This window comes from Malus sylvestris, chromosome 10 (genome assembly GCF_916048215.2).
Source record: "Malus sylvestris chromosome 10, drMalSylv7.2, whole genome shotgun sequence".
NCBI lineage: Eukaryota > Viridiplantae > Streptophyta > Magnoliopsida > Rosales > Rosaceae > Malus > Malus sylvestris.
Window position 1 is genome coordinate 30,925,185 of NC_062269.1, and position 72,089 is coordinate 30,997,273.

At 37.9% G+C, this 72,089-nt stretch overlaps 2 protein-coding genes, 3 long non-coding RNA genes and 2 pseudogenes across 5 annotated transcripts; 5 read left to right on the plus strand and 2 right to left on the minus strand.

Annotated features, from left to right (window-relative positions):
• Positions 1-371: 371 nt before the first annotated feature.
• LOC126584621 (F-box/kelch-repeat protein OR23-like) lies at positions 372-13,198 on the plus strand (annotated as a pseudogene).
• Positions 5,747-6,470, minus strand: LOC126584632 (uncharacterized). The gene is made up of 3 exons (XR_007610050.1): positions 6,408-6,470; positions 5,912-6,009; positions 5,747-5,842 (listed from the first exon to the last, which is right to left on the minus strand). It is a non-coding gene; the product is annotated as an uncharacterized LOC126584632 (long non-coding RNA).
• Positions 13,199-18,497: 5,299 nt separating the features above from the next.
• LOC126584453 (flavanone 3-dioxygenase 2-like) lies at positions 18,498-20,855 on the plus strand (annotated as a pseudogene).
• A 25,547-nt stretch (positions 20,856-46,402) lies between these two features.
• On the plus strand, positions 46,403-48,506 carry LOC126584631 (uncharacterized). Its single transcript, XR_007610049.1, has 2 exons — positions 46,403-46,512; positions 46,731-48,506. It is a non-coding gene; the product is annotated as an uncharacterized LOC126584631 (long non-coding RNA).
• An 870-nt stretch (positions 48,507-49,376) lies between these two features.
• Positions 49,377-49,772, plus strand: LOC126584454 (uncharacterized mitochondrial protein AtMg00810-like). The gene has a single exon (XM_050248827.1). It carries the CDS (start codon positions 49,377-49,379, stop codon positions 49,770-49,772), a length of 396 nt encoding a protein of 131 aa, XP_050104784.1.
• A 3,097-nt stretch (positions 49,773-52,869) lies between these two features.
• On the minus strand, positions 52,870-55,155 carry LOC126586851 (transcription factor MTB3-like). The gene is made up of 2 exons (XM_050251819.1): positions 54,951-55,155; positions 52,870-54,830 (listed from the first exon to the last, which is right to left on the minus strand). The coding sequence occupies exon 2, from the start codon at positions 54,627-54,629 to the stop codon at positions 53,121-53,123; it is 1,509 nt and encodes a 502-aa protein (XP_050107776.1). The 5' UTR covers positions 54,630-54,830; positions 54,951-55,155; the 3' UTR covers positions 52,870-53,120.
• Positions 55,156-57,706: 2,551 nt separating this feature from the next.
• On the plus strand, positions 57,707-60,664 carry LOC126586063 (uncharacterized). Its single transcript, XR_007610730.1, has 4 exons — positions 57,707-57,929; positions 58,425-58,456; positions 58,541-58,609; positions 60,363-60,664. It is a non-coding gene; the product is annotated as an uncharacterized LOC126586063 (long non-coding RNA).
• Positions 60,665-72,089: the final 11,425 nt, after the last annotated feature.

Consider the following 72,089-nt stretch of genomic DNA (forward strand, 5'->3'; position numbering starts at 1 on the left):
AGCACAATAATGCAACAAGTGGAGAATATTTCACAATATCATCACGTAAAGTCACGTACAATAATTCAAGCATCAAACAAAAATATAAACATCATTTTAAAACCTGCCAAGATGAATGGAATAATGGCACAAGAGTAAATAAACTTACACATTCTTTGTACCGTTGAGATTTTACAAATAAGAAAATATTGCATGCTAAACATAATCACACATAAAAAAAATTATTATCCAAAAAAATAACTCAATGCTAAGTAATGATCAACCGCAAATCCATGTGTTACTAAACAGTAGCCTTTCAGACATTCTATAAAAAATGCATGTCCAAAAAAAACCATTAACTCAACGCCCACTCGGAATCCAAAGCGGAAGAAATGACCCGATTTCGACCTCTATCTCCTCAGTCTTATCCTTCCTCTACGCCATTGATTCCGATCGACGAATCCCCAACCCTAATTCCCGGCCTCTCAAACAACATCGCAGCACTGATCATCTCCTTCGTAGTTCGTCCCCTTCTCGCATCAAGCCCGCTTCCGACCCACCTTCAAATCATGGATGCTCTTCCTCCTCTCCAAAACCCTAATCGCCATCCGCCAGACCCACCACCGCACCAACCTCTCCCACCTCGTCTTCCCCTAAGACCCCTCCATCGTCGCCCCTAACCTTTTCGACCCTTGAACCCTAGCCTGGTGCCCCCTTCAGCCAATGCCCAGCAACCCCCATGTCTACGGCCTTTGCAATTTCACCTCCTTCTCCATTAGGCCCCACATCTACGTCATCGGCGGCCCTCTCTTCGACACTCGTTTGTTTTCGATTGATCGTCCCTCCCTGTCCTCCGTCGTCTTCCTGTTCGACTTCAGCACTTCTTCGTGGGACTTCCTCGCCCCGATGCTCACACCGCGTGGAAGTTTCGCATGTGTTGCGGTTCCAAAATTGAAAGTGATTCTCGTCACTGGCGGCGGATCCCATCACACTTTTTTTAAGCGTGGCTGGAAGCCGAATGAGCTGGAGCGGATATTGGGCGAAATGAATGGGTTGCAATGGATGGGTTGCTAGTTTATCGGGCCGATGCGCAGAGTTCTTTGTTGGCGACGGTGAGAATGAGTTCTGGGTTATGGATGGGTACAGCAAGTCTAGAACAATATCAAGGGTTTTTCCTGTGGATGAGCATTACAGAGACGTTGTCGTGATGGCATTGAAGAATGGGAATGGTGGTTGTAGGTGGAGAGAGATTGGGGATATGTGGGAAGCAAGGAAGAGGATGAGACTGGGCAAAATTGTTGTCGTCGAAGATGGCGATGATTGCGGTGGACCTGTTGTCTTCATGCTTGATGGGAATGTTATATTCAGGTAGTTTTTCCATTTTCTTTAGTTTTTGTGTTCAAGCTTGGGCTTGAAGTAACATTGTTTGTATGTTCAGCTAGTGACAGTTGGTTTCAATTAGATTGAGATTATTCATGCTAATCTAAGGTGAGTGTCAACATTAAATATCTCTATGACGCTCCAAGTTGAAGTTTTTTTGTTCTGCATTGTGAGCATCATTTTTTAATGAACTAAAAGTGTGACTGAGATAGGGATACTTGGTGTTGCCTCATGTTCTGGCGTATAGATGCATATTACATTTTCTTAGACCTCACCAAGTGTGGAATTTATCTTTATTGATTAACGGAATTTTGACTGAAAGGTGTGCCAAAAACTTTTCTTTTCCGTAATTTAGGATATAGGGTTCGAAATGCTAGTGTGACTAGATCATGCGGGGACTGTACACTTTTCTGTAACTTAGGGAGGGAGAGAAATCAGCATGCAGAGTTGCTAAGATGGTCTAGACCAGAGCAAGTACCCACTCAGGGACATTCTTAAAGAAGTTTGTTATGAATGGAGTGATGAAATTAGTGTTGAAGTTTGTTGTGAATGGAGTGATGAAATTAGTGTTGAAGTTTAGATTAGAGCCACATTTGAGTCCCACATTGGCTAAGGGAAGAGTCGTGTAGTGCTTTATAAGCAATGCCACCACACACACATATTGTCAAGGCCTTTTGGTAAAATCCCATACCCATTGCTTCCGGGTGGCTAAAGTGTGGGGAGTATCGGCAATACCGTGCGGAAGTTTCGCATGTGCTGTGGTTCCAAAATCGAGAGTGATTCTCATCACTGGCGGCGGATCCTGTCACACTCTTTTCAGCGCGGCTGGAAGCCGAATGAGCTCGCTTGAGCGGTATGATATTGGGAGAAATGAATGGGTTGCAATGGATGGGTTGCCAGTTTCTCGGGCCGATGCGCATAGTTCTTTGTTGGTGACGATGAGAATAAGGAGTTTTGGGTTATGGATGGGTACAGCGAGTCTAGAACAATATCAAGGGTTTTTCCTGTGGATGAGCATTACAGAGACCCTATGGTGATGGAATTGAAGAATGGGAATGGTGGTTGTAGTTGGAGAGAGGTTGGGGATAATTGGGAAGCAGGGGAGAGGATGAGATTGGCAAAATTGTTATCGTCGAAGATGGCGATGATTACGGTGGGCCTGTTGTTTTCATGCTTGATGGGAATTTTATATTCATGTAGTTTTTCCATTTTCTTTAGTTTTTGTGTTTGAGCTTGGGCTTGAAGTAACATTGTTTGTTATGTTCAGCTAGTGACAATTGGTTCCAATTAGATTTAGATTATTCATGCTAATCTAAGGTTAGTGTCAGCATTAAATACCTGTACGATGCTCTAAGTTGAAGTTTTTTTGTCTTGCATTGTGAGCATCATTATTGGATTTGCTTGAATTGGATGTTAATTGAGTTCAGTTTAGTGGCTAACAATTGTTTTCAAATGAACTAAAAGTGTGATCGAGATGGGGATACTTGGTGCTGCCTCATGTTCTAGTGTATAGATGCATATTACATTTTCTTATACCTCACCACGTATGGAATTTATCTTTATGATTAACGGAAGTTTGACTGAGAGGTTTTCCAAAAACTTGTCTTTTCTGTAATTTGGGATATAGGGTTCGAAATGCTAGTGTGACTAGATCATGCGAGGACTGTACACTTTTTTGTAACTTGGGGAAGGAGAGAAATCAACATGCAAAGTTGCTAAGATGGTCTAGACCAAAGCAAGTACCCACTCAGGGACATTCCTGAAGAAGTTTGTTGTGAATGGAGTGATGAGATTAGTGTTGGAGTTTGGTGGCTTAGATTAGAGCCACATTTGAGTCCCACATTGGCTAGAGGAAGAGTCATGTAGTGCTTTGTAAGCAATGCCACCACACACATATTGTCGAGGCCTTTTGGTAAAACTCATACATGTTGCTTCGTGGTGGCTAAAGTGGGGGGAATATCAACAATACTGACTTGTGTGTGTGAGACCCATTGGTGACCGGTCCGTTGGCAACCCGTTGATGTGGGCTTCTGCACAACAATTGGTATCAGAGCCCAGACAACGTTTGGGATTGGTGGCATTCACAATATTTGAAGTTGAAGAGCTCATTTGGAATTTGGTGCATGTGGTTAAGGTGGAGCTCTCTTTGCATTTGGATCGTGAGATATCAATTTGGAGATGGCTCGAATCACACGAAGGTGGAGATTGTTGGAGTTTGGTGGCTTAGATTAGAGTCACATTTGAGTCCCACATTGGCTAGAGGAAGAGTCGTGTAGTGCTTTATAAGTAACTAGCAGGAATGCCCGCACTTTGCTACGGGTTGTCAAACCATAATCGACAACCTACATGAATAATATCCACATAAAAAATTAATTGAAATTGCTGTAGCAATACAAGCGCATTCTTAAATGTGAGCACAAACAATTCCAGAAAAGAAACTAACATAGAATCAATTCAAGAATGTTAGGAGCACGTTTGCACTCAACAGAGGGGAACCAGTCGAAAGGAAATCCGTAGCTCTGCTAACTTTATTGTTTGGCCTAAAGAGAATTTGTGGGCAATAACCCTAAACAAAAAATAAAACAAAATTCACAAATTATCAAAATAAAATTCAGCAACAAATTGCAAATAAAAAGCACAGTTCATAAACAGTCAAAATTAAAAGCAGGAAAGAGTGAGAGTTGTGTGTACCAGGTCGATGTCTGACTCGTCATGGAGAGCTTCAATCATTGATTCTGGCAACTCGGTTGAAAGAGCTTTGAGAGAAAAAATAGGCATTATCGCAACTATCTTGAGAAGTGAATTTCACAACCACAATTGAAATTTCAAAACCCACCACAGAAGCAGCATATGAAAACAACAAAAAAGAATTTTAGTCAAAGTTATTTTTTGATCATTAGTAATTTAGTATCCTAACCAAAGCAATTTTCAACTTCAACATTCAAAACGAAAACGTACAAAGTTTGTATTAATCACTCAAAGTGATGTTTACATTTTGTACCACTAAAGCACTACTAATTAACCTTTTCAAGGTCCTCATTAACACTTGAAAACTCTTTGACACGTAAAACTGAAAAGTTCAAATAAGTAAATTGCTTCAAAAAATATATTAGGATGATGTTACCTTCCCAATCACATACCATTTGCATCTTGCCAAAACTATCAGACTCGTACTTAAAACTTTCGACATTGTATTGCCAGGAGGACCCAATTGGCCTGATTAAAAAGCGCTTCTTTCCCAAAACCTTTCAACTGTTCAGAGTCCAAATTCCAGAAAACAAATGCTAATCAATAGCCAATTAATACTAGGTAATAATTGAAATTAAAGTCCAGAATTTACTAATGTCAAATTTACAGCCAAAGAAGCAATCGATTTACTGAACTCCAAAGGGAAATCTAAATATAAAAGTATCTAATTTCACAAACGTCTTGATATAAACTAAGAACTCGAAAGCTTAAGCAAAACCCACTCTCAACAACAATGTAAATAAAAAACTTAGACATTCATAATTTGAAATAATTCAAAATTGCAAGCAAGAAAACGCTCCAATTCAAAAAAGCTCTGCAAGGTCATGAAATTGCCCATGAATATCGCCACAAATTGTCACTGACCTTTTTCAGGCATGCAAATAAATAATAATAAGTGTCTACCCATATAATTTGAAAGATCTACACCAGTGTTACCAGTTCAAAATGAAGGACAATAATAATGCTTTTTTCCCATACAAAATGCAATAACAATGAAATATATAATGTAATACAAATATAATAAGAGACTAAAGAAACCAAAATTTCCACTTGAACATTGCTTTCTCCCATTGGAATTTCCTTTGCTTTCTCGCATAATATTCTCACCTACAATGAAGCAATGAAGAAACGATTATGTACAGATAGATGGTTTTGATACTAAAAGACAGAAGATAACCTTCTTTTTTTTTAAATAGAAAACATAATATAACTTAAAAGGTGCTTAAACATCATCACGTAGCAACAACATTCTATTGAGCAGCGCCTGGGTTTTAAGAAATGGAAAACGGAATCGGATAAAGTAATGACAACGAACTTGGATTATGGGTCTCTACCTTGCCTTTGCGAGCTGTCCTAAGTTGAGCAACATATTTAGATATTTTCTTGATGGCTTCCACTTACAAAGGTAAAAGCAAAACATCAAAAATCATACCGCAAGTGTCCCTGTAGAACCTTTCCAACTGAGGAAAAATAAAGGAAAATCTGTTAACTGCACATCTTTGTTCTTCTCAGCAACCTGTTAGTCGTAAATTCGAGGATGAACATAGTATAGTAAGATTGTTAATTCATAACACGAACCAATCGATTTTACTGTTAATTCATGACCTCGATTAAAAATGGCAAACGCGTTCCCCTTAAACCTACCTCTATACTCCTCCCTTACCTTTTCTCCCTAAATCCATACCTCCCTCCTGGAGAATCCTCTCCCCTACCCCATGCTCTCCCCCATCTCTCTCTGCAATAGACAGAAAACTCATAAATTATCAAGAATTAATAAAGAGAGAACCCATTAATGTACAATCACCTTAGAACTGGAGCAATTTCCTCCGATTTTAGCCAACACATGCCGCTTAACCAAATCTACACTGAGCTCACAATAATTTATCCTTATAAATTGACAGTCTTCAGAGTGTGTTATAATTAGATTTCTTGAATTTAAGCGAACACAACCAACTTACAGTGAGCAAACACAACCAAAACTAAAAATTGAAACTTGCATAAAACCCATTTCCAAATCCAAACTTACAGTTCTAAACAAAAATTAAATTTGACAGAAAACTCATAAATCATCAAGAACTCAATAAGAAAAGAGAGACCCAATTAGTCTAATCACCTTAGAATTGAAGGTATTCCCCCTAAGTTTAACCAACAACCAACCAAATCCAAATATCGAAATTTGCACAGAAACCCCATTTTCCAAATTCGAATTTACAGTTCTAAACACATAATTTTTTTTACGGAAAAACCATAGATTGACAAGAATTCAACAAAGAAAAGAGAGACCTAGTTAATATTATCACCTTAGAATTGGAGCCATTGCTCTTGGGCCTTCCAAACCCGAATCCTCCGCTGCCATTGTACGACAACAAATCATAAATCTCTTGATGCGACTCTAAGCTATTAGACTTCGGTTATGACTAATTAGACCACCTATTGTTATTACTATCAATTAGGCCCATTACTTAGGTAATACTATTAGGCTCATCCATACCTCAAACCCTAGCTTTTTTTTAGTATATTTAAACCTCTTTTATGATGTAAATAGACTATGAATGAAGATATGAATTTTCTTTGATATCCTTTTTACATTTCTTGCATTTACTTTCTCGCATTTTCCCTATTACGATATCAGATTCTATCAATTGGTACCAGAGCCAGAGATCCACTGTGGATCTGTGGTTTGCCTCCATCGATCCCACACTTCCAGCACCATGGAGGAGTGTGATGGATGAGTCCAGTGGTCTGGTGTTCTATTGGAATCCAGAAACCAATGTTTCTCAGTATGAACATCCAAATCCGGCTCCGCCTCCACCACTTTTTCCTCCTGATCACTACCAGTTTCCATGGTATACGCCGCCGATTGTACCTATCGACCCCCAGATTACCCAGCCTCGTATATGCCTGAGCTTCCCATAGCTTCTTCATATACTAGTCCCATTTTCCTCCCACACCCCGCACCACCTTTCGTTACATATTCGGACTCCATAGACATCTCTCAATTTCCTCATTCCTATGCCACAAACCCTAATTTTCACGATCCCCAAATTTACCCTTCATCGTCATACGAACAAAATTCGTGGGTTTTTTATTCTGAGAAACGTCTACGATTTAATGACCCCCATCAGATATCTCCTTACGAACTTGACTTGGGTCCCGATTAAAAAATGCATACAACTCCTACAACAGGAAATGTCTTCAGCATGGTCAGAGGTGTGCGCCACACATCTCCAAAAACACCGCTTAAATTGGTTCGAGCAAAGCATAAACTTGCAGTGGGTTCTCATGTGAGGATGAAAAAGAAGGCTTCATCCATGAGTTTTTGCCAAAGACGACAACGGAATCTTGTGTTTTCGTCGTTCTCTGCTACTCCATCATTGTCGTTGGTACCTTTACTACAAGCACAGGAACAAACTTCTCCAACGAATAGGAGCAGACGCACACCCATCGCAATCCGAAAGGGAACAGGCAAACACATGCACGTTGTACTTCGACGCCGACTGGACGCCAACTGGACGCCAAAACAATGGCCATGGGAGATCCTACACCATCATATCAGGTCTTATTGCACAAGAGGAAGACGAAGACAGTGTCAGGTCATAAGTGGGGCCAACGAGTTCAAGGTCCTACGCCAATCTTTTGAGTTCGACAACATCGTGTGAAGTGGAAACTCTTCGATAAGGGTCGTTCATTCGGACCAAGCACCAAGGATAGTCGATATTCTAATGTTATAACAGAGCAAGGGTATCATCAGTTTCATATTTGATGTTCTCACTCTTATTGGAGATTAACCTTGGGTTCCTCTTTGCTATTCACAAAGGAATGCAGTCCAGATGTTTGATGAAATGACAAAAGGAGAACTTATGATTCAGTTTTTTGAAGGTTATTCGGTGTCCATTATAATGGAGGTCCCGCCTACAAAGCTCTCTAAGGTATTCACTAGTCCGGTTCACAGTCCTCACGATTTAATTGCAAGCGATTCCTTGTTAAGTAAGTCTCTGAAGCATGATATTTCTCCCATTGGGTTCGACATTGATGTACCGGGTATGGATTTTTGGCTCACACACTCAGACGACATCTTGCAGCTTATAGGCCTTCGTCAACTGTCCTTGCTTGATACTCTGAAAACTGGACCTACGGTGTTTAATCCCTTGACTGATTGTTTTGCATCTTGGAAGGTTTTCCTTTGTTGGCTCCTACGTGCTGTTTTTTTTTTTTTGATTTCCGTAGGTGGTTTCGTAAGTATCTTGTGGGAAAATTACTTAAATGTATTTTCAGTGCAGCTCACCTGTGTGATAAATTGTTGAAGAGCTGTGGTGAGGGCAATCTGGACACCCATTTGGATTTCTTACGTTCTCTCAATAATCACTTGGAATGCAATTTTGGTGCCTTAGATGTTGATCTACATGCTTCATTCATTCCCCTATGCACTACTATGCGTGAATTTCGGCCGGGATGGGATCTGGGAGATTGGTTAGCTAAAACACGAATGGTGAAGCTCTGTTTCCGGTCCCAGGAGAACCATTTTGACGACCGCCCTCAATTCTTAATCCCACAGCTGCACCCCATCAATCCTGCAGTGCATTCTACTTGTCTACCAAAAGTGATACTTGCCACAGGTATTACTAGAACCATTATCAGGCTTTTGGAAAAATATGCCAACTTGAAATGGTATACTAATGGGAATTTTAGACAAGAAGAGGAAGCGTTTGCAGTTCTTATCCGTGGATACATAACTGATACTCTCAAAAACATGGTAGAGTCACTTTCTCTTAATTTTCAAATGTTGATTTCTATGGTTCTTTCTCTAGCAGTGGGTACTGAGCAGATTGATTGCTCTTCTTTTTCTCCTAATCTTGTTGAGATTGAGAACTTCTATTGGATGATCATTCTTCCAAAGTTGCAAACTTCGAATGAGACTGAGCATCCTAAGCTCATGGATAATGCATTGAAAATTTTCATAGCAATCCGAAATGCTACACTGGAAACTATGATATTACAATTTTGTCTAACTTTGCCTCAATTCTTGGGTGCCGAGTGAATAGTTGTTTATTCATTTGTTATCAATGACCTTGACCAGTCACAAAAACGCAAGAACAACATTCTCCTGGAGCAATTTGGTGCAAGAAAGGCTAGTTTAGGCATTGATTACTTCAATTTTCATGACAATGGGATTACTGCTTTTCTCAAACTCAATCTAGATTTTTCTTTAAGGTCTTTCTCTGATCTCATTCATTCAATGGCTAGTGTGGATGTTCAGCTTCCAGTGCATAGAATTCTCCATGATTGGGCATTACAAATTCGAAGGCATGCTTCGAAACCTATAGTTTTCATATCATTGTTCACATGGAGTGAAGTGTTAGCAGAAATTTTGTTCCAACTGATCTTTTTCTTCATCACGACAAAGTGATAGTTGCCTGGGAAAATATGAGAGCAACACTAGATTCTGCAATTTGGTTTTCTCTAGTGTACAAGGGTTTTACTATTATCGGTTGGAATCATTTGCCCACTCTAGTTCAGGCATACATGATCCATATTCTTTATGGGGGAAAGAATACAAACATTACTTTCACGAGGTGGACAGGGGTCAAACAAGACAGAGTGGAAGAGAAATATTTATCTGATTCACTTATTCACCTATACAGTCCAAAGTAATGAGTATTGTGTAATATGTTTCCTCACAAGTGATAGTTCATCTGCAGCTTGGATCAAACATGTTTGCTCTGTATTAGACCAGATGACAAACCCCTTGGATGGTGTGCCAAAATGTTTTGATTATTGGAATGCTGATTTAGCACTCTTTTTACAGCATAAGATGGCAACTTATAGGATGCTTGGTGCCGATTCGCTGCTCTACTTCCGGGACTATCAAGGCATTCAATCATCCATGGAATCTCTTAACTGGTGCGAGATCTCTTCAACATTTTTTGGTGTATTGCGGAACAACAATTGCCTTCACTCACTAAGCTTGGGGTATTCTTATTCACTAAGCTTTGGGTCTGCAATTTATGGGCGCATTTGTTTATGAGCACCAACAATGATCTCATTGTCCGTAGTGCTACAAGTTGGATTGACCACCTAATGGGAGTTACTGAGCCTAAAAATCTGAATGCCAATATTCAAAGTTGTCTACTTTTGACCACAATTACTGAGACTTGGGTACCAGCTGCACAAAATGTAAAAAACCATTTGGACATCGATTGTCATTCTTTTTGGGTACTAGACTGCAATTCATTCACTTACAATGGGGTATTGGTCATCTTTAATGCAATCTATCTACCACAGGAGTTGGTGGTCGGTTATGCAACAAAGCTAATTGTTCTCTTTCTCAATGTTGTCAAGATTAGTGTGCTCCAACTCTTTTATTCCATCTCAAAGTATTTGGCAAATCTGCATGATTTCATTTTGGCAGGATATGAGTTAATGATCTTTGTTTTTTGGGTGAACGCACTAAAGAAGTTTTGGAAGGACATGGTTCGTGATTTAAAGACTATACAAAAGCTAATACTGCATGAGTATAGTACACCATTGGACCAATTGGCTGGCCTCTTTCCTGACTGCTGCATGCATCTTTCTCAGCTTGAGAGGCTTGAGGACAAGCCTCATCTTAAGGGGGTGGGATTGATGCGACTCTAAGCTATTGGGCTTCGATTATGACTAATTAGACCACCTATTGTCATTACTATCAATTAAGCCCATTACTTAGTAATACTATTAGGTCCATCCATACCTCAAACTCTAGCTATCCTTGGGTATATTTAAACCTCTTTTATGATGTAAAGAGACTATGAATGAATATATGAATTTCCTTTGATTTCCCTTTCCATTTCCTGCATTTACTTTCTCGCATTTTCCCTCTTACGATGTTAGATCCTATCATCTCTTCATGGTAAATCTCCAAAACAATGACCTGCACAAACGACTCAACCGCCGTGCCACCATCGTCTTCTCCGTCCCCAAGATTATCTTTCAGCGATCTGTTACAGAAATGAAGGGAAGGTTTGTGTGGTTTTGGGAAGCAATAGCCGATGCTATTGTATAAGTGGGCTCAGTTTTGGGGTTCTGGCTGCTAGGGTTTGAGAAAGGGGAAAATGAAGGCCAAATGGGTGTGTTTCTGTCTCTCTCCCCCATCCCTCTCAATCTCTCAATCAGCGACACCGACCTTTGATTTGAGGAGAAAAAATCAACCCTAACCCCACTTTTTGGCAGCCTCACTCCTTTCTCTCCCTTCCCCTCCCTGCCATCCCACGCTTCTCTCCCTGAAATCCCTCCACAAATCCGTGAGTTCTGTCTGAAGCACACACACAATGGTAGAAATGTAAATAATGCAAAATCGAGAGCCCATTTTAAAATAGATTTGCAAAATCGTAAATATATCAAAATCTGTTTAGAGTCAAAATTACCCTCCCAACTTTTGATAATTACCCTCCCAACCAGTGCCATTTGGCTGGTATTATTGTAAATAGCGTAAAATCGAGTGGCAACCAATTGATTGTAGCTAAGCTACAGTCAATTCATTCCTCAATTTTGGAATAGATAATGGTACCACACACACATATTGTTGAGGCCTTTTGGTAAAATCTCATGCTTGTTGCTTCGGGGTGGCTAAAGTGAGGGGAGTATCGGCAATACCGACTTTTGTGCGTGGTACCTGTTGGCGACCTGTCCATTGGCAACCCACTATTGTGGCCTTCCACACAATAATTAAGGTATAAGAAATTGGATTGAGTTGGCCATTGTTTCCTTGCACCATGGGCTAAACATGTGTTGTAAGTGTGTGCGCGCGAGTGTGAGAGATAGTGATCTGGCTGAAAGTATCCAAATTCGCTTTGATTATGAATCCTAATGTGCTAATAGTAGCTCTTGATGATTTTTGTGAGAATATCCGAGCTTTTGGATTGGTGGAAGTTGTTAGGTGGGTTTGGTCGTATATGATATATGACTTCATTTTAGTTTTGTGCTTGGATTTTTTCGGAATGAAACAACTAGGAGAGGGGAAGGTCTTGAACTTACTCTGATTTGGCATGATTTTGTTAGTACTTATACCTTGCACCATAAGGAGAATGCAGAAGGTTGAGCTTGAAATCTTCCTGTGTTCATGTATATTTAATTAAGGGCTTGTTTACTTATCAATAATGAGAAAATAAGAAATCAGTTAACTACGAAATGCGAAAAAGTAAGGAAAGGGAATTGGATTAACACTCAAATTGCTGAAATTGGGTTGTTCCATTACGTATTTTAGATAATCCATTACTGATTACATGCAAGTAGACACGAGGAAGTCCTGAAGGGAACCCATTCCCTTTCTTTTCATTCCAATTACAGATAAACAACCCTAAAAAAAACTTATTATTCAGTTTACAGAAAAGTTCCAAAGTTTCATCATTTGAGGGATATGCGATGACTTAATTTGGATGGTTATACTAATATAAATTTATGACGTAAATGACACAAGTTCTACCGACACATAACGCTTCGATGTTTTAGATTACTTTTCTATTAGATTTATTACGATTTACACAAGGGAAATTCTTGTTTATCATTCTTATGAAAAATAAAAAATGTTGAGAGATGCATGGTTTTATGGGATTATCAGTAGTTTAGTACAAGTAAAACTATTATATGGGATCACATACTTATAAGTTCACTTTTGTGTATTCTTATTGATGTCTCTTTGGTCATATGCATCTGCCCTTAATTTATGTCCTTTGAATTTCTTCCTCGTCGTTATTAATTTGATCTTTGAGTGATAATTTTATGGAAGTTTTTGCTTATGTTGCTTCCACATGATATGTACTGCAGATATGACATGGCTTCAAACCGTTGGTGTAAGGAGTCACGTATACCAAGACAGGCCCCATGCAACTCAGCTTTTAGATTCGTTGTATTGGATGGAGAGTTGCATGTAATAACCCTTTTGAAGGCAGTCGAGCCAGCAGAAATCCGCAGGTCGCGATTGCATACGAGAGCTGGCACACTTTACGTCCAAATATACCATCCTAAGAAGAAGACATGGATATCTATCATAACAAAGTCACCTTTCTATTACAGCTTGGATTTCAATACTGCAGTTATGAGCACCATTTGCTTGTGAATCTCGATTCTTATTGCTTGTACTTGTGTTGATAATTGTACCGATTGATGTCCAGCGCTGTCTATATTGGTTCTTCGGGGTCATTGCTGCTAGCATATTTGTCTAGTCCGAATGTACAGCAGACCAAAATAAATACCTTACCAGTGAGTAAAGTGGTAAGTAGTTAAGGTTGAATTCATGAGTTACATATATTTGTATCATTTATTTTTCCAGAGAACAGGCATAGGTATGTATTATATACACATATATATAAGTAAAGATGTGTTATATAGCTTTGTTGCTTGTGCACTAATCAATCTTTACCCGTGTCATTTTACGTTTTAAGTTGATTTGTTTAGTATGATTTTCAAGTCCGGTTCCCGGGTTTGTAGTGTCACCGAGTATTTACTCCTCCATACGTATGATAATGATACTTTAATTACATCTAAGGCTAGAGTTGGACTCTCTCCTTTGCTCCCTTCCCGTGCCGTGTTGAGAACAATAAAACGGCTCGTGTTAGAAACACGAGTCGTTATCCCAACAAGTGAAGTCTTTTCAGAATTTCCAACCAACGAAAAGAATGTAGTGTAAATTTGTAGCACGGGCAAAAATTTAGACCAAAATGTAGACATTCCCAAGTAAAGATTCAGTTTTCCACCTGGTTTGGTGATTTCCAACATTTTCTATACATGACGAAGCAATTAGTGCGGCTAAAGTATAGGAACTGGATCCTCCCCTGAGCTCAAGAGGGGGATCCTCATGAGCAGCCCATCCGGGCTATTTAAACTTGATCCAACGGCTGTAATTATTATAACTTTTAGAGGGGTCTCCAATTTAGAGCCGTTTGATCAAATTTTAACGGTACAGATGGGCTGCTCAGGAGGATCCCCATCCTGAGCTCAGGAGAGGATCTAGTTCCTAAAGTAGAAATTGGCTGGCTATGAAGAATGGGGTATTGCGGCGTTAAACCGCAAAATGTATTGCAAGTTTCGCTTTTATACATCCATGAGTTCAAACTTGAGATATACGAAATTCAAGTCCTAATATACAATCAGCAAGTCAACCCAAAAGTTTTCATTAACATTTTGGTCAAACGTTCGAGCAGAAAATGAAGGAATCTGCTTTGTCATCGGAGATAAATATCTCTGTATCTACAACACTCATCATGTAACTTGTAAACATAAGAAGATATATATTTTTGCGACACTAACTGGGTTGTAGGTCTCGAAGTGAAGGTATTGCGAAGTCCATAGTAAGTGCAAAGAAACATATGTTGTGGGTTTGGTTTTGATTTCTTTGTGACCCAAAATGCATGCCAATTAAATAGAGATCTTTCTTTGCAAGACTCGTGCTAATACGTGTAAGAAGAGATGCCAACTTAAGAAATTTGAAAGTTTTACTTTGAATTCTACTATCATAGACGAACAAACTCGTTTCTTCTGTTCTGACCATTCAATTTTTAATGTTTTCCACAAAAGAAAAAGGTTGAAAGTCATGCAGATTGGTGCATATAAATACACACGTATCTAACCTCCACATAACACATCCTTCATAATTAAGCTAGCTACCTTTGTTTAATATCTATAAGTACAAGATTAATAGATCACCATGAGGTTTCTTAATTGTTTATTCGCAGTTATAACAGTTGTATTTCTCATGAGTATGGACCCGCATGTGGTTAGTGCAGGCAGAATGTTGCATGATGAGAAAGAAAACTTGAAGACGATAACGACCGTGAACAAAAACATCGTGTTGATGGATTCGAAGCAGAGGGGCGATCCTCCTACCCCTGGATCTAATCCGACGACCCCTAGGTCTGCTGATCTTGCCGATACAACCATCAACCAAAGGAACTTTGCAGGCCACACTACTACTACTCCACCTCCTCCACACGATGCATACCCTAATAAGATACATCAAATTATGTGATATAATATTTTTATTGTGCAGAATAAGTAAAGGGGAAAAAACCTATATAATGTGATATAATATAGTGTTTACTCTGCATAATAAGTAGAGGGGAAAAACCCTAGTTGTCTTTGTATTGCTTGCAGCACACTCTACTTGAATAAGAAAATAGACGAATTCTCTTACAAATATCTTATTTTATTCTTTATGCAGTATGAGACTGGAGACGAATAGAATGTAATAAGATGTTTTATTCAAGCACTATAAGATGATACAAAGAACAAGTTAAAATGTTTCATTTGAAAGTCAAACATAAGCATTATAGCAACAAAAACGTCATCAAAAGAAGTGCTGCCCAAACACTATCACAGGGCAAAACAAAGAAATATACAAAAAAAAAAAGAAAAAAAAGAAAAAAAAAAAGACACACATAAAGGCGTTTACAACCATATCTCCTAATATCCTAATATTGAAATCTTCTAATCAATCGTAGAAATGTCAAGTTAGACTTGGAACACTAATGCAGTGTGCCTCGGTAAATAACCATCGCATCATAAAACATGTAACGCTTTGCTGACCTCTCATCTGCATCCCACATTGAAATCCGATGGAGTCCATCACAACCATTTAACCTCCCCGCGTCAGCCATAGGCAAATAAAAAGATTCTCAATACTCATTTAAAAGTTTGTTGTGATAAGGAAACTGTTTGTGCAAATATAGAATGCAGTAACAACATTCCCGTGATTGATCTAGGTGGAGCCGAAGGCGGTGGTCATACCTGTATAAATGAGCAGATACTCAAAGCTAGTCAAGAATTTGGTTTTTTTTTCTTTTTCAGGTAACTTATCGACTATAGAGACTTCAAATTCTTTTCTTCATTTTTTTAATGTCTGAAGAAAGTTGAGATTCCTCTATAAATCAATTGGTAATATAGAGAGTAACCCACCTCTTATAAGTTCATACAAGATCTCTCATCCCATCAATGTGAAATTCTTTCTCAACATGCCCGCTTACGTGTGACGACTTTCAAGCCAATCATGTGGACACCACAAACGGGGTTATGTGGAGCATGTATGGCCGTTAGACTTCACATGTGAGACAACCTGCTCTTATATCATAAAGAAAGTTGGGGTTCCACCATAAAACCAATTGGCAATATGAGAAGTACTTCAACATCTTATTAGCCTATGCAAGGTTCTTTCCCCCATCAATATGAAATTCTTTCTGAACAATGTCGAGCATCGCCTTGCCGGCCTTGGATCACAATCAAGGTATTGTTTATGTCTTCTATTTAATTACAAGATTGTCTGCATTATGTGAGCCTTTATTAAGCCAATTGAGACACATAAAGAATTATCTTTATTCCAGATTGATATAAAAAAATTTGGAATATATGGATGGTTGACTTTAAATCATAGGCAAGTTTGAAAGCAATTTCTCAACTTTATATGTGCACTAGTTTTTGACACGCCCCGATCCCGATGTCCCACGGCCATCGGGATGGTTACGTGCTGGTCAACATCCGAGGGTGACGAAAGCCATTTATTGAATGCAAATGCTGAGAACAAGAAATAAATAAGACTTATAAATTTAAATATAATGAATTAACATGCAATTGAGGAACGTGTTTAGAGAATACAACTAATTCGAGACATTAGAAAATAAATAATATAAAATTGAATGAGCAAAGGAGTGGGTCCTACACCGAGAGAACTCGAAGATGCCGATGTAGAAGTGCCTTGACGCTAGGATTATACACCTCGATTCTAAGTCCTAAGGGGACGCAAAACAAACATGAGTGGACCAAGTTGATATATATATATATATATATATAATAAAATAGTTATCAACATACTAACCCCTAAAGTTTGATGAAAACTAATAGCATAATAAGTTGTAGGTTTTTCGAAAACCCTAGCATGCCATAAAATCTTTCCTGAAACATAACTCGTATATAATGTGCTAACTAGTGGTGTTAGTATCACCCGAAGGCATATAGAACTCTTCCTTCAGAAACTTCCTTCATAAGTATCAATCGTCCGTAGGCTCCTACAACACTCAACCCAAAGGTCAATATAAGTATCAATCGCTCGTAGGCTCCTACAACACCGAACTCGAAAGTCAATATAAGTATCAATTGCCTGAAGGCTCCTACAACACCCAACCCGAAGGTCAATATAAGTGACCACTAGATAAGCACAAAACCACTTAAAAGTAATATTTCCAAACATAGGTACATATATCTCAAAATCAACTTCATAGTATAAAGTCATCCATCATCTATACTATAAAGAAGTGTGTAAAAGCATGTTCATAAGCAGTATAAAGTCATCCATCATCTATACTACAAAGAACATGAGTTTGATAAAATATGGTAATTCAAAATATTCTAAGTAAGCATACTATCTCATAAAATGTTTCATAAAACGTAGTCATTAAATCATGTTTTTCACGTATGCATTTCTACTATTAAAACATGCACTTTAGAAGGGGTCCACTCACAAATACTCTGCTGTCGAAGAGCCGTACAAAATAGGAATGACGAAATCGCCGCTAATATTCGCACCTAAACACATAAAGTGTCCAATTAATAAAACTCTATTCAAATGATTGAATTTGGAAAAGAAGATGTCAAAGGGTCCAGGACATCAAAATTAGCCTAGGAGGGGTCTTGGACGAAAACCTTTAAAAAGTAAAAAAGTCAATGTTGACCGTTGACCGGTCAAAGTCAAAGTCAACACTGACTGTTGATCGAATCAAAGTCAACGAATTCGGGTTGGTTAATGGATCGGGTCAAATGGGGTTTGAGATTGGTTCGGGTTCCTAGGCTTAGGCTTGGGTTCTAAGGCCCAAGGGCCTGGGCTTGAAAGCCCGGCCTAAGGATCTAGTGGGTTGTGTTCCAACGGGCTAGATGCAAAGGCCGGAAGGCCTAAGCCTACACGGCCTAAGGCCTAGGTTCGAAAAGGTTTAGGGTTTCCAATTAGGCTGGGCATCGAAAGGGTTTTGGGTTAATAAAATATATAAAAATAAAAGGGTTTGGGTTGGGTTTAAACGGGCCTAAGCCCGAGTTCCAAATGGCCCATATGCCTAAGAGGTAGGGGTTTGGGTTTGGGTTGCCCTAAGGCTTGGGCTCAAATGCAACGGCCCGAAGGCCTAATTTCGACATAGATGACTTCGGAGCTTCCTCGATTCCGGTCGACAGCAAAACGTCAATCTACCCTTCGATCTAATTACGATCATGAAGCTATAAGAAAGGGGAAGAGGTTTTGTACCTGAGATCCAACGGAGAATGGACGGGGTGGCCGGAATCTCATTCGAAAAGCACAAGGTTCGCCAAAGAGATTTGGGTGCCTCTGGGTGTCCCGAAGCTTGCAGAGATAAGGGGGAGTGAAAGAATGAGTCTAGGAGGCGATGGTGGTATTGCGCCATCGTCGGGGTGGCTCAGGTGTGACGGTGGTGTCGATCGGGAAAGGGGAGTGCGAGAAAGAGAGAGAGAGAGAGAGGGTGAGTGAGAGGGATAGAGAGTTGAGAGAGTGGGAGATTCAAGAGAGAGATCGAGGAAAAAGAGAGAGAGTAAGTGGGTTAGTGGGCTGCCACGTGGCAGTCAATGAGAGGAGGAAATTTTGGATAAAGGATCTGGATAAGGCAAATAAGTGGGGGACTAAATTGAAAACTTCAAATACTTTTAGAGGAAATGTAAAATTATAAACTAAATTTGCGGAGGGGTTTTACAATTTTCCCCTTCAATCATTGTGAGGCTCAAGGTTCCAAAAGACACTAGGTGCTAGTCAGGAGGCAGGCTGGGGCCTAGCGCCTAGGTGGCTAGGTGGAGTCCAGGCGGGTGCCTAGGCGGACTAGGTGGATTTAAATAAATCCACTATATTTTGTGTAAATAAGTGTCTGTTTATACTTAAAATATATATAATTTCATCATAAACTATAAAATAGAATGATATATGTATTATGAAGTATTGGAACATAATGAAAACATGGGAAACAAGCATATAGTGTGTGCTCATTTAAGTATTCAACAAGTTTCTTACAATTTATTGAAAAAAATTAAATGCAAATTGAAAGTTATATGTCTAAGTGGGTCGCAAACTAGGCAGGTGCCTAGGCGGGTTTGGGTGGGCTAGGCGGTCTAGTCGGGCGCTTCAGGTGGTCTAGGTATCTTCCTTAATTTTCAAACGCTTAGATATTAATCGGACGAGGGGGTGACCAACCGCCTAGCACCTAGGTGGGGCCTAGGCAGCGCTAGGCGGGAATTTTTAGAACAGTGGTGATGCTAGATACACATTGAGGGACTGGAGAAGTTTATTTCAAGCTGGTACAATGGTCAAACCTTGCTTGAGAGTTACATATTCCCACCGAATGCAAGCCCTGGGAATCTTACTACCGCTCTTTCGTGAGACAACATTCCAGCGATTGATCTGGATGGAGTAGAAGGCAGTGATCAAACCTATATAATCCAGAAAATACTCAAGGCTAGCCAGGAATTTGGGTTTTTTAGGTAACTTTTTGAGATTTCAAATACTCTTCCTTGATCATCGAGTAACCACTGCTTTAGATTTTCAATTACTATGTTATGCGTCATCCAATTAATGTTATTTACAAAGCAGGTTGTCAACCATGGCATATCAGAAAGTTTGTTGAATGACACAATGGGTGTGTTCAAGGAGTTCTTTGACTTGCCTGCAGAAGACAAGGCAAACCTCTACTCTGAAGACTCGAAAAAAAGTTGCAGGCTCTCAACCAACAGTGGATATTTTGATTTGGAAGATGTTCATTTGTGGCGTGATTACCTATGACACCCTTGCCATCCTCTAGAGGAATGTATGCAGCAGTGGCCTCAACAGCCTAGTAGATATAGGTAACAAAGATATATAGATTCATGTTCTGAAAACTCCTCCTTTTTTTGTTGCAATATGTGACATATGTATTTTCATATCTACAAATACTAATTATTGAAGATACGGATTCCAGAGATCTTGTTGGGACATGTTCTGCACAAGTGAGAAAAGTAGCTATGAAAGTTTTGGAGCTAATAAGTGAAGGACTTGGGCTCGGAATTGCATATTTTAGGGATGAACTTTGCCATAATGTGACACTCTCAGTTAATCATTACCCGCCTTGCATATTTTAGGTGTACCTAAACATTGTGATCCAAACCTCATAATTATTTTACTTTAAGAAGATCATGTAAATGGACTTCAAGTTTTCAAAGACAGGGAATGGATCAGTGTGGAGCCTATTTCACAAGCACTGGTGGTTAACATTGGCCATCAGCTACAGGTACATCAGTAGATTCAGTATGTACCCTTCTTTACGGGGAAGATTATATATAGGTTTCAAAGCTGTCAATATAATGTTTGTTGATATAGTTGATATTAATGGTACTTTAATAGATAGCTGTCAATATCATGTCGATATGAGGGCCTGCGTATATTTCCCCAAATATGTAGTCACCCTTCTTAATTACCATATGAAAACCCTTTTCTTTTTTATTGACATGAGATGTAGATTATCAGTAATGGGAAGCTGAAAAGTGCTGAACATCGGGCAGTGACGAGTTCAAGCCATTCCGGGACATCTGCTGCATTTTTCATCGCGCATTCAGACGATTGCATTGTAGAACCTGCTGGAGCTCTTATTAGTGCAAGCAACCCATAACTCTATAAACCCTTTCAATACAAAGAGTTCTTTATCAACTATGTTATGAAGCAGGGTAAAACCGAAGTTTTACTAGAAACGTTTAAGCTCCAAGCTTAGTTGATCATGCAAGAATTTTAGTTTTGTATTGTTTTCATTTGAATAACTTGCTTTCCCTTTGCTCTATGTGCGAGGCAAAACTAGAATAATTGGTTCAAATTTATTTCGGCGTTGGTTCATAAATATTGTAAAATAATTGCCAATGCAGTACTTTTTATTGGAAAGTTTGATCACAATAATTCTAATTGGGGAGTTTTCTGGGATTGCAGGCAGAGAAAAAGGCTAGCATCTGCTGTATATGTGTTGAAAATCTTATTTAACTCTGTATCATGTATAGATATATGAAATCGATTACATAAAATAACAAGTAAATTTTTATTCATAACTGTCTGCTCCTTGTAATTACCATAACAGAAAAATTATGTCTTAAAAAGTAACATAATAATAGGATAACCAAACAAAGAAAATACAACAAATTAAACTCTCAACTCCTAATTACGCTTAACTCGAACTCCATCCTTTCTCTTGGTAGCCTAATATTCCTTCTTTTCTCAATTTACTTCTTCATTGAATCTTTTATTCAAATCACGCTTTGGAGCTTTCTTAGGATCAGCTTCACTATTACGAGGTTGGTACTTTTTCGGTGCTGGTGGGCATGGGACATCTTCCGGTCGCATTTATCTACTTCCTTTAGTTGTTGGGTTGTTGCACTTACTTCAGACATCTTAATCACTGAAATAAGTTAAAGCGCACACTACTTTGCAACGAACAAACACAAGGCCAATGGAATAAGCCTAAAGCCAAGTACTCTAGGAAATTATACGTTGATGTGTTGAGAATACTAAGCCCTAGATTTATACTGTTTGTCATAGGCTTGTTTCCTTTCCCGAAAACAAATGAAATCCTAAATAGGTTAAGCACATTTAAAGCTTTTCAAACCATAAAAGGAAGATAGCTTCATCCTAGAAAGAAAGGGAGCCCACCTCCCTTAAGGGAAAGTTAAGTCGGATAACGCGGGGGTACAACAAAAGCAAAACCCAATAATAAAACCACAATGTTAAAGGAAAATAGAAACGAAAAATAAATTTGGTTTATAATTTTTTTGTGTCCCTTAAAAGAGGATACAACTTCTCTACCCTCCCACTTCCCATACACTCTCATCCCCTCCTATTTTGTGCAGTCACGGTTAAGCCACATCAACATTTTATATTGATTTTTTTATAGAGATAATAAGACAAAAAGCAATAGTAATATAAAATATTGACGTGACTTAACTGTGACCGCACAAATATGAGGGGATGAGAGTGTATGGAAAGTGGGATGGCAAAGAAGCCAGGTCCCTTTAAAGAATACAATGTTTACAAACATATATTGTATAAGTTGCATCGTATCACATACAAAAAATATGTAAAAAAAAAAATACATTATCAAATAAAGATTTTTTTTGTCATTTGTATTATATTCTGTCAAACTCATATATAGCTTACACAACTTATTAAGCTAAAACAAAAAACCAACGGTTAGGTCTTTCCTTAATTATTCATTAGTAAGAATATAAAATTAATTGCATATTATTTGCAAAAAAAAAAAAGAATCTTTGGTTGATGGTTAAAATTTGATATGTGGATCGATGTGGCCCTCTTCGCAGGATAAACACGTTGCCATCATTTTTCATGTGAGTAATGTACTCGTCATCTGGCCATTACATGCAAGAATCCCGCCTTTGTAGAGTCTTATTAATTTGTTACAACTTCAAGGGTTGGTCGGATCTGAACCACCGGGTGGGGCAGAACCCTTCTGCAGTACTTGCTTGATAATCAAATTCATAGGGAAGTTGTATTTGACAGTAGTACCCCTATCCCTAATTTGTAGAACATCCTCCTTCATCATCATGAGTTTCTCTTTACCCTGCAAAACTCTACAGGCCTCGAGTGAGTGCGTGTTCACAAGAAACACCACTACCATGGCCACCAAAAGCATATTCAAAAACTTCATGTTGTTCCTTGTTTGGCAATAATAATTTTTCTTTTTTCTTTCTTTCTCTGTATGCAATGCAAACAAGGAGATGGAGAACGAATGAATGAATTATAGAGGACTATAGAGCTCTCTATATATATGGACCAACTTCTATTATGAGTTGAATTTTCCAATAATATTTTATGAAGCTATTCTTTGTTTTCACTATTGAGTCAAAAGGTCAGATATTGAATGAGTCATACAATTACGAGAAGAAACTGGGTTGCACAAAAAAATAAATAAAGAAATATATATATATATATATATATATATATGTAAAATCACCTCAGAAAATTCCATATCATTTCGATCGTTATTATACGTTGTATATAGTTATTATGAGTCATACAATTACGAGAAGAAACTGGGTTGCACAAAAAAAAAAAATATATATATATATATATATATATGTAAAATCACCTCAGAAAATTCCATATCATTTCGATCGTTATTATGCATTGTATTTAACTATATATATATGCATGGAAATATCTCGCAATATTATATGGAATAAGGTAATAGTAATTAAATTAACCGAGTGATAAAGTTGAGAATTGATCAATTCATTTGCTTGCTTCGCAAACTGAGAACTTAATTAGAAGTAAGGCTTGACGGGGAAGCATTAACTACGACCTTGAAAGTTTGAACGTTTGTAGTATTGGATGTGTGCTAACCTTTCATACGACATGGATTACTCTGAAAAAAAAAATTTGAATTTCATGGTATACGACTGAAAGTCCCATTTGACTGGAACATATCATGCATGCATGATGTGTAGAATGATTCTTTCTTAATTAGGTTAAATACTCCCTCTTTTTATGAACGCTATTCTTTAATTACTACTTTATATCTTCATTTATGTATAAGGATTTAGGAGGTCTCTCATATAAACATATTAAGCTTAGGATGCAGTAGTAAGCAATTTTTTAGTGTAATTAACGGTCACACATGACACGTGTATAATTAACAGAGTGGACATCATAGTTGATATATCATACATTAGGGAATAATATTTATAAATAAATACACGCATGTTAACACAAGTGAACTAATAACAAGACAAAACAATGTGACAGCCACAACGTAAAATCTCCAAGAACTGCAACTAACAGCCAATACCAATTAAGTTTTTAATATTTGGATGATCCACAGGCACATGGTTTGGTTTTGATATCTTTGTACCCGAAATGTGATACTGCAGCGCAGTCTTAAAAAAAAAAAAAGTTCTTTAGTTGCAAAACTTCTGCATGCATGTTATAACCATAAACCCTAAACCATGTATTATTGGACCCTGTTATATACCCTATATAATTGAGCAAATACTCAAGGTTTGTGAGGAATTTTTTTGTTTTTTTTTTTTTTCAGGTTACATTATAGACTTTCAACTTTCAATTACTATGTTTTGTGTCATCTCTAGTTAACTAATACTATATACATGTAATCTAATATCCTAGTGGACAGAGTGTTGACTATTCAACCACGTGTCTCAATCGATTTAGAAATTTTTTCCTCCCTTAAATTATTGTAGTAGTTTCAAACTCTCCCTTAACTTTTTCTAAAAAAAGTTAACTAATATTACATGAAGCAGAGTAAACAAACCCTGGAATATCAAAAAAATTTGTTCAAGGAGTTCTTTCAGTTGTCTACATGCAAAAGAACACAATTACCAAATTGGTCTCTACAAATTAGATATTGGTAAGTAAGAGGCGCCAGGCAGTTCCATGCCATGGTACCAAACATTACCATCACAAATAATTGAATTCCAACATATATAATATGCAAAAATAATTTTAATCAACTCTAGAGTTTCTCTTACATGTATAGATATGTCAAACCCATCATATAAAACAGAAAGTAAATCTTTATTCAAAACTATTATCAATTCCTCTTACTTGCATACCCGTAATAAGCAACCAAAAAGAAATATTATTTCATAAAAGTAACATAACGAATATGCCGGAGACGTCGCCAGTGCTATGGGCTTTGGCTATGAAACTCCTAAGTTATAAATAACCTTGACTTGAAACACCATCCTTCTCTTGATAGCCCTAATATTATTTCTTAATTCAATTTGCGTACTTCATTGAAATTTTTATTCAAATCACGTTTTGGGGCTTTCTTAGGATCAACTCCATTATTGGGAGGTCGGTACTTTTTTGGCGCTGGCGGGCATGGCACATCTTCCGGTCGCATTAATCTGCTTTCTTTAGTTGTTGGGCTTGTTGAACCTACTTAAGACATCTCGATCACTAAAATCGACTAAAGTGTACACTACTTTGCAACAAACAATCGTAAGGCCAATTGAAGATGGCTACATACTCAAGGAAAATTAAAGAGGGGTACGTTGAGAACTTGAGAATAGTATAAGCCCAATATTTATACTAGTTTTGTTGCAGGCTTATTTTCTTTCCAAGCAAAGGAAGTCCTAAATAGGCTAATCCTACAAAGAAAGGGAGAAAAAGGAAAAAAAAAAAAGCTTTTCAAACCTTAATAGGAATATAGCTTTAGAGAGAAGGGGAGTAAACAAACAGTAAGATATGTAATATGAGTGTAAACATCGAAATTTCGGTAAATAAATGTTGACCGATAAATCAAAGTTTCAAAGCTCATGTATTATATAAATTTTACACGTAGCGTGTGTCTAAACAAAAAATCAAAATAAGTTGGAAAAAGTCATTAAACAGGACACGTGTCAACACCTGGCAGAAACGACTTATTTCATCTGGAATATTATATTCAAAATTAGGCCTTGGAAATTTCTATAAATAGAAGGCTAATTCATTCATTTAGGAGAACCAATTCATATTACACCTTGAAGCTCTGAAGCTCTGAAACTCCGAAACTCTCAAGCATCCAGGCTCCCGAAGAATCAAGAAAGCCTTCTTCATTCTTCGTTCATCGTTCTTCCAAGATCAAGCCCCAACGGCCCTTTGGATCAACAATCATCCACCAATTTAAGATCAAGCCCCGACGGCCCTTGAAGAAAGTGTTCTTCGTTCTTCGTTCATCGTTCTTCCAAGATCAAGCCCCGACGGCCTTTGGATCAACCATCCACCAATTCAAGATCAAGCCCCAAAGGCCCTTGAAGAACTTCCACCAATTCAAGATCAAGCCCCGACGGCCCTTGAAGAAAGCACCATCGTTCATCATCCGTTCATCCAAGATCAAGCCCCAACGGCCATTTGGATCAACAACGTCGACAAATCCACACACATCTAACCGTTCTTCAAGATTAAGCCCAAAAGCCCTTGAAGATCCGTTCATCACTGTTATTCAAGATCAAGCCTTAACGGCCCTTGAAGAAACATTCATCCTCAAGATCAAGCCCCAACGGCTCCTTAAAGATCCGCTCAAATCCACCTTCAAAGATCAAGCCCACGACCCCTTGAAGAAACTTCCAACAGTTCATCTAAGATCAAGCCTCAACAGCCCTTGGATCAACGAAACATCCACAAACCAACACCTTACGGAGATCGAATCAGAGGATCAAAGATAGAGAGATTGTAACCCAAAATCATCAAAAATACAAAATATTTGTTTGTGCACGTTGTTCTTGTCTCTTTCGTTTCAGGAATTTTTCGTGTTCACAAATTGGCACGCCCAGTGGGCCAATCTTTCCCTCTCATCTCTTTCCCCGTTCAAAAAATTTAAGCACACTTCCAAAAGTAATGGCATCAAGGAAGGCTCAAACTGTTCCCGCAACCGGCGCAAAGAACAAGAACGTCCTCGTCGCAAGTGGTGTCACTTTAGGCATCACGACTCGAAGCAAGGCAAGAGCTACTTCTGCCGCCTCTTTCACCTCTGCATCAACTCTGCCAAGGGAACAAGAGCACCCAAGGCACGAGCCTTTAATCACCTTAGCCTCACCAAGGGCACCAAGGGGTGAAAGTCCAAGGAAATACTCCGAATCCATGCTCTCCGATGCCGATTCGAGCGGCAGTTCAGCCATGCAAGTCATGACCATTGGAGAAACTTCAATCGATGAGCAGCTGGCTCAAATGAATGAAGCAATCGCAAGGCTAACCCGAACTGTGGAAGAAAAAGACTTGCAAATCGCTGCACTCGTCAACCGATTGGAGCCACAGGACGGCGAGAACCCTAACCCAGAAGATGAGCCTACGGTGGAGAGAATCGATGCGAAGCCGGAGCCAGACCAAGCAGCGGCACTCATGGGATCTCTTTCTATCCAGCAGCTGCAAGAGATGATCACCAACACCATCAAGGCACAGTACGAAGGGAGCTCAAATACCTCCAGGTTGTACTCAAAGCCTTATTCAAAGAAGATTGATGCCCTAAAGATGCCGAGGGGATATCAACCACCAAAGTTCATGCAGTTTGATGGAAAAGGAAACCCAAAGCAGCACGTTGCACATTTTGTCGAAACTTGCAACAACGCGGGGACGGAGGGAGACTACCTCGCCAAGCAGTTTGTGCGCTCGCTGAAAGGAAACGCCTTTGAGTGGTACACAGACCTAGAGCCTGAGTCCATCAACAGCTGGGAACAGTTGGAAAGGGAATTCCTCAACCACTTCTACAGCACCCGCCGCACTGTGAGCATGCTAGAGCTAACGAGCACAAAGCAGTGGAAGGACGAGCCAGTCATTGACTACATCAACAGATGGCGCACTCTAAGCCTCGACTGTAAAGACAGGCTCTCAAAAACTTCTTCAATCGAGATGTGTATCCAAGGCATGCAATGGGGTTTGCAATACATCATTCAAGGCATCAAACCACGGACCTTCGAAGAGCTTGCCACCCACGCCCATGACATGGAGTTAAGCATCGCCCATCATGGGAAGAATGAACCGTTCGCCAACTACAAGAACGACAAAGTTCTTGAGACAAAGGTGGAGAAGGCTACGTGGAAATCCACCAAGGAAGCAATGACAGTCAACTCAGCAGAAGGAATTTGAGATGAGGAACTCGAGAAGATGCCACATCTGCCTGAGGAACAGATAAAGGAAATGAAAATGATACCTTGAAGCATGTGGAGACAAGTGCAACAAAGCACGTGCTGATTCATCCACTATTTCTTTAAAATCAAAAGTATCTCATATCATCATGGTTGTAATCACTCTGGGTAGTGGACTCATTTTGACCCTCAAATTCTTGGGTCGACTCGCTAGGCGTTATGGGCTGCACATGCCGATTCACCACCCTTGAATCAAATCCTTAAAGATCAAGTCACCAACTGGAAGAAAAGCCCATCAATCTTGAAGATCATACCGTTGACCAAACTGCTCAGGTGTGAATTAGAAATATTGAACAAAGCAACAAGTCGTCACCTTCACCTCGTGCCTGCTTGCCATGTGTTCGAGTCAACCTTCAAGAATCAAGCCTCAACGGCCCTTGAAGAAGTTTCCGGCCAAATTCAAGATCAAGCCTCGACGGCCCTTGAAGAAATCACAAGTCCGATTCAAGATCAATTGTCTACCACTCTTGAATCAAAAACCTAGTTCAAGAATAAGCTGTGGAAAATCAACAATTTGAGGAATCCAGAAAATCCTCCAACCCAGTTCAAGATCAAAGCTGTGGAAAGTCAACAAGTGCAACAACATACGTGCCGATTCATCCACTACCAAAGCCAAGGATCATCTACCACATGAAACTCCTTATGGTCCAATTTCAACCTTCACAAGATCAAGCCTCGACGGCCCTTGAAGAAATCTCAAGCCCAATTCAAGATCAAGCCTCGATGGCCCTTGGATCGACATCTACATTAAGGGACTTCAAAACGCATCTCCTACACGCGACAAGCACATGTATACAATGCGTCTTGAAGTGGGGGCATTTGTAGACATCGAAATTTCGGTAAATAAATGTTGACCGATAAATCAAAGTTTCAAAGCTCATGTATTACATAAATTTTACACGTAGCGTGTGTCTAAACAAAAAATCAAAATAAGTTGGAAAAAGTCATCAAACAGGACATGTGTCAACACCTGGCAGAAACGACTTATTTCATCTGGAATATTATATTCAAAATTAGGCCTTGGAAATTTCTATAAATAGAAGGCTAATTCATTCATTTAGGAGAACCAATTCATATTACACCTTGAAGCTCTGAAGCTCTGAAACTCCGAAACTCTCAAGCATCCAGGTTCCCGAAGAATCAAGAAAGTGTTCTTCGTTCTTCGTTCATCAAGCCCCGACGACCCTTTGGATCAAGAATCATCCACCAATTCAAGATCAAGCCCCGACGGCCCTTGAAGAAAGTGTTCTTCGTTCTTCATTCATCATTCTTCCAAGATCAAGCCCCGACGGCCCTTGGATCAACCATCCACCAATTCAAGATCAAGCCCCAAAGGCCCTTGAAGAACTTCCACCAATTCAAGATCAAGCCCCGACGGCCCTTGAAGAAAGCACCATCGTTCATCATCCGTTCATCCAAGATCAAGCCCCAACGGCCCTTTGGATCAACAACGTCGACAAATCCACACACATCCAACCGTTCTTCAAGATTAAGCCCAAAAGCCCTTGAAGATCCGTTCATCACCGTTATTCAAGATCAAGCCTTAACGGCCCTTGAAGAAACATTCATCCTCAAGATCAAGCCCCAACGGCTCCTTGAAGATCCGCTCAAATCCACCATCAAAGATCAAGCCCACGGCCCCTTGAAGAAACTTCCAACAGTTCATCTAAGATCAAGCCTCAACGGCCCTTGGATCAACGAAACATCCACAAACCAACACCTTACGGAGATCGAATCAGATGATCAAAGATAGAGAGATTGTAACCCAAAATCATCAAAAATACAAAATATTTGTTTGTGCACGTTGTTCTTGTCTCTTTCGTTTCAGGAATTTTCCGTGTTCACAATGAGTATATAGATTTAGAAGCCGTTTTATCCTTACTCTTTTGATGTTGCATTCCCTTTCTATGCCACTACTTTATTCTCTTTTTCTTCCCTTCTCCGTTCGGGGCTAAAGAGTGAACATGAAGAAATACTCAAAAGTTATTGATCAATTATATTCCATTGACGCTTTTCCACACAAGGGAGGAAATTGGCATTGAACATGTGGCTGTTAATCAGTGAAAGACTTCTTAATTGAAAATATGATCAGTTTTTTGTTAACATGGATGTAGTACGTAATGGGAAAAAATATAGCATGTTTTCAAGATTTCCCAAGTTTGCCTATATGATCATAATAAATGATTTTAATTTATAGATGATTCATATATATAAGATTTTTGTAAGTTGTTAGGGGTAGGCAGATTTGGATAGGTTTCACACCTCAATTGGTAACCATACTAATTATATTATATAATGAATAACTTTTGTTTTGTTTTAAATTAAACCATGGGCGAAACCAAGCTAAACCAATTCATTGTCTTGTGGTTTGGTTCAGCCGGTTTAAAATATGAAACGGATGTTCGATTGTGATTTTTAGAGGACCAAAACTATGGTTGAAGTTCGATTTTGAGAGCGTTTGCATTGTTGATGAGCAATACCGAATCAAACTGCCCATTACAATTTGAATCAGTCAGTTTGACGTCCACTCCTATGTACATGACGAAAAATATAAATAAACCAGAAAAGAATAATGAAAGAAAGAATTTCCTCTTTATTACCTTGTATTATACATATTCCATCAAATGTAGTCACGTACATTGAAAAAACTAATTTAACAGTATTGTTTTACAGCTTACGCAACTTTTCCAAGGGAAAAAACAGCACCATGTACTTAATTATCACTACAAGATGATTAAATAATGAATTAAATGTTGTAGAATATAAATCTAAATAACGATCAAGGTTTGGTTGGATTTGGACCACCGGGTGGAGCAGGACCCCTCTGCAGTATTTGCCTGATAATTCTATCCTCCATAGGGAAGTGCTTATGCAAAACATCCTTCTCCATCTTCATCAACTTATCTTTCCCATGATACAACACTCTGCAGGCCTCATTCGACTGCACGTTCACAAGAAAAACCACCACCATGGCCACCAAAAGCATATTAAAAAACTTCATGTTGTTCCTTGTTTGGCAAACAATAATTTGCTTTCCCTATACAAGCTGTATGTACTAATGCAAACGAAAGATGGAAATTGGAATTAGTGAAATGAAATGAATAATAAGTCGGGGATATTTATAGGGCTAGCTAGCTCTTCTTATATATATATATATATATCACCTGGACTGATATTATATGACGTGAATCTTTCAATAATATTTATCTAACTATATTTCTATGTTTTGACTACTGACGGTCGTGTCAAATCGTTACAAATTGAATAGGTCATAACAGAATATACATATAAATTCACGTTGGAAAATGTTATTTCATGTCGTTATTATATATTTTCTAAAATCTCTTTAGGTGGAATGAGACTTACTTTATATGACAGATAGAAACATTTTTCTTTGTTTGTAATATATAATCAAATTGGATTCGTTATTGATCTCACAATATTATATATGGATCATTGTAAACCGAGTGAGAAAATTTGGAATTGATCAATTCATTTGCTTGCTCCGCAAACTGATGGGAACTAAAAAATATGGTGGGGAAGCGTTTACAAGGACCTTGAATGTTTGTAGTATTGGGTGTGTGCTAACCTTTTACACGACATGAAGTCATGCATATATACTCAGACAGAAAAGTTGATTATATCGTTGATCACTGAAGTACCATTTGAACTTGAATTAATATATCATGTATGATATGAAGAATGAGTAAATTTGTTTCTATTAAGATTATTTATTTGGTTTAATAAACTTTAGAATAATACTTGCATTTTTATGAGAATGCACATATCCTACTTTTTGCAAATAATGTATTTTTATCATATAAATCTTATAATCAAAACTGTTCAATTTCTTAACTTTCACATGAAAATCCCTACAAAAACATCGTTTATGCATCCAAATATACGAAACAAAAATGACGACGTGAGTACCAAGTAACATATTCATTATGAAATGTTAATTTATTTGATATATTAATGAATGACTAAACAACCTTCAAAGGGATGGAGCATTAAAACGATGCAAAACAACATAAATTAGTTTAAACTCAAGCTAACTCAATGGGCGGCGAAGGAGCATATGAATTGTATTCAATTACCGCACGCCAAGTTTGATTTATATTTCGACGCTCCAAAGGCCACAAGCATATGAAAGAAAACGTTCATTATTGCGTGAGTCACGTAATTGCTTATGTATTAATTACACATATCATGTTTAATTATAAATGATATATCTTCACTATTAAGTTTATATATATTCACTATTCAAAAATGAGTTTCCAATTTAAAAGGGTTGGCGTTGGCTTCAAATTGTGAACAACATTGCTTATAAGGATTTTGGCAAACTGGATGTATCTGTCGTGTTTCGTGTTGTTTTCGTGTAACATCTGTTATTTTAATGGATCATGTTGTGTCACACATGTTATCTTAATGGGTCCTTAACAGGTCGGGTCACTTTACCCAATAGGTAAAATGATCCGACATGTTATGACCCATTAAGAAAAATATTTTTTTTCTTAAATTTGCACATACCACTTTGCCACATAAATATTACTTCAAAACATAAAAACACATTTGTCATTAAGTACTACATCTACACTCCAAAATAAGAGCCTAATAAAAGAGCACCAACATTAATAGTCTACTACAAAATATCAAATGTGCAAGGATATGCAAAATGAAGGAGTTTTTCTTTTTAAGATTGTGAAGCCTTTCTCAGAAGTTAAAATCTTACCAATGAAACTCAAAGCTTGCATATTATTCTTTTTACAAAATCCTTCAATTTTCATTGATCATCATGGAGAAATTGTATTGGAACTTTGGCTTAATCTATTGCTTCAAGAGTTATATTGATGATGTTTTCAGTAAGGTTTTTTACATCAGAACTCTCTTTCTCATAAACCAAGTATAGAAAAACCAAACATTATAAATCATTTAAATTATGAGAAGTTTACCAAAATAATTATGAAAATAAATAAAGCAATAGTATTATACCATATAAAAATATATTACCTCATTTCCAAACTTTCTAAATTTAATTTAATATAATATATATATATGATTATTATAGTATTTTTAAGGGTATAAAATTATAAAATTAATATTTTGCTTATCGTGTATCGGGTTACTCGCGTATATATCCGGACCAACCTGTTATCTTAACATGTACTTATCAGATTACTCGATAACGATCCGATTTGTTATCATGTCGACCCAATAACCTGCTAATTTCGTATCATTTCATGTCAGGTTAACATGTCGTGTTAGAAATTATTAGGCCTAGTTTTATTGCACGGCAGGAGTCATTTTCTCAGTGCGACGGTTACATCCTTAAGTGCTGTTACCTATACATCATGTCAAGTGATGGTTGAGACGTCTCACTTCAAAATTGACCTCAAAATGTGCTTTCTAAACCAGGTTATACATGGTATAATACGAATCTTTGCAAACACTGTCAGAGGTGTTTGTAGAGCAAGTAATATATTTTTTCAATTCTCCAGTTTAACGAGGCCCACTATTAGCACATTTCATTTGTAAGAATTATCTATCATTTAATAAATATCGTACTTGAATTTCAAAACAAAATGGTAATTGCTTTCAAACTCACCGTTAAATTAAAAGGTAAATAAACTCAGCTAATTAATACACAGAAAGAAATTAGTAAATAAAGAATTTCCTCTGTACTTCGTATTATTCAGTCAACTTCATATATTGTGAAGCTAATTAATACATTTTTTTTTTACATTCTTACACAACTTATGTAAGAAAAAAAAAACCTAGAATTCAGGCATATTCACGTACTTATTCCCTGCTAAGACATAAAGAAAATATATAAAATGTTTAATCTGAGTTAAAAAAAAAATTAATTCTGCTAGTGCTTTGGTTGATGGTTGCACTTCGATGGAGTCTTTGGAATTGGTACTACTTCAAGGTGTGGTCGGATTAGAACCTGTGGGCGGGGCGGTGCCTCTAAGTATTTGCCTGATTAAAGGGAAGAAAGGACGATCCATATGATGCAAAACATCTTTCTTCATCTGATGCATAAAATTTTCTTCTCCATGCAATACTCTGCAGGCCTCGTACGTTTGCACATTCATAAGAATAACCACTAAAAACACTGCCACCAAACACATTTTTAGAAACTTCATTTTGTTGGGCAAACAAAGACTAGTTTGCTTCTTTTGTCTGTGGAAGAAGGAAGGAAGGAATGAATGAAGATAATAAAGATAAATGTTTTGTTGGGAAAACAAAGATTTTGCTTCTTTTTTCTGTCTTTGTGAAAAAATAGAAATGATTGAAGGAATGGATGAACTGAATGGATGAATAGGGGGATATGGGGCCTTTTTTATGCATGAGTTAGGACCAACTCTCATATGACTTGGATTTTTCAATATAAATCTGTTTGTTTCGTTGTTTTGACTATTGACGATTTATATGCTAAAGACTTGGAATTGAATGGGTCGTCATACCCGCAAGGGTTTTGGTTTTAGGTTTTCACTATATATATTGTGGACCTTATATAATAGATCAAAGGTAATTAGTTAAAATAACGGAGTTTCAAAATTTTAGGACTTAAATAAGATTCTTCTTAAATTTTAACATATTAAGGTTCTCTACCCATCCACAATTTTTGCTCCAATCATATTAATACATAAAAAAAATTCAAAATTCAAAATCTTATTATAAAGAAAAAGTCAATATCAATACAAAAACAATATTTTAAAAAAAAAAGCCTCATAGGTACGAAAATATCAATATGTAAGAATAGTTACAAAAGTATTCGTGCGTAAGTATTATCAATACGAAAATATCGGTGCATAAGTTTTAGTACGAATGTATCAGTACATAACTATAGTATCTAAACATCTATAAGTATTTAATGTGCATATACTTATATATAGAGAATTACGCACAATAAAGAATAGATGATAATATATGACTTTTCTCTTAATATGGGAACTTAATAATAATTATCAGTGATAAATAGCATTTTTATTGTTTATGGCAATCACTATATAACCTACACACAAAAAACTCAATAATTATCACAAACTAATTAGTATCCGAAAATTACAATTAAATGTAAACAAACTAGACTCAATTTTTAATCTTACACAAGGTTTTATTCTAAAAGTGATCTTTTTCAAGGATTGAAATTTTCTGTTCATGTAAAGAAATATTTTACTCTCTTAAGTTGAGCTATAAATTTGTTTACTTATTCTAGTATATTTTGTAATCAAGTAGCTCTTGTCGAGTTTTACTTGCTATTTTCTTGCATTGCAATTTGGAAGTGAGATTGGAGCTTGGCATGCAGGTAAAGGCGTGTGCAATGCCTTTGAAGTTTGAACGTTGACTGTTTTGAAGTCTTAGTTGTAGCAATTGTATTGGTGTGTGCTAACCTTTTACGCGACACGGATGCATTGACACACGCAAATTGAATCATATTGCGATGACTCAAGTGTTATTTGACTTGAAATGTTTCCAAGCATGTTAATTAATTAACACGTGTCTAACATAGAGCTTAGTATTGAATAAGAATAAGTCATGATGTCTAGAACGGGTGTCTTTTTTTCTAAAAAATTATTGTTTGTGATATTTAAACTCATAATCTCCTCCCGCAAAATGGAAATTTGGTGCCACTAACCCAAACAATAATGAGCAAACGAAGTGCATTAAAATATTATTGTAAGGAAAATTAAGAGAAGGTGATGTACTTAGTGATAAGTGACACATGGCAGTATTTCAATGGTAGCTAACATGTCAGAATTATACGGTTGGAGATGGGTGTAATTGGTTGTGGTTAGTTAGAATCTGGAGGTTTTGGTTTGTTAGATAGATAAGGAAGGGTAGTTTCGTAAGTAAAGGTGTAGGATGGTTATAAAAGCATTGTAAACACTATACATACATTCATTCAATACAATAAGAGTTTTTCTCTCTATTTCTCAAACACTTTTCTTCTTTTCTTCTTTCGAATCCTTTTCTTCTTTTTCATAGCTATGAATAGCTGGAGATACATATGTTATCATGGTATCAAGAGCCGTCGATCTGCTGTGGGTATGAGAAGCTGAAGGTTTTGCAACTTTGGATCTGAGTACATGTCAATCTCAGGTGATATGTTTCATTTGGTGAATTTCTGGTTGAAGTTTTAGGGCACAAAGCCATTCTTTTTTTGCATCTTGATGAAGTTTTAAGGCACGAAGCCATTCCTTTTTGCATCTTGTTGAAGTTTTAGGGCACGAAGCCATTTTCTTGTTGAATTGATGAATTGTTGAGGCACGAAGCCATTTTCTTGTTGGATTGTTAGGGTGCAAAGTCATTTTTCTTGCTGAAGGTACGAATCTTGTTGAATTTGTTTTGAGGCACGAAGCTATTTCAATTGTTCTTGAGTACGAAGTCATTCTCTGGTGTTCTGCAATTCTTAGGTTTTAATTGGTGTTATCTTTGTGCAATACTTTGATCTGTGAACCATGACTGTTCCTGGTGTGAAAATTGAGGGAGTTTTGGGGATGTTGACGATTAAATTGAATGATCGAAATTTTTCTAAATGGGCTTTTCAGTTCAAATCAGTTTTGAAAGGGTATAAGTTGTTTGATCACTTTGATGGGTCTGCTGTGTGTCCTTCAAAATATGTTGTTCATCCGGAAAATAGGGTTACTACAACAATTACTGAAGCTTTCTTGGAGTGGGAATCTGTTGATATGGCATTGTTAAGTTTACTTCTTGCTACCTTGTCTGATGAAGCAATTGAGCATGTTATTGGATGCAGAACTGCACATGATGCTTGGTCTAACTTACAAGATAGGTATGCATCAGTTTCCAAAGCTAGAGTTAATACTCTCAAGACTGAATTTCAGACTTTGCAGAAAGGAGGTGATTCCATAGATCAATTCCTGTCAAAACTTAAGGTCATTAAAGAACAATTACTTAATGCTGGAAAGATTGTTTCGAATAATGATTTTGTCTTGGCTGCTTTATCTGGGTTACCTAGAGAATATTCTACCATCAAGACAGTGATTCTTACTCAAGATACTTCTATTACTTTGAGAGAATTTCGTGAGCAGTTGTTATGTGCTGAAAGAGAAGCTGAGTCTCTTTTGACTACTCTGCCTCATAATTTCACAGGTTTGTATATGCAAGGATCATCACAAAGTTCATCTCAGGGGTTTACTAGTAACTCTGGAGGGATTCCATGTACGACTGGTGGTGTTTTAACTCAAATGCCAAGTGGGTCTTCATCATTTGGAATGCAAGCTTCTGGTTTTCCCCAAGGCACTATTTCAAATAGTGGTTCTTTGCCATTTACACTAGTTTCAATACCGGCTTCTTCTACTATGCCACTGTTGTATCCTCAAGTTCCTGGACATCAGTTTCCTTCCTCATCAGCTTCTTTCTCGGGCTATTCTGAGTTTCCGAATGCATATGGTTTTGTGGGAAATGTGATGCGAATAATATAAGCACACAAAATTTAACCCTCTTTTTGACAATTGTAGTATAGATGTAAGTAGGGTATCATTCTAGGCCGGGGATTAGGAGGGATTGCTAATCTATTCTAAATTAATTTAAAAATATTAAACAAGACTCAAGGACACAAAACTAGGCTAAAAACTCTAATAACTCGAAACACACTTAGAATGACTCAAAATAATGAAAACAATCAAATTAGACACTAGGAACTGAAATAGACGGAAATTGAATTAAAAGACTAACAACAATGAAAACTAACTAAATAATATAATTTAATAATGGGGGGGGTTTGGTTTTGACGAGAAGTAAATTAAACTTAAATAAATTACAGAATTGACAAAAGCATGAAATTAAGGTGAAAGGATAGGTGACGGACTAGCTAGAGGGTTCTTCTCCACACATGACACATATGCAACCTAAATTGATTTTCAGTTGTTCTTTCAATAAATTGTAAATCTCAACGCCCCAAATTAACCATGAATTGCACTAATTAACCCTCAGTTTTTCCACAAGTTATTGGGTTGGATGATTGCATACGACAACCCAAAACATTCCCTACAAGTTCCTTACATAAATTGCATAATAGAGATACAAGCAAGAATCATTAAGTTCTATGAAAAACATAAGCATTGACGAGGCACTCGTTACTATGATTTGCATGAAACTTATGCCAAGAGTTTACTTAACGTGATTGTGACTAGCAACCTTCACTACTTGTGAATATAAGTTCATAACGATTAGGTGAAACTCCCTAATATTCTAGCGTCAAATTCATGCATGTAAATTAAGTATGCATTCTTAATCGACATACAAAAATAAGCTATCAATCAAGCAGTTAAGCAAATTAAATCACAACTCAGAAATCACAACTGAAGGTAATCAATTCATATTACAAATATATTCATGGCTTTGAATTAACCTCTAGCCAAAATAAATTTAGTTACACATTATTAAAACAGAAATAAAATATAAGTTTGGAAAGATTTAACCGAGAGAGAAGGCAGCTTGCTCCTTCTGTTTTTCTCCCCGCTGGCGCTGCTCTCTGTTTTTATGTGCCGCAAGGCAGCTGTTCCTCTCTTCTCTTTCTCGCTGCAAAGGCAGCTTTTGCTTCTCTCACTGGCGTCCTCTTTCTCGCTGCAAAGGCAGCTTTCTTTCTCCCCCGCCAGCCAGCTTCGCTGCTTCCCTCCTAGCCCTCTTATTTTTCTTTTCTGCTTGCTGGCAGTCTCTCTTTCCGTCCCATTAGTCTCCACTCCCTCTTTCTTTTATTATTTATCCTAAAAGAAATTTAACTGCACATTAACACAAGGTAAAATAAAATGCCACAATTTTAACACAAAAACATCACAAAGACTTTAGAAATAGATGGTATAAATGCATGAAATATATGAGTGATCAAAATGTTGCTACACCAAGGCAGTTTTCTAATACCAATGGTGGTCCGCGGTCTTTCAAGTTTAATCATAATGGAAATGGGAATGGTAATTTTCGATCCTCACAAGGTGGGAATAATACAAGTCATGTCAGAGGTCAATCTTTTGGTACCAAGCAGAATAATGGCAACTGGAATTCTTGGTCGGGTAACACTGAAACAAGGTCACATGTTGTTCCCGAGTGTCAGATTTGCTTTAAAAGAGGTCATACTGCTCCAAATTGCTGGAAAAGGTCTCCAACTCCTAACTCGAGTGGTACAGTAGTTGAATGCCAGATCTTTGGGAAGAAGGGTCACAGTGCTTTGGACTGCTATCATCGGACCAATTTTGCTTATCAAGGCAGTGTACCATCAGAGTCTCTCACTGCAATGCAAGCAAAAGTCTAGCCAACTTACTTACCAAGTGATTCTTGGATTGTGGACACAGGTGCATCACATCACATGACTACAGATGTGAATACTCTTCAGCAAGTCAATGCATACGAGGGTACTGATCGAATTACAATTGTCAATGGGGAAGGTTTGCCTATTCATCACGTTGGATCTGCAAAATTGCACACATTACCTCATTCTTTAATTCTGCGAAATGTGTTACATGTGCCTACTATTGCAGTAAATCTGTTATCAGTTAAACAACTTTGTAAAGATAATTCCTGTTGGTTCATATGTGATGAGAATGATTTCTTTGTGCAGGACAAGGTAACCAAGGCTGTGTTGTACCAAGGAAGGAGCAATGATGGAGAGTTGTTTAAGATTCCTACCAAGTTGATTACAGATGCTGTAGTGGAATCTCAGAACAAACTCACTGGTTTACTTGGTCAGAAAGTCAAGCATGTGGTTTGGCATCAACGGTGTGGACACCCGAGTAATGAAATGTTGTCTACAATGTTAAAGCTATCTCAGATAACTAGTAGTGCAGATGATACACAACATATGTGTTGTTTTTGTATTTCAGGAAAGATGACTCGATTACCTTTTGTAGATAAGATAGACAAATCTGTATTTCCCTTTCAAAAGATTCATTCTGACATTTGGGGGCCTTCACCTACAAAATCCATTGAAGGTTTCAGATATTAAGTCAGCTTTGTAGATGACTTTTCTCAATATGTTTGGATATTCCCATTAGTTAATCAATCAGAAGTCTTTGATGTCTTTCACAAGTTTTATAGTGTTGTATCTACTCAATTTAATGTTGGTATTAAGTATATTCAAACTGATGGAGGAGGAGAGTATATGAGTAAGAGATTTCAGAATTTTTTGTCTCAAAAGGGTATCATTCATCAAGTTTCATGTCCATATACCCCTCAGCAAAATGGAGTTGCTAAGAGGAAACATAGACATATTGTAGAAACAGCCATAACACCCATGACGGTTGCTGGTTTGTCTCAAGAGTTGTGGTTTCATGCATGTGCTCATTTTGTTTTTTTAATCAACAGGATGCCATGTAAGATTTTAAGTTTGAATTCTCCATATCAGATGTTATTTGGTGTTGCTCCTAGGCTACAAGAATTGAAAGTCTTTGGTAGTGCAGTCTATCCATATATTAAACCATAGCAGTGTTATGTGTTTTTTTTGGCTATGCGCATGGATACAAAGGGGTTATATGCTATCATCCACAATCTAGAAAGTTGATTATTTCTAGACATGTTATTCACAATGAGGATGTGTTTCCTTGCAAGATCAAATCTGCAATTTTCACAGATCAATCTCAAGGTTTGTCTTATACTCAGGAAGCTCATAGTCATAGATCATATGCACCATTTGTTCTTCCAGTCCTTTCTTCAAATGCTACCATCACATCCGATACTGTGACTATGTCTCCTAGTACTGAGGTGCAACTTTCTGGTTCTGAGTATACTATTCCAGTGGTCCCGTCACACTTTCAGGGTTTCAGCACTACATTTGATAGCTCTACATCATCTCCACAATCTGAAACAACTTTCCTAGCTCCACAAACAGCCTTTGTGTTACCTGTCATTCATCCTGCACAATTGGAGGTAATTCTTCCCTTTGATCCATCTACTCTTGATAATATCTCACACTGTAATACTCACCCTCACAGGATGCAAACCAGGTTGCAAACTGGTGCTATTTCTCGAAATGACTACTCTAGTTATATTGCATATTTTCCTGAATTGTTCACTTTGAGACTGGATGATATGGATACATGTCACAATGGTTTTTCTCTTATGGCTCATATTACTGATAGTGCTGAATCAACATCATTTCGAACTACGACAACAAACACACACTGGCAGAATGCAATGCAAGAGGAGTATGATGACCTTCAAAATCAAGGAACTTGGAACTTAGTGCCTCCACCTACTCACAGGGCAGTTATTAGAAGTAAGTGGGTGCACAAACTAAAGAAGAATCCAGATGGTTCGATTTCAAGATATAAGGCGCGTTTGGTGGCTCAGGGGTATTCTCAAGAACATGGTTTGGATTATTTTGAAACTTTTAGTCATGTGGTTTGCCATACTACGGTGAGACTCATTCTTTCCCTTGCAACCCAACACAAGTGGGAATTGAGACAACTTGATATTAAAAATGCATTTTTGCATGGTGACTTGGAAGAGGAGGTCTATATGCATCAACCCCAAGGATTTATTGATCCTCAGTATCCTAATCATGTTTGCAAGTTGGTTAAGTCTCTTTATGGCCTTAAACAGGCACCTCGCGCATGGAATGCCAAGTTCACTGGATATCTACCTGCTATGGGGTTCATCATGTCACAATCTGATACTAGTCTGTTTGTGAAATATGATGGTGTGGATGTTATTGCTTTATTACTCTATGTTGATGATATCATTCTAACTGGTTCTAATCCAGCAAAGATTTAAGCAGTTATTACAGAATTGGGGGAACTCCGCCGTGTAAGTTTATCTTACATTGCCGGTCCCAAGCCCGGATAAAGGAGGAGGGGGAGGGCGTCAGGTAGTCGACAGCCGGCACTCCATGATCACGTCGAATCCTTATGAAAATGAATCCATAACGAAATCGCGCTAAAGCTAGGGCGTCACCCGTAAGTGGCGCGCTGTGTGGCCTGAGCACAGTGATAAGTGAGCAAGGGTCGCTGTATCTCCATCGGCACCCGGATACAGTGTTAAATGAGCAAGGGGGCTATAGAAACTTCTTTTCGAACGACTCCACTCAAAGTTGTTTGGGAGCATATGCTCCTATCAACTTTACACGGGACACACAAAAGAAGTACTTTGATCCTATTAGACGGGGAAGGGTGAAGAAGCTAGGACAGAAGGGTAGAGTTCAAGAGAGCAAAATGCGTTTAGGAACGTGGAATATAGGAACCTTGACAGGAAAATCTATGGAAGTAGTAGAAGTTATGGTGAGGAGAAGGATAAATATTATGTGCCTACAAGAAACTAAGTGGGTTGGTTGTAAGGCAAAGGATCTAGAAAACTCAGGGTTTAAACTATGGTATTCGGGCACAAATAGAACGAGAAACGGTGTTGGCATCATCGTGGATAAGACCTTGACACAAGATGTTGTAGATGTCAAGAGGGTAGGAGATAGAATCATGGCAATCAAGATTGTAATAGGACAAGAACTTATCAATGTGATTAGTGCGTACGCACCTCAAGTAGGGTTGGATACGAGTTCGAAGGAGAAATTTTGGGAAGACCTTGGAGACTTGGTGCAAGGAATTGCTCAGACGGAGAAGTTATTTATAGGAGGAGATTTAAATGGACACGTGGGCAGGGAGACAGACAACTATGGAGGTTTTCATGGTGGCCATGGTTTTGGGGAGAGAAACGAGGATGGGGAAGCTATCTTGGATTTTGCAATGGCATATGATCTCTTCTTAGCCAACACCTTCTTTAAGAAGAGAGAAGAATATGTGATCACCTACAAGAGTGGGTCGTCAAAAACACAAATAGATTTTCTTCTAATGAGGAAAGGGGATCGTATAACTTGTAAGGATTGCAAAGTTATACCAGGAGAGAGCGTGACTAATCAACATCGCTTGTTGGTGATGGATGTACATATCAAAAGAGTGAGAAAAAAGAACAAGACTTGGAAGTGCCCAAGGACTAGATGGTGAAATCTAAAAGAAGAAAAACAAGCCATTTTCAAAGAGAAAGTAATCACCCAGTGTGTGTGGGATAGAGAGGGGGAAGCTAACCAAATGTGGGATTCCATGGCTAGTTGTATCCGAAAAGTAGCAAAAGAGGTATTAGGAGAGTCCAAGGGCTTTGCCCCACACCAAAAGGAATCTTGGTGGTGGAATGAGGAGGTACAAGCAAAGGTGAAGGCTAAGAAGGAATGTTGTAAAGCCTTATACAAGGATAGGACCGATGAAAATGGTGAAAGGTATAGAAAAGCGAAGCAAGAGGCGAAGAAAGCTGTGAGAGAAGCTAAGTTAGCGGCTTATGACGATATGTATAAGCGACTAGATACCAAAGAAGGAGAGTTGAATATCTATAAACTAGCTAGAGCAAGGGAAAAGAAGACAAATGACCTAAACCAAGTGAGGTGCATCAAGGATGAGGATGGAAAGGTTCTTGCTACAGAGAACGCGATTAAAGACAGATGGAAAGGTTATTTTCATAATCTTTTCAATGAAGGACATGAAAGGAGTGCTTCTTTAGGGGAGTTGAGTAACTCAGAAGAGTGTAGAAACTACTCTTTTTATCGTAGAATCCGGAATGAAGAAGTGGGTGTAGCTTTGAAGAAGATGAAGCATAGAAAAGCAGTAGGCCCAGACGATATACCAATCGAAGTGTGGAAAGTTTTGGGAGAGACAGGTATAACATGGCTCACTGACCTTTTCAATAGGATTTTGAAAACGAAGAAGATGCCGAATGAGTGGCGAATGAGCACTTTGGTGCCTATCTACAAGAATAAGGGCGATGTACAAAATTGCATGAACTATAGGGGAATTAAGCTAATGAGTCATACAATGAAGCTCTGGGAGAGAGTCATTGAGCATAGATTGAGGCAAGAGACACGGGTTTCGAACAACCAATTCGGGTTCATGCCAGGGCGCTCAACCATGGAGGCAATCTATCTCTTACGAAGATTGATGGAAAGATATAGAGATGGGAAAAAGGATTTACACATGGTCTTTATAGATTTGGAAAAAGCGTATGATAGGGTCCCAAGAGACATTCTTTGGAGGATTTTAGAGAAGAAAGGAGTACGAGTAGCATATATCCAAGCTATACAGGATATGTATGAAGGAGCAAAGACTACCGTAAGAACTCATGAAGGACAAACCGAAAGCTTTCCCATAACTGTAGGATTACATCAAGGCTCATCCTTAAGTCCTTACCTTTTTGCGTTGGTAATGGATGAGTTAACAGGACATATTCAAGGTGATATTCCTTGGTGTATGCTTTTCGCAGACGATATAGTGTTGATAGATGAAACTCAGGAAGGGGTAAATGCAAAGCTTAACCTTTGGAAAGAAGTGTTGGAATCTAAAGGTCTTCGCCTAAGCCGATCAAAGACAGAATATATGGAGTGCAAGTTCAGTGCAAATGGAGGCCAAAACGAGTTAGGGGTGAGGATCAGAGATCAAGAAATACCAAAGAGCGACCGTTTTCGTTACCTAGGATCTATCTTGCAAAAGAACGGAGAATTAGATGGAGATCTCAACCATAGAATACAAGCTGGATGGATGAAGTGGAAGAGTGCATCCGGCGTGTTGTGTGACCGCCGTATGCCACTGAAGCTCAAGGGAAAATTTTATAGGACGGCAATAAGGCCGGCGATGCTGTATGGCACAGAATGTTGGGCGGTGAAGCATCAACACGTACACAAAATGGGTGTAGCAGAGATGAGGATGCTTCGTTGGATGTGTGGGCATACGAGAAAGGATAAGATTAGGAATGAGGATATCCGGGGTAAAGTAGGAGTAGCCGAAATTGAAGGAAAGATGAGAGAAAATCGGTTACGGTGGTTTGGACATGTGCAAAGAAGGCCTACTGACGCTCCGATTAGAAGATGCGACTATGGGACAGAGATTCAGGGCCGAAGGGGCAGAGGAAGACCTAGGAAAACTTTGGAAGAGACCATAAGAAAAGACTTAGAGTACTTGGATCTAACGAAGGACATGACACAGGACAGAACACAATGGCGTTCTAAGATTCATATAGCCGATCCCACTCAGTGACTTGGATTTTCCAAGTCTCCAACCGAGAAGTTTTCCTCACTCGGGAAATTAAGGGAACACTACCTCAACCTATATGCTCCACTCACAAAGCTTCAACATACAAGCTTCAACAAAAGAAAATTCAAAGAACTTAGCGAAGAAGGCTTTGGTGTATTTAACACAATACGTTGAAATGAAGGAAAGCTTATTTATTGATATCCCCGATAAGTTACAAATATGTACATATACTTGAGTCAAAATAAACAAACAAGAGGGAGCCTTCACAAAGGTTGCTTAGGAGAAGTCTCAGCAGTCGGTAGAGCCCCAGAAAGAGAAGGCACCGGAGGGGGATCATTGGGAGCCTCAGTACTGGACAAAACCCTAGAAGGAGGAGGCATCAGAGATTGATCATTTGGAGCTTCATTACGCGGTACTGCCCCAGAAGACGAAGGCAATAAATGCCTTTGGAACAAACCCACAAATCTCTGATGACCAAGTAAAACCTGACCATCAGATTCCTTCATCTGGTCAAGCTTCCTCTTCATGTTTGTAGCATAGTCATGTGCGAGCCGGTGCAACTGTTTATTCTCATGCTTGAACCCTCTAATCTCCTGTTTGAGACTCATCACTTCAGCCGCCAATGATTCAACTTGGCGGGTTTAAAGCAAATAGGCGTTTGGCCATATTAGACACAGAACCTGCACACTGAACACTGAGAGCCAGAGAATCCTTAACAGACAACTCATCAGACCGTTTGGAAAGTAGTCTGTTATCTTTGGGAGTGAGAAGGTTCTTGGCCACTACCGCAGCGGTCATATCATTCTTCATCACGGAATCCCCAACGGTAAGAGGACCAGTAGGGGAGACGAAGGATGGGCGCCATATGTTGTCTGGAGAAGGCGGGGCTGCCTCTTTAACAAGGTTCAAGTCAAAACGACGGTCGGAGGGGCCAGACATTTTCAAAGGTGTTGAAGAGAGAAGAGGTCGGACAAATCAAGATCTTAGAAGTGCAAGAATGGAGCTTCTACTGGTGGATATTCAAGTGTGCTTTGGAACTTAATGTCAGCCCCTATAAAAATCTGCACTCGAAGAAGCTTCAGAAATCGAAGAGGCGCCTACTCAGAAATCGAAGAGGCGTTTGCTTTCTCAAAAGCTGGGCTGCTCAGAGACCACGAGGGTCGATCTCAGAAATCGAAGAGGTGTTTGCTTTCTCAAAAGCTGGGCTGCTCAAAGACCACAAAGGCCGATCTCAGAAATCGAAGAGGCTTGCTTTCTCAAAAGCTGGGCTGCTCAGAGACCACGAGGGCCGATTTCAGAAATCGAAGAGGCACCTACTTTTCCAGCCTTGTCAGCACCTGTCACACGCACACTCAGCTTTGCGGAAATTATGGGCATTATGTCGAAGATTTCTGGCGAAGTAGAAAGCACATGAATCGTACTGTTCAATCACCCACTTCCCACACGCAACAGTAGCTCATGGGTACCACAGATAACTTTGCCAAAGTTCTCTGACAAAGTTGAGACACGTGAAGCTTGCAGCTCCCACTACATCGCTCTGACCAAGAAGGGTAAAAGAATTGCAAAGAAACAATACTAACAAAGTTTAGACACATAAATTTTGAAGGTCTAGCTACCATATTATTACCCACAAGGGTAAAGGAACAGTACCACTGCTGGATAATTGGAAAGTCCCGGTGTGTCAACATCTGTGCTTCGTGGCAAGGTAGACTAGCAAACATGCCCAACCTTTACTCACATTCGAGAAAACACCCCTAACAAGATTGCTTGCTCCAAAATCGAAGAGGCACCACCCTCCGAATCTCGAGAGCCAGACTCCCAACATGATTACTTTCTCAAAAATCGAAGAGAGGGTAAAGGAACAGTACCACTGCTGGATAATTGGAAAGTCCCTGTGTGTCAACCTTTGTGCTTCGTGGCAAGGTAGACTAGCAAACATGCCCAACCTTTACTCACATTCGAGAAAACACTCCCAACAAGATTGCTTGCTCCAAAATCGAAGAGGCACCGCCCTCCGAATCTCGAGAGCCAGACTCCCAACATGATTACTTTCTCAAAATCGAAGAGAGGGTAAAGGAACAGTACCACTGCTGGATAATTGGAAAGTCCCTGTGTGTCAACCTCTGTGCTTCGTGGCAAGGTAGACTAGCAAACATGCCCAACCTTTACTCACATTCGAGAAAACACTCCCAACAAGATTGCTTGCTCCAAAATCAAAGAGGCACCGCCCTCCGAATCTCGAGAGCCAGACTCCCAACATGATTACTTTCTCAAAAATCGAAGAGACACCGCTCTCCGAATCTCGAGAGCCAGACCCCCAGCAAGATTGCTTTCCCAAAAATCGAAGAGGCATCGTTCTCCGAATCTCGAGAGCCAGACCCCCGACAGGTCTGTAATCTTCACATGCAACATCAGCTTTCCAGATACCACAAACCACTTTTTCAAAGTGCTCTGACAGAGTTAAAACATGTGAAGCTGGCAGCTCCCACTACCGTGCTATAACCAAGCAGGGTAAAGGAATAGCATTATTACTTGATGTTAGGGAGACTCCTATATATGTCGACTTCCATCCCTAACGGACAGGCAGACCTACAAAAATGCTCAACCCTTTCTCTTATCTGAGAGGGCACTCCCAACAAAGCCTTTCGAAATATTCAGCTTTCTTTCCCCCCGATAATACCTCTGTAAACAAGCTATACTAGAGCAAGAATATCTCATATCATCAGGGGTTAAAAGCAAGAGTATCCCATATCATGCTTTTTCCCTGTCTTTTCCTTTGGCCTTGTTCTTACCTGCAAGACAAGGAGAAAGAGAGCAATCAGTCAGCACTTGGAATCAAGCTTCCAGCCAGGAACCCCTTACCTGATTACTTACCTGGCATTGCTCTCGAGTACTCATCTTCAACATCTTATGCTTCCAGGGAAGATACCGCATCTGCCTGAGGAACAGATAGGGCAAGTGAGAAGGATATAAGGAAGCATGTGGAGACAAGCGTAACAGCACACGTGCCGATACATCCACTACTCTATCAAAAGCAAAAGTATCCCATATCAGCAAGGTCGAACGTACTCTAGATTTGATGGACTTGTTTTGACCCTCAAATTCTTCAGTCGGCCTTATACTCTGGAGGAAACCAGAAAACCCTCCAGCCCAGTTCAAGAATAAGCCTGTGGAAAGTTACTTCTTCAAAAGCAAAAGTATCCCATATCATCTCTCCTCATTTTTCTTCTCTTTATCCTTCATGCTGCCTGCAAGATAGGGAGAATGTGAACAATCAGCCGGAGCTCTGATTGCTTACCTTGTCTGTCACCTCTTTCAGCAGATCCCCCAGCTCGGCGACTTGGGGGACTCCTACTACATGGTTTGTATTTCGCTTGACCAAGCATGAAACTACAAGTAAGCTTCAAGTGAAATTGATACATTACCTTGTGCATCTCCACCATTTACAGATACCACCCCTGGATGGAGGAAGAGTACTTCCAGAGAAGATGCCACATCTACCTATGAGACAGATAAGGCAAGTCAAGACGATACCACACTCCGGTACTTAGAAGTTTCGTGGCTACGAGATCATTCTCCCAAAATATTTCCTAATGTCATTTGTACTAAATCATTCACTTGTACTCACTAAAGGAGAGCTTGAACCTATGTACTTGTGTAAACCCTTCACAATTAATGAGAACTCCTCTATTCCGTGGACGTAGCCAATCTGGGTGAACCACGTACATCTTGTGTTTGCTTTCCTATCTCTATCTATTTATATACTTATCCACACTAATGACCGGAGCAATCTAGCGAAGATCACAAAAAGTGACCGTTTTCGCTACCTAGGATCTATCTTGCAAGAGAACGGAGAATTAGATGGAGATCTCAACCATAGAATACAAGCTGGATGGATGAAGTGTAAGAGTGCATCCGGTGTGTTGTGTGACCGTCGTAGGCCACTGAAGCTCAAGGGAAAATTTTATAGGACGGCAATAAGGCCAGCGATGTTGTATGGCACAGAATGTTGGGCGGTGAAGCATCAACATACACAAAATGGGTGTATCGGAGATGAGGATGCTTCGTGGGATGTATGGGCACACGAGAAAGGATAAGATTGGGAATGAGGATATCCGAGGTAAAGTAGGAGTAGCCAAAATTGAAGGAAATATGAGAGAAAATCGGTTCCGGTGGTTTGGACATGTGCAAAGAAGGCCTACTGACGCTCCGGTTCGAAAATGTGACTACGGGACAGAGGTTCGGGGCCGAAGGAGTAGAGGAAGACCTAGGAAAACTTTGGAAGAGACCCTAAGAAAAGACTTGAGTACTTGGATCTAACGGAGGACATGACACAAATGAGCGCAATGGCGTTCTAGGATTCATATAGCCGACCCCACTTAGTGGGAAAAGACTTTGTTGTTGTTGTTGTTGTTGTATTACAGAATTGGGGGATGTGTTTAATCTCAAAGATATGGGCATATTAATGTTTTTTTTTTTTTTTTTTTGCTGCAGATTACATACAAATCAAATGGAGATATTTTTCTCAGTCAAACTAAATATGCCCAAGATTTGCTTCACAAGGCAGGCATGGATAATTGTAAATATGTGAATACACCATGTCGACCTCATTCTCAGTTTCGTGATTCAGAGGGCATTCCCTTGTCTGATGCAACAATCTATCGCAGTATAGTCGAAGCTTTACAATACCTTACATTCACACGACCTGATTTGGCATATGCTGTTAATACTGCGTGTCAATATATGCATACTCCCACTGAAGTGCACTATGATCTGGTCAAAAGGATTTTACGCTATGTGCTAGGTTCGCTTGAATATGGACTCACTTATTCATCCTCCAGTAATCCGTCTCTTGTTGCCTTCTCAGATTCTGATTGGGCAGCTGATCCCAATACCAGGAGATCCGTTACTGGCTTTGTTGTCTATCTTGGTTATAATCCAATCTCATGGCAATCTAAGAAGTAAGCTTCTGTTTCCCGAAGTTCAACTGAAGCCGAGTATAAGTCTATTGCTCATTGTGCTGTTGATATTACATGGATTCGGAATCTATTGAAGGATTTGCATCAGTTTTTGCCTGACCCTCCTCTCATACAATGTGATAACTTGTCTGCTCTTGCTCTATGTTCCAATCTTGTATTTCACACCATAATCAAACACCTTGATACTGATTTCCACTTTGTTCGGGAAAAAGTTCAGCAGAATGACATACTGGTTCAATATGTACCCACTGAGGAGCAGACAACTGATATTTTAACCAAAGGTTTACATAGTCCAGTGTTTTTCAAACATTATTGCAATCTTAGGCTTCGAACCCCAGCCAAGATTGAGGGGGGATGATAAGTGACACATGGCAGTATTTCAATGGTAGCTGACATGTCAGAATTATACGGTTGGAGATGGGTGTAATTGGTTGTGGTTAGTTAGAATCTGGAGGTTTTGGTTTGTTAGATAGATAAGGAAGGGTAGTTTCGTAAGTAAAGGTGTGGGATGGTTATAAAAGCATTGTAAACACTATACATACATTCATTCAATACAATCAGAGTTTTTCTCTCTATTTCTCAAACACTTTTCTTCTTTTCTTCTTTCGAATCCTTTTCTTCCATTTCATAGCTATGAATAGCTGGAGATACATATGTTATCACTTAGTAACACATACACCAAAATATTGGTAGAAATGAATTAATTCGACCCTTAAGGAAACATGAAATAAGAATTGAGGAATAGTTTGGAACTTTGGATCAAATGACATCACTGATGACAACTTGTTATCATGCATTAGTTTCAAATCTTCAAGAGTTTGAATCACCATCAGGACTTTTTCTATTAATATAAAGTATTAAGATGTTCCCTTATTTATTGAAAAGTTGAGATTTGTTCATCCATCATTTGGCAAGATCAGATTTTTACCATCGTTATGATTCACTCAAATTTAATTATTTTTGCACTACTTATATAACATGGATTCATGGATGAGGGTAGAATTATTTCCGGGTGGATTCAGATAAAATGTATAGAATGAATGCAAATATGGACGTAGCTAAGTTAGTTAAAGATGTGTGCTCTTTCATCTGTATCTAAATTTGAATTTTTCTCCCATAATTTATATGAATTTAGTGTAAACTATATAAAAAAAATAGAAAGATTTCAATTAATATAAAACAAAATCTTTGAAGTTATAATAGTCTCATGGGTTAATCAAACCTTTTTGGACAATTGACACGGTTGTCGCCAAGCAACAAAAATAATGAAAAAATTGGGTTAATACACATGAACTGCTCTGCAGAGATGCTAATCCAGCTAAACAATATGAACATTTTGAACTAATTAAGATCTATTGTTCCCTCCCATGTTTGAGTCTCAATCAAGGTTCTAAAAGAAGTTAGGCGCTAGTTAAGCGGCAGGTTGAGGCCTAGTACCTAGTGCCTAGGTGGGGCGGGGGCCTAGAAAAATTTAAGTAAATTTATTATATATTATATAAATAAGTGTTTGTTTATACTTTCATTGGGATACATACTGCAAAATAAAATGACATATAGATTATAAAGTATTAGAACATAATAAAAATATAGGGAACAAACATATAATATGTGTTCATTGAAGTATTCAACAAGTCTCTTACAATTTATTGAACAATATAAAATGTGAAAAGAAAGTTATTTATTTTCTGTCTAAGTGAGAGTTGTAACCTAGGCGAGTCGGGATGGACTAGGCGGTATAGGCAGGAACCTAAGCAGGTTAAGGCGTCATTTCTTAATTTTCAAACGCCTAAGAATTAATCTAAGCCATGAATAGACGGTGCTCGGCACTAGGTGGGGATTTTTGGAACAGTGGTCTCAGTAGCACTGGCCGGAAACGCAAATTCTTGGTATTAGCAGGGTGAGGAATGGCATGGCTAAGAAGGCTTCATGCAGCAGACAGTGGTAAAGCTACATTCATCTCATTCAGGTGCAAATACCCGAGCTCCGCCCGGGGATGTGGGTGCAGGGATTAGGGCCAGTGGGGGAGAGGTCGACCCCTATGGAGGGACTGAAACACAAGAACACCACCGTGGTTCTTAGCCCATTGCTCTGCCTTCAATTGCCTCATTTCTCCAAGTTGTAGACAAGAAAACAGAACAAGAATAACACAAAGAGTTGAGAACAAAGTCCTCCTATAACAGAATCTCATCTCTGATACCCAAATGGAACTTTAGGTTTCGTCTGGTAACATTTTACAGACGGATTTTCAAGGAAAATTGCCTTGGAAAGTGAAAAATGAGTTTTCACAATAGTTTGTAAAGCTCTCTTTAAATTTCAAATCTCGTGCCTTTGACTAGTGCCTAAGCTGTGATATTAATTCTGAGCTTGAAATTGACTTGGGCTAATGGTTTTAAGGTTCAACCATGGCACCGCGGTCCATTTGGAATGAATCAATACACGCTATCTTGGGCGTCAAACAGCGTCACATAACGTGTACTTTGAGTGCAAAGCAATTGTTTAAGGTTCATAGTAGTCTACGAGAAAGACGTGAAACGTGATGAATATTATACTTAGATAGGGACATATCATATAACAGTCGTGACGTGCAAGAATCCGCCTTGAGTTACAAGGCATATAGAACAGAAGAATTAAAAAGTAAATTGTTTTATGGTTGATGCAAGCCCTGAGGAAAGCATAATGCAAAGAGTCAAATTCAACAATATTTTTAACACAGTTGGCGAATGTGTGTCACACATGAGCTGGTTTTAATAGACCGAAAACAAATTCCCTTTTTCTTGATTTTGATCGAGTCCTTTATGAGTCTTGACTTGCAGAGAAGCCACGACCAAAGGTTCCCAGCCTCCCCAGTAACAAGGAGTACATATTTATCAGTCAAACTCAACTCCGTTTAAAAACTGGAGTTTGAATAGCAAATCGGATGACGTGCGAAAAACTTAGGTGCAACCAGGATATATCCACATCAGCCTGCAGCACTCATCACGTGACCAAGTCACGCGTACGAATCTCCCCTTAATAGAGAGCTGCCTAGGGGCCAATTCATCTAAACATGCATGCATAAACTTTAAAACAGCAACTCGGAAGCCTTTCAAAGAAAGCCAGGTAGTGAGATAAACTCATAACATAGGTTCAGTGGATCTTCCGAACATGTTCAAAATTAACATGAGATCCTTTGCATATATTAACGAAACAACTTCATTCAGTAACCTGAATCTGAAGTTATATAACAAATCATTAATGCAACATAATCAGTTAGTCGATAAGAAAACCCACGTTTTTATCAGGCAGATGCATACAGATACAAGTAATAACTTACAAGAGCAACTTTACAGTAGGATCATTTTGAAAGAAAAGCCACCAGCTTCTCCCTTAACTTCTCAGCATCACCACCTTGAGTTTGAATGGAGAATGTATGAATAACCTTATCATTGTCTGTTATGGAAACATTAGACTCTTGAGGTACAATTTTATGTTCCCTTAGTGTTCGGATGACATCAGAAACCGGGTGAGAATCCAATGGGAAGTTCATCCTTACAACTGCATCCCCGTGGCGTTCCTGAAAATCAATCTCTGGAACCGGCAACTGCTTTCCCTTGTTGTTAACCATCTGCTTTTCAGTTTCAATGACTCTGATCTTTGTCTGGAGATCGGTGATATGGGTAATGGCATCACCAAGAAGAGAGGCTTTATCCATCTTCGATATGTTAGGAACAACAGCTCTTAGTGCATAGAACCTCTGGTTAAGCTTCTCGCGCCTCTGCCGCTCTGCTTCCACATGATTCAATGGTTCTTCTCTCCCATTGGAAGGCTTTCTCCCTCTCTTTCTGGGTTTTTGCTCATCCACTTGTGTCGATGACTCATCCTTAAGCAGCTCCGAACTTGAAACCCTTGTCTGGGTATTGAATCCATCAACCATCATTTGGTTCATTTGAGGAAACAGTTTTACTTCACCACCCTCACTTTGAAATCCATTTGAAGTACCCACTGATTGTAATTCAAATGACTCTGAAGGAAATACAAAATCTTCTTCTATTTTCGGGGTAAAGGAAACGTTAACGGATTGTGATTGTGGACCCCCGAGACTTAGTTCACGTCCAAATATCATTGGAAATGCCTTTGGCTGAATAAGACTAGATTCCCCAAATGCACTTCTAACCATATCCACATAACTTTGTTCTTCCGGAGTTGATTTGACCGAACCAAGTTCCACAACTCCTGATTTCATTGGTACAAACACCACAGTCTGAAACCCAGCCAATCTTGCTAAAAATGATCTCGACTGGTAATGATGTAAACAACTACCTGCATCTGAAACCCAAATTGATTTTCTGGAGTTATACGACTCTGCAGGACCACAGTGTGAAATCGAATCAAGTTGAAATGCATAACACATTGAAGTGAGATAAAACATCTCCACATCTGACACCCCATCCAACCTCCTTGCATAATTATCCGCATTCAAACCACCAAAACATGCATGGAGCTTCTCAACCACCCGCTTCTTCACCTCTTCTTTATTCTGCACTGCCTCCAAACTACTATCCCGACTAGAATTCGCGTCCCCAGCTCCACCATCCTTGGGATCCCTGCACTGCCCATCACCCCAACTCAAGGCAGATCCACCAGATTTCGAGCCAACAGCCTGCCAGAAAATGGCATAATTCCAATTCGACCCGTTGACAAGCTGGCACAGCCCCTGCTGCACACCCAATTTACCCGGCGGCCTAATCAAATCTGACAAAACATTTTCGGAAGCCAGTGAGATCAAGAACCGGCACGCTTCGGTGCCTAGTACTGACTCAACCATGACCTTGTCTTCTTCATTCACCCAAAATTTCTCACCCATCTTAACCTCTCTTCTCCTTCCACAACTAGCTCAAACAACACAAAACTGCTAAAACTAGAGAAATTCACAATACGGCTCTCAAATTTCTTACTCCCACTACAGAAATTCGCAATCTTTTCGCAAAACTTGACGACCGGATCAAGCTACCACCCGAATCACAATTAAAGTTCCGAACTTTGAACACATGTCAGGGAATCATGTCTACACAAATACAACATCTTTGATAAAATATGTCCAAATAAAATTACCCACCTCCTAAAAATGTTCTTAAACCACAAAAACAACGATGAAACTCGAACAAGTTGAGAAATTTAGACTTACCCAATTGGCAGATCCTGAGGATACTTCATATTCATACACAAAGACCATGAATTTACTGCTTAATTAAAGCTGATGGAGTTTTTGGATGCACAAAATTGGCTCACAAAAATGTCCAAAATCCAGGCAGAGACTTGATGAAACTTGAATTTTCATTCATAAGCCTCCAATGGGAAAAGATAAGGGTTTGACACAAAGTCATGGCAATTACAGAAACGGAAACCTAGCAAGCTCAGCAAACGGAAACGTGACGGAGATAAGGATAATGGGCCTCGTACACCTAATGGGCCGACCCAAAGAACTGGAACCCAAATAGCCTCCATTCTATCTTTTAAGTTATTAATTTTTTAATACACATATCTCACCATTTGTATAATGACTCGTGATGTAACAGTTCACACTGAAGAATTTCTCTAAATGCACAAAACCTAAATGTAGAGACTCAAAATCCAATAAAATATATGTATACAACAAAAATATACATACACGGCCAAGAATAAAAATATATAAACGATAAACCTGTGCATGAACCTTTTCCAAGTATGCTCGCTTAGAGCATCTGGGGGCTTTATCCTCCATGATGCTACAACATTTCAAGCCTTAGCAAGAAATTTCATCCCCAATAAGTCGGAAAATGGGGCTAGATCCACCACTGGAGCTAGCAACTTCCTTTATTGGATAGCATAAAATCGGGCTACATCTAACCTAAAAAAATAGTGGGTCCCACAAAAAAGTAGCAACTCATGTGGGCAAAATTCTATCATTCTCCCTCCATTTGCAAATACACTTATACTCTCCTTTTATTATTTTTTTTAATTTTTTTTCTTACTTATTTTCTTGCAATTTGGCTAATTAATGATTGATTTCAAATTGATTTAACATTCATGGGCATTGATGGGTGAAATTTTCAAATATTTTTTTTCAAAATTGTATGATACTAATTTACCAATTGGTGCTAGGTACATTGTTGTGTTATACGTTAAAATCAAATTATTTTAGAGAGCGAAGTATGGGTTTGTTTCTTTCAATGGATGAGTTTGAGATAAGAAAATATGATCCAACAAACGATTCATTAATGATGAAATCTAACTTTGTCACAATTTAAACTTTTTAGGTTGAAGAGTTCATAAAAAATTAAATTAAATTAAATTAAAAAACATCACTTAATCAAATTACTACATAAATAAATATATATAGCTCCATATAAAGCCTGAAATATATAGTCCCTTATTGGGAGATATTCTTTTATAAAGCTCCAAAGATTCATCGGAACTCTAAAATGGGCTATATCTACCACTTTTCCAATCCCATATAAAGTCCCCCACTGGAGATGCTCTTACAACTATATATATATGAAATCTTTAAAGGATTGGATTCCCATTTTTTATAAAAATGGGGATTAGTTGTGAGGTCTACACCAAATTACATGTTATATATATACATATTTACACCAAATTATGCACGTTTCGTTGCTTTCTTGTGATTTTCTTAGAGCAGGTGCTTGAGATGATCTATGATGAGCTTTACTCGTTGATTATAATCAGTTGCAATTACCGTTGCCGCCTCCCCCCTTTGGCTTGCATGGATTGGGGCCGGGGGTTGGCACCGACTCTCTAGCTTGTGGTAGAAACGCCGTTTTTGGACCAAAGGTCTTGGGCTTCATCATGCCGCCCGGGGGTCGAGCAGCAGCTGCAACATGATCAGACGGAAATTTGGCTGTGAAAATGATCAAGAGAATAAGCATCATGACTAGCTTCATAGCGTGCATGGTTTATATGGTGACTGAAAAATGCTGTCGAATTACTGCTTTCTCTATATGGAAATATGAAAGATAAGATGCGTGGATAGGCTTTTATAGAGAGATTATTGAGCTAAGAAACACGGCACCGGAACATGAATTTCCCGTGAATTTCAGCTGCAAACTCCTAGGAAAAGGGGGGCTGAGCTGCATGAAATTTACTCATCACAAAAGAACATTATACCATATATATTAATGAAAAGAGGAATCAGTAGAGATCAAATTTGCATCAAGATGCATAATCATGATAGGCCCTTGTCAGGCATCCGACTTAGCGCTTTTAGAACCTTAGTATTATCTAATTTAGTAAACTTCTAAATTTATGCAGTACCGTAATTAATGGTGTTCATCTAGGATTTTTATGTGGAAGCTCAACATTGTTTTCCAGAGCTAAGAAACGCGGCACCGGAACATGAATTTCCCGGGAATTTCAGCTGCAAACTCCTAGGAAAAGGGGGGCTGAGCTGCATGCAAGTTACTTACAAAAGAACAGTACCAGATATATTAATGAAGAGAGGAATCAGTAGAGATTATATTTGCATCAAGATGCATAATCATGATAGACCTTTGCCAACCATCCGACTTAGCGCTTTTAGAACCTTAGTATTATCTAATTTAGTAAACTTCTAAATTTATGCAGTACAGTAATTAATGGTATTCATCTAGGATTTTTATGTGGGAGCTTAACATTGTTTTCCATTGACAGGGACATTAGATTAGTTAATCGTAATCATGCAATTAAGTAAACTAAATTTTAATTAAGTAGTGGCAAGTCAGGGAAAATCACTTAACATACGACAGCAGTGGATCCACCTTCTCTGCATTAAAATTACAAAGGTGCGTACGTGCTAATTACGTTTTGTTTTAGGAATTTACTCTTTCAAATACAGTTTAATGTAAAGCTAATATGCTTAACGACAAAGCTAATTTATATATTTTATATATACTAAAACCCACTGTTCTAGGGCAGTGTGCGGACCAAAATACCCCTGCTTCTTTTTTGTTATTTCAACTTTGCCCTTCAACATTTTTGTCCGGTTCCTTTTCTTTCCTGCTTTCTGCAATGATTCCTTTTCACTGCTTTTGGTCCAATTTTTTTCCCACTTCTTTTGCTTCGCTTCTTCCGTAGCCGTTTGCTCTCTCCTCTCTTCGCCTCTGCTGGTCTCAAAGTGGATAGTTTTGTGGTGAGTTCTTCTAATCTTGCATCTACAAGTTTTTTATGCAACTGTATGGATTGTGTTCTGTTCAATTTTAGATGTTTGAAGCTTTTACTTTTTTTGGGTTCAATTTTAAATGGGTTGTTGCTTTCAGAGTTTTTGTTTGATGATAGAGATGGGGTTTTTGGGGAGAAACTTTTAATCCGTGAGTTTTTTTAGTTAGGTTGTTTAAGAGTTCCATTCATGGGAATTCTTTTGTTCTTCTTTTTTCCTGCATCTGGAAAATGCCACATGATGTGAGTTTATAATTAAATAAGAATATCAAAATGGGTTTTCTGTGCAAATTTTCTTTTTCTGATTTTATAGAACCGAAGAGGATGTTAACAATAACATTATTGTGTGATATGTGATCTAAAGTTCTTTGGTGAGTTATTTGGTTTTCTTGCCACATGGGATTTTAATATATATATTTTTTCGTGGTTTATGCGTGGTTCTCTGATGTGTTTTGATTTTTGATTTCAGGAAAAGTTAACGATACGATCAAACGTTTACTGGTGAATTTTCTATTTTTCTGATTGTGTGTGATTTAATTTTTTTAAAGCTTTGGGTGTACTTTTCTGAACAGCTTTGATTTTTAGTTGCAGCAAATGTTGTTGCTCGAATTTTCCAGTTTTTATCTGCAGCTTTGCAAGCTCTTTATCAACAAGGTATATAATTTTTATTCTTTTTCCTGAATCTTTTGTTGGATGGAATCGTTTTTTAGTTTTTGGTGAGTTCTTCTGATCTCGCATCTGGTACTGTTTTTTTTCCGACTGTATAGATTGTGTTTTGTTGAATTTTAAATGGTAGAAGCTTCTTGGGTTCAATTTAAATGGGTTGTTATCAACTATTGAATTGCTTTCGAAGCTATTTGGCTACTCCCTTAACACTCTTTTTCCTTTTCTTTTCAACTTCTTCGATTTGCAGCCCCCTTCTTTTTTTTTCCTTTTCCAGATTTAGCTTTTTTCCCCTATATTGTATCTTTTGGCTAATTTTGTGGGTCTTGGTCAGTGATGTGGGTATTGGTGAATTTCTAGCATGTTTGTGCATGCAGTTTTTGTTATAATGTATGGATTGTGTTTTGTTCAATTTTAAATGTCAGAAGCTTTTAATTTTTTTGGGTTCAATTTTAAATGGGTTGTTGTCAACCATTGAATTTCTTTTGGAGTATTCATTTGATAAGAGAGATGGGGGGGGTTTTTTGGGTGAAACTTTTGATCCGTGAGATTTTTAGTTAGGTTGTGTTGTGGGTTTTCGCAAATTTCTATCGTGTTTATGCATGCATTTTTTGGTTATAGATTTGGAAGAACATAGCATTACAGGGTGTCGAGGGTTTGCTAGCGGGGGAAAGTAGCAGCGTTAAGATTTTGCAGGTGAGATATTAGGGTGAGAGAATAACGGGACAAAGAGCATCGAAGACACATTTGGGATTAGGGGTAGCAAAACAGGGGAAAAGAATATGACAGAGGAATGGACTCTTAATTTTTTTCTTAACTGGTTTGGGATTTTGCTTGCCTTTGGGGTCGTTGTTGGCGTCAAGCCATTTGGTGGTGTCAAGTGGTGTCTGTTTTTTCATAACTTTTATTACTAATTTTTATGTCGTTTGCGATTTTGTGTCTTGGGATTTCTGAATTTTATTGTTCATTGTCGGTTTTTAAAATTTTTTTTGTCTTCATTTGTTTGTTTAATATGTTGTGTTTGTGCTGGGACGCCGTTTTGCAAGTTTTCTTTCCATTGGGACCGCTACATTTTATAAGTGATGCGGGTGAGGTTTAGATACTCAAAACAATCCTTTTTTTTTTTCCAAATATGCGCGTTTGGTTCTCTTCGGTTTTAAATGTTTAAAATGAAATGGTTATTTTGATAAAATGGTTTATTAGTTTTTCTTATGTGTTGTGATCAGGAATTCAATTGGATTGGGTAAAATGCTTTATCAATTTACGTTATAGGGAATTTTGTGTGTTATGGTCTGTGAGTTTTATTGCTCATCGTTTGTTCTTTTTTCTTTGTTTGCCGGTTTCTTTTGCAAGGGATCACTATAGTTTGGGCATCTTTTCGATTTTTAAATTGCTTGAGGGTAAGATTTAGATAATAAAATTCGAAACGAGGCGTTACTTTTCTTTTCAGAAACTAATTTAAAAGCTCTGCATGGATAGTTAACTATGTTGAAATGTCTTGATAAAACTTGAACCTTTTGTTATATGTGAATGTTCATTCCTTACTACAAATATAATAGGCATGGTGCTCTAAAAAATTAAAACCCACTGACACATGACATCAGAAATTCAAACCAATTTCTACTGTTACCATTACCTTCTTTCATTCAGATCATCAGCATGTAGTTCAAATCTGGATCAAACCTAGATGAAATTCAAGTGACAAGATTTATTGTCATTGTTTCAATAATTTACATTGTTTTAGTACCCAGGTTTACAGCATGAGCTGAAGATCCAAGATCATTTTGGCAGAGACTTTGATATTGAAGACACTAATTTTGCTCCTTATTTTGTACTTTAATGTCCAACTTTTTACATGTTTTATACACTTATAACACCTGCAGCAACGCGCGGGCACCATGACTAGTCGTATCTAAGATTCTAATGGGAGTTTCTTCATATTTCACATGTTTTGACTTTGGTAATGTCGTATTTATTAAGCGCATGGTTCAACTTGTCGCTTTATTACACACTTTTGAGAGGTATGATTTGTGCACATTTTTTTAATTTATCTTTTTACACACTTTTGTTTGTTTATGTTTCTTGATTTACCTAATTCAAAAACCAAAAACGAACAAAGATGTATATTGGAGAGAAGATGAATGTGTTATTTCCATTCTTTTGCAATCTAAACTAGCCATTAATAAAATCTTATTTGTTAATCAAAAGATAATGAAAAGACAATTTGTTCTATATCAAAAAATAAAACTATGAGCGGTAATTTAATTTTGCACAAACTAAAATTTGGCTGTTTTTTCTTCCTTAAACCACATATCATCATAACATAATCTACTATTCTTTCTGCACGCGCAGCGCTAAAGGCCTTTCTTTAATCATGCACTATGGGCGACTTAGAAATCCTTAATACATTTATCTGTGCAGACTGTTTCACCTGTTTCTTATTTCGTTGGGTTTAGATTGTGTGAGAGGTTTTATGTGTTGCAATAGAATAACATGTTAGTAAAGAAATCACAAACTTTTAGAAAAAGTGATTAAGGCAATTGAAAGAAAAGTTCACCATATTCCTGATCAGCACCACTCTCCTGGAATATGCAGGGAAAAAGTGGAAGGTCTTCAGATTGATCACGGCCTCCAACTTTTTCCTAGGACTTCCAACCTCCGTCGTTCTCAATCTGTATACATATATCATCACAACATAAGGCGCAAACCGCACTTTATCGCAATGACATAATACAATTATGTTTATACATAAGGTCGTCTTTGATATTTCGAGGATATGTGTGAATTTAATAAAACGTCCCTCCGTATTTAAGAAATAATAATTTTTTTAAATAATATATTAATATAAAATTCAACAATCAACATTCAAACTTAATTTACATTAGCATCTCATTCTTATTAACTGAATAATTTTCAATTGCCATGAAATTATGATTTAGAGTTCATCCATGAATAAAATAAAATAAAAAACATAACTAAAAGAGAGATACAGAAATACACTTGTATTTGTGGAAGAAACTAATACAAAAGTTAGTTTTTTATTGCTAGAAAAAAGTAAAGATAGTAATACACAAGTATTTTTATTACTAGAGAAAAGTGAAAAATTAATATATTAAGTATAGGCTCCACTTAAAAAAAAGTATAGGCTGCACTTAATTAGTTGTAACATAGATAAAATCATATGATGATGATTTTTCTCAAACACTTTTTTATTAGAAAATTTATACTCATATGTAAAATATAGGAGGATGAAAAACTTTTGGAGCCCTATGCTACTGCATCTTTTGCACAATCGCAACATCGCCTCAGCTAGCATGTAGGCGTACTTAGGCAAGGGGCTAAGCGATTTTTGTTAATTTTAATTCAATTTGTTATGTAATATATAAAGCAACACATAATTGCCTTCGCTTCATTTGAGGAAAAAGAGGAATATGCAGGAAAAAGTGGAATATGCAGGGAAAAAGTGGAAGGTCTGAGATTCATCATTGCCTCCAACTTTTTATTTTCGACTTTTGTTTAGCGGTTTGAAAAAATGAAATTTTGCTTCTCTATTCCGACTAGAATTCGCGTCCCCGGCTCCACCTCCCTTGGTGTCTCAACAATGCCTCAGTGCCTGGTACAAACTTAACCATGACCTTATCTTCTTCATTCACCCAATATTTCTCACCCTTCTAACTTCTCTTCTTCCACAACTAGCTCAAACAACACAAAACAGCTAAAACTAGAGAAATTCACAATACAACTCTCAAATTTCTTACTCTACTACAGAGATTCGCAATCTTTTCCCAAAACTTGACGACCGGATCAAGCTACCACCCGAATCACAATTAAAGATGTGAACTTGAACACATCTCAGGGAATCATGTCTACACAAATATAACATCTTTGATCAAATATCTCCAACTAAAATTACCCACTTCCTAAAAATGTTTTTAAGCCACAAAAAACAACGATGAAACTCGAAAGAGTTGAGAAATTTACTTACCTAATTGGCAGATCCTGAGAATACTTCATATTCATATTTAGACTATGAATTCACTGCTTAACTAAAGTTGATGGAGTTTCTGGAAGCACAAAATTCTCACAAAAAAGTCCAAAATCCAGACAGAGACTTGATGAAACTTGAATATTCATTCATAAGCTTCCGATGGGAAAAGACAAAGGTTTAACACAAACTCATGGCAATTACGCCACTTAGTACTGGTCTAATGGTATTCATCGTTACTTGTAAGTGAGAAGTTTTATGTTTGATTCTTGTCAAAATCTTAATACAAACTCATGGCAATTACGCCACTTAGTATTACGATCTAGTGATATTCCTCTTCACTTGTAAGTGAGAGGTTTTAAGATCGATTCTCGTTAAAGACATTTGAACCACATTATTGTTAGTCCATTGTAAGGCTTAGCCAACCTCTCTTTCCGTGGTGTAAATAATATCGTTTGTTAAAAAAAAAACAAAAAAAAAACACTCATGTCAATTACAAAAACGAAAACCTAGATAGCTCAGCAAATGGAAACGTGACGGAGATAAGGATAATGGGGAAAAAAAACCTCATGACAGCTCAGCAAACGGAAGCGTGAGGGAGATAAGGATAATGGGCCTTCTACACCCAATGTGCCGACCCAAAGAACTGGGAACCCAAATAGCCTCCAAGCCCATCGACAAAATATAGTGTAGGACCCGTTAAAAAGTTAGTGATGATTGATGAACATTTTCCCCTTTTTTAGAGGAAAACTAATGAAAATTACTTGAAAACTTTAAGTTTTAATCAAAATGACAAAATGGTGCTATAAGAAAATAGTACCATGAATGACTTTTTAGAGTAAAAATGTCTTTTTCATTAAAAGTGAAAATACCCGAGAGTGTTTAATACTCCCTTTTTTTAGTCGTTGAATTTATTTATTTATTCGGAGTTTTTGTCTTTGTATTGAGTAAATCAAAGCTAATTAAAGGATAAAAAATACAAAACAAGAAAACAGGCGAAATTGGATCTATTCCGGACGTTAGTGTTTGGAACCTAGGGATCTATTCCAGTCACAAAAAAGGGAGATCAGATCAGTGAAAGAAGAAAAACAAGAAGAGATCGAAGGCAAGCACAAATTGACAGCAATAGTTAAATGTCAGTTTGGAAATTCATTTTGGTTTTTTATATTAGTACCCCACAAAATGTTGAATGCATTCCACATTAAAATTTAATATTAAATAATTTATTTACCCTACTATACAAAGGCAATTTTAACCTTATTAGGTTAAAAGAAAAATAAAAAAATTTCTAAATACACTCCAAATCACTTTTAATGTATTATTTATCTTCTTCAACTATCAAAATCCCTCCGACCTTCCATTGTTGAACAAAACCCTAACCAATGAAATTAAAAACATGTTGATTGAGAAAAATTATTTTTGACGAATGAAACACGAAATCGATGTTTTGGAAGCCTCACATAAGGTAAGACTTCATATTTTTTTATTGTTTTAGTGATTTTGACGACATCGATAATTATTTAATCTTATTTTTGTTGCGTTATTCAAGCTTCTATATTTGTATTCATCTTTTAGGGATCACAGAGATTACATGAAGAATTAAACAACTAAAATTACCATCAAATATTAAAAAAAGACGACATGGGTTTTAATGGTGGAATTGAAAACAACTCACATATGCTTTAAATTTCAGGCGGCATCTTTTGTCAAAATTCCAGTCAGCATTTTTTGTCCAAATTAAAAGCTTTATAAGATTTGAGAAATATGGGGAGTATAGAAAATATGAGGTGCATGTAGAAAATGTAAGGTGTATATTGAGAATGTGAGGTGTGAGGATATTATGAGGAAGTATGTGCGGTGTATTAAGATAATTTTTCATTTGAAAAAGCAAATGTAGGGTGTATTAAGTATGTGGGGTTTATTCAACAATTTGTGGAGTGTTAATATAATAAGGCTTCATTTTTTTCAATATAAAACTTAATTATAATGGTCAAGATGTAGCAAAATAAGCAAATGCATAGAATCTAATTGTAGAGGGTCCGAATCCAATAAAATACATATATACGACCAAAATATACAAACACGGCCAAGAATGAAAAAATATAAATATTGACAAAAATATATATATAAATGATCAATCTGTGCATGAACCTTTTCCAAGTCTGTCTGCTTAGAACTATACATATATATCTGTGTGTGTGTGTGTGTGTGTGTAGTTACACCAAATTATGCACGTTTCATTGCTTTCTGGTGATTTTCTTAGAGCAGGTGCTTGAGACGATCGACGATGAGCTTCCACTCGTTGATTATACTCGGTTGCAATGGCCGTTGACGCGCCCCGCCCTAGGGATGCATGGATTGGGGCTGCCGGTGGGTGGCACTGGACCTGTAGCTTGTGGTAGGAACGCCGTCTTTGGACCAAAAGTCTTGGGCTTCATGATGCCGCCCAGAGGTCGAGCAGAAGCTGCTACATGATCAGACGGAAATTTGGCAGCGAAAATGATCAAGAGAATAAGCATCATTAGCTTCATAGCGTGCATGGTTTTATATGATGACTGAAAAATGGGGTCGAAACTGCTTTCTCTATATGGAAATATGGATAAGATGTGTGCGATAAGCTTATTTTATACTGAACAGGAATTTTCCCAGGAATTTCATCAGCTTCGAAACTCCTAGGAAAAGGGGGGTGAGCTTGCATGAAAGTTACACAAACCATATTTATTACCAATTACTAGGATTATGTATCTAATTATGGTGATGGATAGAGTTTTCTTGCCACTTTCGACATTGGAGAGTAAACTAAGGCAGCTCAGCCGCGTACACTTTTAGATGCTTCCTCTGGAAATGCAAAGCAATGAGAAAAAATGGAGAAGAGAAATACGGAAAATATATTCATTTCGTTTCTAAACTTTGTGTTTCTGCAGATACGAGGAAAATATATAGGAGAAAAGAAATAAAGTTAACATTAAAATAGTTTTAGGTTTTAAATAGTTTTCATTTTGTACACTTCCTTATATTTCTCACACCATATTTCCTCCGTACTTTATATTCTTCATTGCCTTCATGTATTTCTCCTAATTTTATTTTAACGTAAAAATTAAAAATCAAAATTAAAAACGAAATGTATTTCTTGCTCAACTTGATACCAAAGTCAATACACGTGAAACATATATATATATCAAAGTTAATGTTCTTTGACAGAAACATTGGTGGTTTTCAGTTTTTTATCAAGTTCTCAACATTAATATTTGGGTTTTTATCACAAATGGTCCCTAAAATTGGCCTACCCCATCAAAATTGTCCCTAAAATAGAAAATCAATCAATGTGGTCATTCCGTCACAATTCCGTAAAAAATTCAGCTATGTGCTGATTGTGGAGCCAAAAAATAATCAAGAGGCGACATGTAGATTTTTAGGTGAAGAGGACAAAATTACCCTCGAGACACACCGGGTTTTCTACACGCGAGCAGCGGAGAATCATCCATCAACCCAGTCAAGAGTGCCCAAAATAGGTAACAAGTTCAAATTTATCTCATCCATCTTTACTTCATATCCTTTACAAGGAAATCATTCCATAACCTTCAAAACCTTCCATATAAATTAAATTAATTAGGCTAATTAATGGATTAATTCCTAATTAATCCATTAATCACCAAATTAATCACCATTACACCCCAATGCTCTATAAATAGGGCTCCATTTTCTTTGAAAGACTAAGTCCATACTCTTACAAAACTCCAAAAACTCTCTAAACATTTTTCTCGCTAAATTCTAATTTTGACATCGGAGGTTCTTCGGCCAAAACCCCCCCATTTCATCATGGGTGCGTGAGACTTTTGGCCTTGATCCGAAAGTGTAAATTGTTTTGTAGGTGCAATATTGTTCAAGATCAAGAAGGAAGAAATTTGCATCCACATTGATGTGGCACTTAAATGGGTCCCACAAAATTAAATTAAATATTATTATGTGAATTAAAATACTAAATAAAAAAATATTAAAAAAAGAGAGAAGAAGATGAAGATGATTAAACACTGTTCATCATCTTCTTCCCGGGAAAAAGTTTAAGGTTTAATTTTTTAAGTTCTTGAAATTTCTTGTTCTTAAATTCTTGAAATTCCCTCCTATTTAGCTTGATTTAGTGTTTTTCCATCTGGGGTTTTTCTGGGTTCTTGAAAAATTTGTCAGATTCTTGACTCCGGTAGATTTTTGGTGAAGAAGATGGAGTCGAATTGAAGGCAAGTTAGATTTTCGTGTTAGCTTTAGGTGAAGAAGATGGGTTAGATTTTTGGGTTCTTGAAAATTTCCTGAGATTCTTGAACTCTATCCATGGGATTGTTCCAGTATTCGATTCTATGGTGCCGAAACCGACTAGAAGGTCGTCGAGGGATAGCCACACGAAGGTGGAAGATGGGGTGGGAGAATCCGATGCCCACCACTTGTGCGGCCAGGATTTTTCAACTGACCCGGGAACTCGGCCACAAGTCCGACGGTGACACTCTAATGATACCCACAACTTCATGGGATGGGAAGGGGTGCGTTAGGGGCTATAATGGGAAGGGTGGGCGGGGAAGAATATGATGAACAATGTTCAATAATCTTCTTCTTCTTCTTCTTTTTATTTTTTATTTTTTAAGTTTTCAATTATGAAAAATAAAAATTATATTTTATTATTTAAGTATTGTTAATTCACATAATAATAATTAATTAAATTTGTGGGACCCATTTATGTGCCACATCAGTACATAACAGAATTTTTGATAGAATTGTGATGGAATGACCACATTAATTTTCGACACCCATTTTCAGGGACTACATTCTATTTCTATGTGAAATTGAAAATCGATCAATGTAGTCCTTGAAAATGGGTGTCGAAAATCAATGTGGTCCTCCATCACAATTCTGTTAAAAATTCTGTTATGTACTGATGTGGCACATAAATGGGTCCCATAAATTTAATTAAATATTATTATGTGAATTAACAATACTTAAATAATAAAATATAATTTTTATTTTTCATAATTGAAAACTTAAAAAATAAAAAAAGAAGAAAAGAAGCAGAAGGTTATTGAACAATGTTCATCATATTCTTCCCCGCCCACCCCTCCCATTACAACCCCCAACGCACCCCTTCCCATCCCATGAAGTTGTGGGTATCTTTAGAGTGTCGCCGTTGGACTTGTGACTAAGTTCCTGGGTCAGTTGAAAAATCCTGGCCGCACAAGTGGTAGGCATCAGATCCTCTCACCCCATCCTTCCACCTTCGTGTGGCCATCCCTCGACGACCTTCTAGTTGGTTTCGGCGCCATAGAATCGAATACCGGAACAATCCCATGGATAGAGTTCAAGAATCTCATGAAATTTTCAAGAACCCAGAAATCTAACCCATCTTCTGCACCTAAAACTAACATGAAAATCTAACTTGCCTTCAATTCGACTCCATCTTCTTCACCAAAAATTTGTCGAAGTCAAGAATCTGAGAAATTTTTCAAAAACCCAAAAAAATCCCAGATGGAAAAACACTAAATCAAGCTAAATACGAGGAAATTTCAAGAATTTAAGAACAAGAAATTTCAAGAACTTAAAAAAATTAAACCTTAAAAAGTTAAACTTTTTCCCAGGAAGAAGATGATAAACAATGTTTAATCATCATCTTCTTCTTCTTTTTTTTTAAATATTTTTTTATTTAGCATTTTAATTCACATAATAATATTTAATTTAATTTGTGGGACCCATTTAAGTGCCACATCAACACATAACTGAATTTTTTACGGAATTGTGACGGAATGACCACATTGATTGATTTTCTATTTCAGGGACAATTTTAATGGGGTAGGCTGACACACCCCAACCCGGGATGTCCACTAGGACTCCGAATCGAGCTGTGTTGACCAACACCTGGAAGGTGACGAAGCCATAAAGTATGATGATGTGGAAAAATGTGAATAAATTTAAACCTAAAAGTGCCTAAATACAAGAGTGCGCCGTGAGTGGAAATGAACCCATTTCACACGTTACGTCAGAGCATAAGTAAAGTACAGTAGAGTGGATTGAAAATAATACCATCGAAGGTAATCTCCAATACCAAGACTTGCCACGAATCCTTGTCAATACAAAAGCTCTGCTACTAGACCTGAAGGGATAAAAACAAGAGTGAGTGAGCTAGAAAAATAAGGCTTTAATAAAAACCTTCTAAACGATATAATCCCTCACCGTAACACCTATTTAGCTTCCAGAAAATTATACTACGGATAAACATGAAATCAAAAGTATACTAGCATTAAATCCAGAAGTATACCACATCACAGTATCTCATTAGCAATATAAACTATCAAGTGCTTAATAACTCATACTAGCACATCAGTTGGAGTCACTTATGGTGACCTGTACGATTACAACTATATCTCATCAATCAATGCTAGCCCATAAGTTGGAGTCACCTCTTGTGACCTGTACGACTTGTTCATATCTCATCACATATGCTAGCTCATAAGTCAGAGTCACCTCTTGTGACCTGTACGACTGAATCTATATCTCATCACATATGCTAGCTCATAAGTCGAAGTCACATCTTGTGACCTGTACGACTTATCCATATCTCATCACATATGCTAGCTCATAAGTCGGAGTCACCTCTTGTGACCTGTACGACTTATCCATATCTCAACATATGCTAGCTCATAAGTCAGAGTCACCTCTTGTGACCTATACAACTTGTCCATATCTCATCACATATGCTAGCTCATAAGTCGAAGTCACCTCTTATGACCTGTACAACTGAATCTATAGCTCAATAAGTATACCTGCATATGAGTCGGAACCACCTAAAGTGGTATGTACGACAGGACTAGGTGTAAATAAATATGGTTAAGTGCTACGATCATGTGAAGACTGTGCGAATAATCGCGGCTCACCTATGAGTCAGAACCACCTAAAATGGTCTGTACGACAAGATTGTACACCTACCTTGGATCTAAGGTGAGCGTAAGGTGCGAGATGTGAACATCACGTGAAGGATTGTGCCCTGGCCACGGGCGAGAGCACTAACACCGAGATGCAGGTTTATGAGCTCTCAATGTATCTCAACATAACATGTACGACTCATGGGCAACCTGTACGACAGTGTCGGAGTTGCCTATTAACATAAATATAGTCATGCCATAACTCGATCCTTTCGAGTAACACCATAAACTCACATGAACTTACATGTGCGTTCGGCGTTCCTTTTCGTACTTCAAAACATTTACAGTAATTAAGTGCAGGTAGTATACATATGAATATGTTGTGATGCAACCTAATACTCAGTCATGTCATAGCATATTAAAATATATACATATATATAACATGGCGAAAAATGCATAATCCGTAACGCCCAACTCTTGAATTATATATTTTCGGGGATAATTATCGCCGGGGGGGGGGGGGCAAGCCCAACTAAACACTAGTTTAATTTACTATCATTACTTATGATTCTTTACTTCAATTTCTCAATTCCTCACACATTGCTCAATTCCCAAAACAAGGCTTTTGACTCGATTATTTAATCTCATTTATTGTATGGTTGCATCTAATATCTTGTTAGACTGCCTACGTACCCTAAACAGGGATCAAGCCAATCGTAGTTCACATTAATTATTTGTAGGTAACATGCATAAATTAATTTAGAAGCGTTTGTTGAGCTATCACTTATATACATATGATAAAAAAGAAAAAAACCACTCACCTGAGGTCCGCACTGCGACTCCCTAGCACGCATACAGAGACATCACGAACCATCGTTGCCTAGAACAATTATCAAATCACATCTCAGAGTTTATTACCGATAGAGTACATAATTTACATAAAACACATCCCTACGTAATTTAATTCGGAAGATCTGCATCACGGATTTCCGATCCGTTACTTCCAAGGATACACATTATGTTTCTAGAACAACTTCCTAATGTTTCATTACGATCCATCAGTTAGATCTCCGCCAATTGCAATTTCAAGTGACGGTTAACGTTTTATTTCACGAACTTACAATTCCAATTTAGGAAGATCCGTATATTGAATTCTCAATCTGTAAATTCCTATGATCTTCAAATATTATGTACTATAACATATTAAAGTTTGGTGACGATCCAACGGCTGGATCGTCAATTCATGTTTTTACCAAGTAACATATCATAAAGAATTTAAGTTCAAACGATCAACCAATGTCATACTAACATCAAAACTGAACTCAAGACATCTAATTTAGCCTTAAAATAGCATCGACGGCCCCTTGGCCAGGCGTCGCCGTGGGTGGCGGTCGATCGCCCCGACTCATCGAAAAAATCAACTATTTCTAAAAATTCTCAAACTTCACAGAAATGAAGATCTCATTGATTGGAACAACTTTTATACCTGCCACACAGTCCAAAAGTGGACAGAAGATGGTCAATTTTTCTCACAAGGCCGGCGGGTGCCTAAAGCTTTCCGACGTCGATTCGTCGTCTACAGTGGTCCAATGAGGTCAAGGTTGGTTGGAATTTTCTCCTGGGATGATGGGCTACAAAGCCCAAGTGGTGGCACCGGTCATTGCTTTGCCAATTCGTCGAAAAATTGAAAAAGAGTAGCCGGACACGGTTTTGGCGCGTCGGATTTCGTGGCTTCGCCCCGCCACATGTGGTGGTTTATAAAGGTGGTTCTTGGTTAGGTTTTGTAGAGGGGAATGTGAGCTTCAAGATGGTGGTGGAGGCGTCGAAAAACTCCACCGGAGTTGGCCGGAATTGGCCTTGAAAAATGGGAGCTCGCGGTGGGTGTGGGTCGACAAGAAGGCTGCTTTCCCTCTTCTTCTTTTTTTTTCTTTTCTTTCTTGATTTCAGATTGGGCTCCTCAACCCAAATTCTAATTGGTCACTTATATCCCTTCCTCACCTCAGATTGGTTACCATTTCCACATGGTGGGTGTTCAAAATTATTTAACAAAAAAAAAAAAAAGTAACTAATTTCAAACGTCTGTAACTATACCGTTATAATCCAGACTCGTAAACGGTTTTCACCTATGCGTTCGTAGTGATGAGTAATACTTAAATACGTTAAAAGAATAAGTCTTCCATCTCTTAAACTGATGGTCAACGGAAGTCAAAGTCCTTGCCTCTTGGGCATTTTCGTAAATTCACGCTTTTAAAGTTAATAAAAACTTAAAATTAGGGACGGGTTGTCACATAGGCCAATTTTAGAGATCATTTGTGATAAAAACCCTAATATTAATGTTGAGGACTTGATAAAAAAAAAACTGAAAACCACCGATGTTTCTGTCAAAGAACATTGACTTTGATAAATATTTCACGTGTATTGACTTTGGTATAAAGTTAAGCAAGAAATACATTTCATTTCTAATTTTGATTTTTAATTTTTACGTTAAAATAAAATAAGGAGAAATACACGAAGGCAATGAAGAATATAAAATACGGGGGAAATATGGTGTGAGAAATATAAGGAAGTGTACAAAATGAAAACTATT

Coding starts and splice junctions, on each gene's coding strand:
- LOC126584454 (XM_050248827.1), top strand. CDS start 49,377: ATGGATAATTGTAAATATGTGAATACACCATGTCGACCTCATTCTCAG.
- LOC126586851 (XM_050251819.1), bottom strand. CDS start 54,629: ATGGGTGAGAAATTTTGGGTGAATGAAGAAGACAAGGTCATGGTTGAG.